The sequence below is a fragment of the Phragmites australis genome, chromosome 1 (assembly GCF_958298935.1).
Source record: "Phragmites australis chromosome 1, lpPhrAust1.1, whole genome shotgun sequence".
In the NCBI taxonomy this organism is placed as follows: domain Eukaryota; kingdom Viridiplantae; phylum Streptophyta; class Magnoliopsida; order Poales; family Poaceae; genus Phragmites; species Phragmites australis.
In genome coordinates this window covers 17,547,028-17,618,206 of record NC_084921.1, presented here as the reverse complement: position 1 = coordinate 17,618,206, position 71,179 = coordinate 17,547,028, and the positions used below count along the sequence as shown (strand labels likewise).

Here is a 71,179-nt window from a genome sequence, read left to right as displayed (position 1 = left end):
AAGACTTCGGAGAAGCCAAGTCCTATCTCCTTAATCATTTTGAACCCTAGTTTTCAATAATCTAATTGATCACCTTAAAACTTGACTTATTATTGCATGTTCTATGTACTGTGCTATTTTAGCTGCTTGCATTAGTTAAATCCTATCAAACATTTGCCATGCTTTAAATGCCATTATCTTAAATCCATGTCACCCTAGGATTACTTGTGTTATCTATATTAACGTCGGACGTCAGCTTGATATCTAGCATGCTTAGGATGGAATACATATCTTCCGAGATGTCGCTATGGTCTGTAAAATGGGTACAAACTGTTTTGGTGGGGACAGGTAGGGTAGTCCTCCGGTGGGGATGCTCTTGGAGGCTTGAGTTACCTGCACGGTATTCATTGCCAGCTTGAAGATGACTACCTCAGTCGTATAAGTACTGAATCATTACGCTGTCATGCTAAGCCTCCTAGTGCAACAATTCATCCTGTTATGGGTAAGACTTGACTTTTCTATCTCCTGGCCAAGCTAGATATTTTACTAGGAGGCCAGGGGAGCAACGAGAACCCAAGTGTCTATCAGGTGCTTCGCAGGATGTTCGTTGAACCAAACTCTTTACGAAGGTTCAGGTGGTACCCAGGCACCCCTTACGTAGGCCTAGAGCACTTGGGGTGTCTCATGTTATAGTCTAGCAAGGGAAGGTGATTGAAGCGCCTCGGTATAATTTACTCCTCCTTTTGCAACGGTTGGAGGCTGAGCATATCATGTGGGTATAGTGTATAATATTTGCAAAGTGTTAATCTATTCGAATAGTCGTGTCCATGGTTATGGACATGTAAAGCAATGACCTCACTTGGTTAGACTCGGGACGTGTGTATCTTTAATGAGTGAGTGTGTGGACTAGATGTCCGTATGATGAGGTTGTCGGCTTGATTCGTCAGGAGCTGAGTGGTACTGAAGGTACACCAAACACATTGATAAGGACTGCGGTGTGAGGTATAGCCCCTCTTAAGACCGAAACACCCCAAATATACCTCGTTACCTTGTTTACACTGTTTCAAAGTTAACTGTAGAGAACATAACTAGATATCTATATAAACTATACGTTTAAAACTAAAACATAAAGCTTTATCCTTGAGTCATAGTTTATGTATCTATCAATCCCTTACAATAGTTTGTACTTGTTGAGTACATTTTGTACTCATTCTTGCTATCATTCAGATGAGGAGATGGATGCCAACTTCGCTGGAGACGAAGACGTGGATGGAGAGTAGATTTAATAGTCACGTTCGCACCCAAGCTGCATATGGCTTTGTGTTATTTTTCCGTTGTGCTTTTGTTGGTTGGTTGGCCAGATTTGTAATGTATCATATGGTTTAAGACCTTTTGTAATTTTATAACTTTAATTTTTTTTATATACGTTGTATGAGTGTGATGCTATAAATATTTTACTATACGTATCAGCTACTTGATACAGAGACTAATATATGAGACATATAGAAGATACTAAAAATATAGTCTTACATTAGTTAAAGGGGGAATGACTCTCCAAAGGAAGGAGCCCCCTCAAGCGCATTAAGAAGGCCTCAGACTAAGAGGCAGTAATCCTGGGAGATGTCACGCGATAAAGCCATATCTCCCCGGCCTCGTTTTCAAGGCCATAGGGGCAAACACATCAAAAAGCTGAGGTGGCCATTCACCAGTTTACTCCCTCCCAACGAGCCCCGGTTTATGCTCATGGCTTTCAAGTGGCTTTTCATGTAGCTTCTCTAGGCAGAGTGGGTATAAATAGCTTTATTCGTATTTATGTTAAAATATAGATGATAACATAGACTATTCAATCAGGATCCGATCCATTTCCATCGTGAGTGTAAGAAGAATCTAGCTGGCCGGTGCAGGGACCATTGGTTCATGCAGACCTAGCCGCACTGCAGCCAGAGATGTAAACACAAAAAATATGGCGGCCCCTGTCAGCAAAGCGTTCGCCCAAAACTTGAGTAGCTTGACAGGCTCTTGCAAAGAGGGAGTGGCCTTGCCATCTTGTCCTGGCCACTGGCATAACATGAAAACAACATAGTAGATTAGAAGCCCTGAAACGCCACAAGACACCAAAGCCTTGGTGCACCAGGAGAGCACAGACGACTCGTCCATGAAGTCCGCTTGGAGTGCCATTGCCAAGATAGCAGCTGCCGCTGCACTGAGACCAACGATCGTACTTCTGTGCAGTTTCATCTTGTCAGCGGTAATGGTAGGGTTGTCGCCGCGGTCAAGGTGAAGGCTGAACCAGAGGAGCACCGGCGCGGCCTCCGTCAGGAAGAAGAACACCACATCCTCGCCCAGCTGCTCCGCAGCCACCACGTGAACCGCCACCAGCAGCACTATAAGCGAGGCCCTCCTCAGCAACACGGACGCTGGTGCGAGGCCGGGAGCGACGCCGGTCACCGCCAGCTTAGTCGTCATCATCGTCAGTACCCCGAGCATAGAACTGAAGAAGAGAAGGAACTGGGATATGGCAAATTTGTCAGCGTCGAGGTGCCCCAGTATGCAAAGTGCCCAGTACGGCACCAGTGCTACTGCTTTAAGCCCCTCTGTTTTCTGATCACTGCGACTGCCCACACTAGCTTCAGCATCATCACTCCGCTGTTGCGACCCACTCTGACGATTGAGTTCATTGCACAGCGCAACGATGAAGCCGATCACGATGACGGGGAAGACAGCCAGCCAGATGTAGCTCCAGTTTACTACAAGCAGTGACAAATAAGATAACACCACAACAACGGCCGTCTCAATGTAGATCCTGATATTATATCCAGGAAAGTCTTGCAACAACATGAAACGCTGCAGTGGCAATCCCAGATCGACATATAAGAGCGTGTAATTGATGCACCCAAAAACTACCGGAATTATACCGATGAAATACAGTTGATCGTCTTCATCAGCCTGTACCAGTTGTGTCACTTGGAGAATTAGAAAACTGACGACGATCGCTGGCGCTGGCGACAACGGTACTGATGAAATATTCACCATTTTTGAATCCTCCATCTGAAGAACACAGGTGAGGGCAATCAGTGCAGGTTTCTCCGTATAATAACTACGCTTTGAGTGTGGTTGTGTTCATATGATTGCCATATCTCAACTAGATATCGTATTTCCCTTCAAAAATCACACCAGGGTTTCCTTATATTCACTGTCCTTTTTACCTATGATTAATTAATTTCTTTGAGCACAGCATAGCATTTGAGCTGAGCTCAGAATAAAAGCCTCAAGAAGCACCATGGCAACGAACATAGCTAGGTACCAAAATTTGCTGCTTATACAAACAAGAAACAGCCACCGATTTATTTCTATTTCCTTTGAAAAGGAGTAAAAATCCAAATAATGAAAGCAGAGGCAAAAATAAGCATGATACGAATACAGTAGAGCAGCCCTTACCGTATTATATGCTTCTTTGCGCTCTTCAGAATCGTTAGAATAGCAGCAGCTGCTATCTTCTTCAGTCTGCAAATGCAAGGTTACAGTATGAAGAGATGAGCTTCAACTGGGATAAGCAAGACCGCAATGGGAAATGGAGATGCTGCTTGGTGGGTGGATCCACCTTTTGATTATTATTTCTCCAACAAGTTGGGGTCAGTTTCTATTTAGCGTCAACGTCAACTCGACAATTATTTGTGGTGTTGCTTTAACGAAGCAATTGATAATAAACAAATGATAATATATAGGAGGCGCACAAAGTTGCCCATTTGATTTAGACAATGTTGATGTGGACAATAAGAGTGGTACTGTGCCAGGGTGTATTGCACACACACTTTGGTCATGTATAAGCAAGCCTTTGGTTTAAGTTTAAATGTATGTTTGGTTGGATTGAGACTTTTTTAAGAACTATTTTTAAAAGTTTCTGTTTAAAAACTGTTTATAGAAAAGCTACTTTTAAATTGTCTTTTGATGTAGATAAAATATATAATATATGTAATACCTCTCAGAACATCATATTTTAGAAGTTACTAAAAAAACTCCTCCAAACTAGCTTAAGCTTTAAATAATAATGACAACTTTTGTCAGTATTTCTAGAGAAGCAAAATGTTTGGTTCAACTTTCTGTTTGTGAGTAGTAAAAACTAGTAGATATTGAACCAAACAGGATCTTTTTTTTTCGATAAAGGAAGATTTTATTACTCTCAGAGAATTACATCCAGGTGATACAATAAGTCTGAGAAACCTTCCGGCCTCTGCAAAAGGTGCACACAGCCAAAACAAAAGACAAAGACACTAAAACCAACAAAGACTAAAGATGCTATGACGACCCGATTGGCCATCTAGGCCGCCACCCATACACCTGGATAAAACAATCCTTGACCACCCTCTCCAAATACTGACAAGCCTCCATAACCATGGCCCGAGAATCTGGCTTCTGCAAAATTGCCCAGGTACGGAGCCAGTGTGTACATAGGTAGACAACCTGCAAAGGAGATGAAATATATCTTTTGTCAAAAACCATATCATTCCTGCATAACCAAAGCGACCAGCATACAGCCGCCGCCCCTAGCAGGACTTTCGGTTTCAAGTCCTTCCTAATACCATTTAACCAGGTATCAAACATATGAGATACACAGCGTGGTCGAAAAAGTCCTGAAGCCGATTGAATAATAGACCAAACGGTACGGGCAAGACGGCATTCGAAAAAAAGATGTTTAATTGTCTCTTCATGGTAACAAAAACAACATCTCTTACTACCTTGCCAATTCCGCTTAGCCAAATTGTCTTTAGTGAGAACAACACCTTGAAATAAGTACCAAAGGAAGATTCGAACTTTGAGAGGCACCTTTAGTTTCCACAGTTGGTTGTTAATATTTGGAATATCACAATGCACTAAGGCAAGATAATGAGATTTCACCGAGAACATCCCACTCGAAGTTAGATTCCAGCGGAACTCATCTTGCTCATGAGTAAGCACGATATTAGCGGTTTGAGAAAGCACAGCATCCCACGCTACTAATTTTTGCCCTATTAGATCTCTTCTAAATGAAATCTTTGGTGGGAAAGTTTGAAGAACTTCTGCTACAGTATCTTGTTTGTTCCTTACAATATTGTAAAGACAAGGATATTGTTCTCGCAGAGGTGAGTTTCCCAACCAAATATCTTCCCAAAATCTGATCTGCGAGCCATCTTTGATGGAGAAGGTTCCGAAGCGTAGAAAATCCCTCTTCACCTTCATTAGACTAGCCCAGAAATGAGAGTCCCCGGTTTTCCACTGGACCTGCGATAAGGGTTTAGACCCTAGGTATTTATTGCGAATCAGCTGTTGCCACAATCCATCAGACGTGAGCAACTTAAAGAGCCATTTGCTGAGTAAGGCAATATTTTTTGTATGAAGATCCTGAATCCCCAGGCCTCCTTGTTCTCTGGGACGGCACAAAATGTTCCATTTAGCAAGGCGGTATTTTTTCTTTTGACCATCACTTTGCCAATAGAACCTAGATCTAAAGTAGTCAAGTTTTTTTAGCACTCCTCTCGGTACAGAAAAGAAGGACATCATATACATGGGAAGACTACTGAGCACTGAATTTATCAATATCAGTCTCCCACCAGTTGATAGATGCTTTCCTTTCCAACTACTAAGTCTCTTTTCCATTCTTTCCTCGACCCCTCTCCAATCCGCATTCCTCAGTTTTCTATAATGAATAGGAATTCCTAAATAACGCATAGGGAGATTACCCATCCCACAGCCAAAAAGCTCGGTGTACTGATCGGACATGGAGCGGGCCTCACCAAAACAAAACAACTCACTCTTATGGAAATTGATCTTAAGACCCGACGCTAGCTCAAAAGCACAAAGCAGAAGCTTCATATTGCGAGCTTTTTCGAGGTCATGATCCATAAAAAGAATTGTATCATCTGCATATTGAAGTATAGATATACCATCATCAATGAGATGAGGCACCACTCCAGCAAATTGGCCATCTACTTTGGCCCTTTTGATAAGGATCGCAAGCATATCAGCTACAATATTGAACAAAATAGGAGAAAGGGGATCCCCCTGTCGGAGACCTCTTTTCGTTTGAAAAAAAGGCCCGACGTCATCATTTACTCTAATTGCTACACTTCCTCCCGAAATGAAAGTCTCAATCCAAGAGATCCATTTGGATGAGAAACCTTTCATTCGTAAAGTTTGAAGAAGGAAGGGCCATTTGACCTTGTCATACGCCTTCTCGAAATCCACCTTAAAAATTACCCCACTCAAATTTTTCCTGTGGAGTTCATGAATTGTTTCATGTAAAACGACGACACCCTCTAGGATATTTCGTCCTTGCATGAACGCAGTTTGAGTAGAGCTGACTACTCGATTTGCAACAGAATTAATCCGGATTGTGACTACCTTTGTGAAAATTTTGAAGCTGACATTCAGCAAACAGATAGGTCTGTACTGTTGGATGCGATTTGCTTCAGCGATCTTTGGTAACAGCGTTATTACCCCAAAGTTGAGACTAAACAAAGGCAATTCACCCACATATAATTCATGGAATAAGTTCATCAAGTCAACCCTGATGACATCCCAGAATCTCTGGTAGAACTCTGTCGGAAACCCATCTGGACCGGGAGCTTTATTGTGTTCCATGCTGAACACCGCATCCCGGACTTCCTTCTCCAAAAAAGGAGCTGTAAGGAAATCATTCTCGGCCTGAGAGACCTGGGGGATGTCCTCATTCCTAGACTCATCCAGCGAGAAAGAGTTACCATCGAACGACCCAAACAATTGTTTATAAAAATTGGTAATATAACCCATTAGAGCCGTCTCTCCTTCGATTTTGCCTTCATCTTGCTCTAGGCAGAATATTCGTTTCTTCCTATGTTTGCCGTTGGCAACCATATGGAAGTACTTAGTATTATTATCACCTAGTAGAACATCCGACACTTTCGCACGTTGGTACCATCTGATTTCTTCATCACGAAGAAGTCTGGCTAGCCGATCTCTAGATTGAGCGAACTGCTCTCTCTCAAGGTCTGAAAGACCACGAACCTCGGCAGCAATGTCCAAATCATTAACGATGGATTGAAGGGTGGACTTTTCTTTCTTGTAAGTCCCATATGAATGAGCCGCCCAACCCCGAAGGTGTCTGCGCAAGGCGCTCATCTTGTTATTCCAACGTTGGGTGTGATTACGTCCTTTTACTGGCATATTCCAAATTTCGACCACACGGTCATTGAAATCATCCCTAGCAAACCAGCTAAGCTCTAATTTGAACTGCCTCCGATTAGAAGGAAAGGCGGATGTTCCAGTGCCGAGCAGCAGAGGCGTATGGTCCGAGACACCTCTATCCAGAGCGTGCACATTGACCAACGGATACTTAGACTCCCATTCTGAATTCATCAGAACTCTATCCAACCTTTCAAAAGTCGGAATAGGTAGGGAGTTTGCCCAAGTGAACTGTCGACCTGTTAACTCAATTTCTCTGAGATCAAAGCTATCAATAACAGCATTGAACAGAAAAGGCCAACGGTCATTATATCTGTTATTATTTTTCTCACTGCTATTCCTTAGGATATTAAAATCCCCACCAATCAGGGTAGGGAGATGGTTCTGCTGGCAAGCACGCACTAACTCCGCAAGGAAGCTGGATTTGAAATCCTCCTGCGCTGGTCCGTAGACTGCCATGAGAATCCATTTGAATTTGTCTACCTTGTTACTTAGATGGAATTTAACACAAAATTCCCCTTCCGTAATCATCGACAAATCTAACGAGGAGGAGTTAATTCCGAGAAGAATGCCTCCTGATCTGCCTCGAGGAGGGAGACAATGCCAAATAAAATCTGCACCGCCTGAAAGGCGTGCCTGATTCTTTTTTGACATATCGCGCCTCCCAGTTTCTAATAAGGCCACAAAGTCCAAATTATATTCCCCAATAGCTTCTGCAACGTACCGAATTTTAGCCAAGTCTGACAGACCTCTGCTATTCCAGAAGATGCCTTTCATTGGGAAACGATTTTGTTGGATTTTTTGACATTTTCCTGGACCTTTCGCCCTTTTTTCTTAGATGATGATTTAGGTTTTCTAGCAGTAGCCAAAAGGTCACAAATTTTTGTGCCCAGCTCTGCCTCTTCCCAATCAGCCTCAGAAACATCTTTAATCAGATGAGTGAGTAACTCATCCTCAGGTTCAGTGCACTCGTCTTCACTGATAACAAAAGGATTTGTCTCTTTTATGGAAATATTCTTTGGCCGATTACTCGACTTTTTACACAAAGGCGACATCTTCAATCTATCTACTTCTATGTGTTTTAAAGCATTAATAGAGATGCTAATTTCACTGCTATTATTACCCAGCGAAAAACCTAAGTTTCCCAAATTGGAAGTAAAAGCAGTGTCCGGTAAAGAAGCAATAGAATAGACGGAAGGCGGATGCAGCATACCTGGATTAGTGCCATTGCGAACACTAGCCGAGCTTTCTTTCAAAGGGTAGTCCAAGTTTCGGACCGCCACCCTCCTCATGGCCCTGGCAGTAATGTCTTCATCCGCCGCGGCGATTCCGACTGAAGAACAGACCGCATTGGTACGACTGCTTCGACGAAGATTCGGAGAAGATTTCTGAACCGAATCCATATCAGCTAAGAACTGAGGCCCATTCTGGACCATCTCACCCTGCAGCATCTTGGAGCTCTCTGGACGTATGCTGGTCTGGGTCAGCAGATTCTGCAAGGCAAGATCCTCCACGTGAGCCCTCTCCTTGGTCCTGGGAATGAAGCTGGCCGGATCATTGTGCCCATGGCTAAATCCCTCCGCAGTACACGAGTTCCAATCAGCGCTGGAGCATTTCAGAGCCGGCACCCTCTCCACTGATGGCACTGCCAACCTGGGTGGCGTCTGCAGTATCTGCTGATCACCCTGCAGGACCAGAGCAGCCTGCAGCTCCACCACCGGCTGAACACCTTGAGAATTCTGCTGGACCATAGTCTTTGGCAATTTCCCCGCAGAGGAGCCTGAACTGCCGCTCGGCTTGAGGGAAAAACTTTTGTGTTTTGGATTAAAAGGTGTGACCGCAATGTGACTCGGCTTGGGTGAATCTAAACTAGGTAGAAGGCCTGCCCCCTGTTCCATCAGCCGAGAGCTCGCTTTCATATTTTTGTCCACCTGCATAGGAGCTGAATTGCCTGAAATATTATCTGAGACCATTGAATCGTTCTTTTTTGATTTTTTGGACTGCTCTTTCGATCCGCTGGTATGGTCATCACTTTCATCAAGAAGGTCATCATCATCATCATTGAAATCTCCCCCCAAAGGTGGATCAGCACCCACCTCTACCAAAAAGCTTTGATCTTCAAGAGTAAAAGTGATTTCATACCCATCAAGACCGAAAACAATGTCCGTTTTTACCGGCAACAAATTAGCATCCATCATCTCAACCTTCATGCGGATAATGCCTCGTTGCCGTAAGCATTTCATGTCAATTTCTTGCGGAGAGCCAAGCACTGTGCCAATAGCCCAAATGGCCAAATAATGTCGGTATGCAGGTGGGACTCCAGAAACATGCACCCAGACACTGTTCAATTGATAATGAGGAGAAGGCACATCGGACGGCATCCATTCTCCAAACGAGAGTGTTACCCCATGTGCTTTTAGACGGAATTCAACCTTAGTCATCCTGTGAAGCTCATCCAATGTTGGAAAAGCCACAAGAAAAGAGTCAGCCCCCTTAGGGATAGCCTCCCAGTTCCAATCCGCGCGAATGAAATTTCTTAACTCACTCTGAATCACATCCGCTGTTACCCGGCCGCCTGTGACAGAGACAATAGCAGTCGGAGAGGATTGAGGAGCGATACCTTTATGCCCGGTGTCGGAAATATGGAAGAAGCCTAGTTTGGTACCTCCGAACCCAAAAAGAGTCGCGTTTGGCTTTGGCAATCTTAACAGCGGACATTTGTTTGGCAAATGATCCTTCTTGTCACAGATCTCACAATATAAAGTTGCGATGCAAGACTCCACAGTATGCCCCTTAGTTTTACACCGGAAGCAATAAGGTTTTTTCAGTTTTGCTGAACCATCCAGAGCATCAGATGACTGCAACGAAGAAAGAGGAGCAGCACACTTATTCGTCCAGGGTTGAACACCGGCTGAAGAGGACTGGAAAGCAGACTGAGTTCTACCACGTCCGCGGCCAGAAACACGCGCACGACTCAGAGACCCTGCAGCTGACGCATGTTGCACATGAGCTCCAAAAGAGAAATGGCCAAAGTTTCCGGAACCAGGACCTGCTTTTCCACCGAAGCCACCAACAGCACCCGCCGCATTTGCGGAGGAGAGGGAATTAAAGATCGGAGCCGACGAATGAAGGTCAGTTCCTCGTCCAGAGAGACTATTGACTGCTTTGTTCTGCACCGACGATGAAACATGGGAGGCACCTTTGGATCCACCAGCCTTCTGGCCAGGAAATTGATCCTCCCCGCGTCCGGCCATGAGCACCTGCGCATAAGTCTTCCGAGAACCTCTCAGCTCACGGCGATGGTGTGGAATTGGCCCAGATGGTTCTGACGGAGAAGAACGTCCTGTATTAGAGCCATTCCTATCCCATATATCACCAAACACATCCTTCCAATTTCTCCCTAACCTTTCCTTGTAGGGCGCCTCAAAAGAGGAAACATCCGCATGGCCGGGATCATTGGCAACAGATAATTCACCAAGGCAATCAATATTTAGCCGTTCAGAGGAGATCTCAGACTTCAGCTTTGCCGTCAAGAACTCACCAAAAACTACCACCGATCGGGGTCGTGATTTTGGCAACGGCCCTTTCCATGGCCGCATAAGCCAGCCACGTCCTCTCCCCCGACATCCATGAGCCCTGGGATGTCTCGGCGAAGAACCCGGATAAGGAACATCCTTGGATAAAAGACCTGGGGATAATCCATCCTTCCGATGAGCAGCTCCCCCGTCCGAGAACACGCTTTCAGCGATGATTTAGTTTGCCACTGACTCGACGATCCGAACAGCAAGCGGACCTTCAACGTCTCTTTCAGCACGGACGATCTCATCCTCGGAGAAACCAGCCAACCGAGCAGCACGTATGATTTCTGCAGCCGAAGCGGAACAACCGCCAGTATCACACGTCGCCAGATTAGAGGAAGAAGAAACTCCATCCATCAAATTGATTCCAGTAGCCTGCATCACGAGCGCGGTTCATGATCAGCGCACGAGCGCAGCCGCGGAGGAGCGGAAGGCGCGATCGTCGAGGGCGAGGTCGTCGAGCGAGAACGGCCGAGGGCAACCCAGAACGGCGGTGATCCAGATCGAGGACGACCCAGAGCGGCCGCCGATGGGATGTCCGGCGAGATGTCCGACGAGAAGTTCGCCCGGCGGGAAGAACTCGCCCGGCGGGACGTCCGGCGGGAAGTCCGGCGGGATAGCCTCTCAAGCCCCCCTTGCCACGTGTTCACGTCCGGCCTTATATGTATTAACAACTGGACCTAAGTTGGATTAAAGTTGGATTAAATACTTTGCTAGAAACTGGACCTATATATATAGTATATTTTCTTCGAGAGTTGACACAACTGCTCCAGCTGGGCTCGTTTTGGGGCTACTGTCTATCCGGTAGTTAGTGAGCTTTGGGAGCTCCCTTTTACTTCGACGGCCCTAAACATCGACTTCACCAAATTGAGAAGTCTTCGCAGCTGCTTGCCCGCGTCGTTTCCGTGTGATTTGGTTACCCGTTCAGTTCAAATTCATCTCCATTTCTTGGCCGCAGCTGCACTGAAGTTCCTGGCAAGCGACTTCAACCTTCAAGCCTTGAGCAGAGTAATCTCCATTTCTTGGCCGCTCCTTCTCCTTTCTCCTACTCATTCCTTCTGACTGCATGTGAGTTACTAGAGATATGATCAATACTCCTTGAGAGCTGACAACCAGGCTAAACGTCATTTTTTCAGGGACCACGACTTCACCGGGACCGGGTTAATCTTTCATGGCTGCCAGAGGTTTTGAAATGGTAAGCATCCAAGCCCCATGTCAATTGTCTTAATATTTGAGGTGCAAAAGAAGCCTCTGGGTTCACTCTCAAGACCACGAAATTATCACATTAATCGAAAAAAAGAAAAAGATCTAGATTACTCATTGTTATGAACGTCTAACTATCTATATTTATCAAAAAAATCTACGCATATGTAAGTGGAAAGGTAAGTCTGTAAACAAATTGTCCAAGTCTGATCTTGCTATTTTTTTGACCGGTTCACACGTATACGAATTGGTTTCATGGTATGATATATTTGCAAACAAAGAGTCGAATTTAGATCACTACGCCAGAACAACATATTGGTGACGGGTGATAACTATCATTAGTGACGGTTACGACACCTATCATTCTTATTGTGTTACTAATGATAAAATATTAGTGATAGGTTAGGACCCGTCACTAATAACAATCACCAGTGATGGGTCATAATTAAGATCCGGTCTCCTATGACCTGAGCAGACCTGTTACCCGTCACTATAATCGTCATTAGTGACGGGTGTATGTACCGCCTATCACTAATTATCGAGTAGCTTTCCAACCCGTCTTCGTGACTCGGTCATTACTGACGGGTGTTAACTACAAACCATCACTACTGCCCGAGTCATCAGTGACGAGTTGTTACCACCCGTCATTGATTATTGAGTTATTAGTGATGGGTAGATTTCCAATCTGTCTCTAGGACTTGGTCATCAGTGACGAGTGATAACAACAACCCGTCACTAATTATCTAGAACCAGTGACGGGTAGCTACACCCCGTCACGGGTGTTATGAGTCATTAGTGAAGGGTATCTTTTCAACCCATCTCTAATGACTAAGTTCCAAAGACGGGTTGGAAAGCTACCGGTCACTGGGACTCGGTCATTAGTGATGACTAAATTTACCACCCGTCACTAATAGTCTCATCCCCCGAAGGGATTTACCTTTTTCCTGGCTGCATCCTAAAGCAATGTCGGGATTTTGCAGCCATCTTCTCCTGCAAATAAGACACATCCAGATACATTCATGCCATAATCACCATTCATTTCAAGATATATACCCACATTGTAGGGACTAAGTCACGAGATATGCAACCACAAATTACATAATAAAAAATCCTCGAAACGTACAACGGCGCAATTCCACATCAAGAGCTCGAATTACATAAGTTAAAAGTGCAACCTTGAATTACATAAGTCGAAAGTGCAACAACAAATTACATCAATATAATTACAAATTACATAAGTCGAAAGTGCAACCACAAATTACATAAGTCAGAGCCCTGCCTCCCTACAATAGAACTCACCTTTCGAAGAGACAACTTCAATCATCAAGAACGAGGTGATCCGTGCTCGAATGTTGGATAGTGCAGACTCCTCGATTTTGCCATCCGGTAAGCTGAATTCCTGCTGAATGAAAGTAGTTATGAAAAAAGTATACAATTAGCGTGAGCAAAATCATTTTATCATCAGATATTTGTTATGAATAAAAGCAGCTATGAAAAGACTATGCAATTATCTTATATCTGGGGATTTTATATCTTTTGCTGCCATGAATAGCAGTATGTGACATGCAACGTAGAATCTGCAGGAGTTTCCTGGTGGTTGTTGGTTACACTAAAGAGGGAAAAACCGTCAGTTCAAAAGGAAAAAATGTAGTAGTAGAGTATTTGCAAATATGTCTGCTGGCGCTTACCGTGAAGACGGTCTTATGTGTTAGTGTGCGGGGCTCCTTCGGATTGTACTTTGGATCATAGCGCATATACATGTCAAAAGCCCTACATGCGAAGATGGATCCAATAGTCAACATTTAGTGTAAGTTTGAAAAGTTCAATATGTAACCTAAGTCATGAAGAACTTACTCGGCGAGGATTTGTTCGACAAAATTATAGTTATGTTGTCCCCGTTCGCCGTTAGGTCCCACAACTGTTCTTAATGAATCGAGGTACCAGACCAAGTTTCACTTGGGGGCAATAACTAGTAAGATCCAATGGTCACCCATGTTGTGGGCGGCCATCAGGTAGTCCCTCTTAGAAAAGTGGCTCATTGCCTTAGCCACATGTTCCACAACAAATTCCCTTTGTTGTTCCATCAAAGAAATCATCAAATTTTGGGGGTGAAGAAAACCGAAGGGCTAATTCTTCCTCATTTCTTGTATCAAGTGTCTATAGATAAGAAATTAGTTAGATTAGAGAATTTAGTGGTAATAATTAATAAACATCTAGTTTGAAAGGGCTCACAATGTAAAGCATCGCAATAACCCCACGTCCAGGCCATCGAGGTTGAAGAGGTCTGTTGGAGCAAGAGTTCGCCTTGCCCCAGCAAGTATAATGAGAGTTTCTTCTAACGAGGAGACTCAAACTTAGAGATGAAGTTTAAGAGGAAGGAACACCATGAATGTATTGATGTAGAAAGAATGGATCGCTCTGGGAGGAGTATCACAACGTGATTTGGTGTGTTTTCACCTTTGTGTCTTTTTTTGTTGTCTTGCCCGTCTCCTGCCCAGAGGACCATGGCCCCCTATTTATAGGGTCATGTGTAGCTTGGCGTACAAGTTATCATAATGTACAAATATCCGGTATCTGATCGAATTGCTAATTCTTATCCTGTATAACTACCTTCTACCCTATTGGGGAGATAAATATCCACCGTGGTAATTATAGTGGTGCATGTCCCCTGAAGGGGGCGATCTGGTCTCCAACTGTGGCCCGGCGCCACACTGTCAGGGGTTACAGGACAGCCTTCATCATGCCGGGGTGTCAGAGCGGCGTCCGCTAGCCTAGGTATTTAATGCCGGTCACCTCCTCACAGGCAAAGTATGACCGGCACTTCCCCTTTGGTAGATCTTTCATGTGTTCGGATGACTCACCTAGTAGCCTCCGGGAAGCTGGCCTGGGCAGTGGGAGGCCGAGGCTTCGGGAGGCGGGGCTTCGGAAGGCTGAGCCTTCGGGAGGTGGGACTTCGGAAGGCTGGAACTTCGGGAGGCCAAAGCCTCTTGAGACCAAACCTTTGGGAGGCTGAGCCTTCGGGAGGCCAGGCTAGTTAAGCCAAGGGGCCGTTGGGGGTCCTTAATAACGACCCCCAATAGTAGCCCCTCGCAAGGGTGGCTAGCGGAGCGGTCGGGCCCGCGGTTCCTTCAGAGCAGGGTCTTCGGCGGTCCCTGGCTTGTGGTTGATGGCTCGTGGTCCAAGTATTGCTTGGCTTGTCTGGGACGGTTTGGCCCGGGTGACTGAACGATATGCAGGATGACGTCGGCGATAGGGGACATTGAATGCGCCCTAGGGAAAGGAGCGGTCCTGCCCTGTCAGGCGGGAGTGGGACACGTGTTGTCTTGTCGTTGGGGGGTCAAGGGGGTCAGTTTTGCTCCCCCATGATTTTGGCCTGGCAGGCGAAAGGACGGCGCATGCGCCCGCCGCCTAGGGGGCCAAGTTGCTCCCTATTTGTAGCAAGGGGATTTCCCAGAGTGACCTTTTTGCCAACTCCTCGTCTCATCTGCCTTCTTCTTCAGCGTCTTTTGCTTTGCGTGAGTCGTCCTTTGATCCCTGCTCTTTTCTCTCTCTCATAATCCAGCGCCTTTCTTCATCCTCCTATGGTTCGTATGGCTGGCTTGAGTACCCCGAGTGAAGCCGAAACTCGGGCAGCGAGGGAGATTGCCAGAGTAGTCACGGCGGGGGACCCTCAGGTGGTGCTGGCTTTCCCGTCACTGATGGGGCCGCCACCAAGAGTGGAGCTCCTGCGTGCCAGCAAAAGTCACTCCCAGCAAACCACCGTGCTGGGGGCGTCTGTCATCGGTGATGAGGAGCTCGATCGGATGGTTAGGGAGGGGAAAATTCCCTCCAGAGCTGTTGCTCGGCCTCCGCTGGGCGAGGAGGTCCCGAAGCCTCTGGCCCATGAGGTCATGGTGTTTGAGACCTTCCTCGAGGCGGGCCTAGGTTTTCCCTCAGGGCCACTGCTCGAGGAGGTTCTCTGCCACTTCTATGTGGAGCTTCCACAGCTCCACGCCAACGCCATTGCCCGCTTGGCCACCTTTGAGTGGGCCATGCGGGTGGAGGGGTGCGAAGGGAGGGTGAATTTCTTTGCGGCCCTCCACTTTGCCAGCTGCCAGCCGAAGCTGATCAAGGTCAAGGGGACGAAGAGGCCCCTTAGCTTCGTGAGTGTCAACTTCCAGATACGGCTGCAGTATCGCGATGCCTTCCCAGTGAAGGCCATTAATGTTCGGTGGTATACCGGCTGGTTGCAGCGGTGGTTCTACTATGACATTGGCCTTGCATCGCCCCTTTGCTCCATGAACCGGGATATCGCGTATGTTCTAGAGCCGGAGACGAGGATTACGGATGACCAGTTTGCCTCACGGCTGGCCCTTCTCCAAAGGGTGGCCGAAAAGATGAGCATGCGTGACCTCGTGGAGGAGTTCACCATGTTGCGCGTTTGGCCCCTTCAAACGGGCTGGAACTCTGTCTTTGAGCAAGGTGTGAAAGAGTGGCTGAAGGTGTACTCCGGCCCGCCTGTCAGTGCTGGTGAGTTTCCGTTGTAGTTTGGTTTTTTGATCTGCCGATGTGAGCCGTAATTTTTCTTCCAGAGAGCTGCCTCCCGCTGGAGCGCGCGGTGGAGATCACGGAGGTGATCCTGGGCCCCCTACTCTCGCGGAGCGGGAGTGGAGGGTAGCCCTAGCATGGAGCTGGGAGCGGTACAATCGTGTCTGCTTCTACCTCAGTGTGGGAGCTCTGGCATGGCGGGATTCTCCAGAGCCTAGGGCTGCTGGAAAACAAGCGCGTGCAGCCCCCCCCCCCCCCAATCTGTGCGAGGACGCTCAAGGCCCGGCGACCTTCCGCCTCCATAGGCTCGCATACCGGTTCAACGGCCAAGTCGTTGGAGGTGCCCCTGGTTTGCAAGAAGCGCCTGAGGCGGGTTGGGAGTGTGAACGACCAGTCCAGAGGCGAGGGCTAGGGTGGCGGCGATGATCGAGAGAAGGGTCGGGCCTCCCTGGATATTGCCGATCACGGCCTGGGCTGACGAAGAGGCATGGCCTCCGTGGACTACGACTTTGGTATCGTAGGATCGAACGTTGAGGACGTTACGAGCTCTCCTATAAGAGGTTCGGAGGAAGTAGGTGTGATTTGCTTCGTTAGCCATATCCTATTTTGGTTGTGCACCAGGATCTTGATTTGTGTTCCTTTTTTTGTAGCGACCCTCGAGGTGGATGCGTCCATGACTCCACCCCCCCCCCCCCCGAGGCCCCGGAGGCCCAGTAGGGATCGGGGACTCCTCCGGAGGGGTCTGTGAAGGCCGTCTCGGGGGACGTGGCCTCATTTTTGCGGGGCCCCGAGCCAGCTAGTGACCTACCCTTGGCAGCTAGTGCTAGAGGCACCGTGCCCTCCGCTGAGGGTCCCTTTGGAGCGGTTGAGGGGAGCCCTGGCCTCAGGGTCTTGACCCCGGACGACTTTGTGCTGCACCCAGAGGCGTCAAGGGCCTTCGCTGCGGCCTCCTCTCTTCTCCGGAGTGGAGAGGTTGAGCGATCGTTGGTCCAGCGTCCTCTGGAGGAGCTGGAGGCGTGGTTGGTAGCGACGGCCCTTCATGTCAGTAGTATTGGTTATGATTTGCTGGGTCCGGTGTTGGGTCCTGAGTAGCTCATTCTATCTTTTTCCCTCTTCCATAGTGCCTTGTAGCAAGTAATTTTGACGAGGGCGCTGGGAGGTGGAGGGCACCAGGCTTTTGCTGCGGCCCGTGATGAGGTTGAGGGCCTTCGCCAGGCCTTGGAAGAGGCCCAAGAGTGGGCGGAGTCTACGGAGGGTCGTCTTCGGGAGGAGATGGTGCTTCGCGAGCATGCGGAGGCTGAGGCGCGAAAGGCTGCCGAAGACCTCTGGGAGGCGAGGGAGGTTGCCGATGCGGCCAACGTAGCCCGTGTGTCCGCCGAGGGTGACGTTGACACCCTTCAGGCGGTAGTGGTATATATGCGGTGAGAGCTGGAGGAGGCTCGGGTATCGGAGGGGACACTGTGTTCAGAGTGTCAGCAGTTAATGGTACTTGCGTCAGAGGTGGCCTGGATTACCTCTAATGCCTTGAGTGGCCTTGGGGCTCAGTGCCCGCCACTACCCTCCGACTCGAAGGTGTCAGTTATGCTGCTCTTCTGGCTTCAGTCTACCACGAAGGTCATGGTTAGGGCTGCGGAGGTCTATGCGAGGTCCAGCGCTTGTGTGGCCGTTGTGCTTCAGCTGACCTTGCTGCACCGGACGGGGGTTGGTCCCCTTGAAGCACTGGAGCGATAGGTGCTGAACTCCGTGGTTGAGGCCTTCCAGCCAGAGGCACCTCCGGCGGAGATTTGCGCAGCCCTGGAGAGCTTTCACCATGGTGTATGGGCGAAGCATGGCCGGAGCGTGACGTTGCACTATATGGACGATCATGGGACTCCGGGTGCCTTGGGGGGCCTTCGCCGGTGTCCTTCGTTGGGAGGTCCGGTCCCTTGTCTGGAGTCTACGGGTGCTTCACAGCCGTCTGGAGGTTCTTCATTTTGTGTTGTTGCCCCGCCGGAGCCGTGCATGGATGCCCCGGAGGTGTAGCTCTGCCGCGGGCTGTCTTTTGTTTTCTTTCATTCCCAAGGGGGGTCAAGTTTTAGCATGATGACTACCCCCTTCTGCTCATGTATATAATCTTTTCTTTATTTGATGGAACCATGCCTGTCTTCCTATGTTTTGCCTGTGTTGTTTCCAGAATGTTTGTGCCTTTGAGTTTTAACTGGAGTCCGATCTGCATGTATAGGTATGGCGGTCCGAGGTCGGAGGAGGCCTCGTCCGTACCTTGGATAGTGCCTCTGGGGAGGGATCGAGTGTGTCCGGAGCGTCGGGGCTACTCCGTTTGTTCATCGGCAGAGTCGTTTCATTATGTCCCGCGATTTTGAGGGGCGTATTGATCCGCAGGTGGTCGCCGATGTCTTGGTTAAGGTCGAGCCAGAGGATCCCCCGATGTCCGCTCCATATGTATATTTTTGTTGCAAGGGATGACTGGTGTGTGGCCCGAACAGCCCGGGAGGTTGCCGGCTCACGCTTCTTACAATGCTTCGTCCTTCCCCGGGGTTCTAATGGAAGAGTGCCCTCGGAAATTCTCGAGTCTATCTTGGGCGAGGTGAAGGTGAAGGAGGTACAGGCTATAGAGGCCTCGCTGGAGGGGCAGGAGGAGGAAGAGCTGGACATCTTGGCCTTCAACTTGTATCCTTTCCCGACAGATCCTTCGTCTTCCCGAGGCTGAGTCTCCGTTTTGGGCCGTAGCTCTTCTCGCGGAGGGGGCTCGCGTCGGTCTCTTGTGCGCAATTGTCGGGGATGACTCTCCAGGTCCCGCGGTGCTTCCGGGAGGCATGGCGGTCGGGCACCCTCATCTTCCCGTAGTGGTACAGGGAGGCGTAGCAGGCTAGCTTGTTTGCTGGGCATAGATTCGATGTACAACAGTTAGCTATATGAAAAGACTCTTTGTATGTTATGTATGTACTACTTGCGTTGTCTTAGCTTGTTGTTTTTGTTTCTTTTTCTCTCTCTTTTTATGACTGATCGCATCGACGCTTCGCCTGTGCCCTTTATCCCAGCCCCTTCGCATCCTACAGCTGCTTAGTGGCCACGGGGTGCGAGATTTCGAGGGGCATTGCGCTGCAGTAGGTGGGAGTAGGGAGCTCGGAGTTTTTAGGTTTTCAGGATATCAGAAGGGTCGGGTGATTTTGGCATGGAGACTTTTAGTCGTGCTAGTGCTGGGGTGTTTATCCCTTTGCCATGTTAGGCCGACCAGGCCTTAGAAATGATGGAGGGTGTTGTGCCTGTCTGGTATGAAGGCACTACCTTCAAGATGCCGGAGCGGTCTTTGCCTATCTGCCTTTTTAGGTTTGCTAGAACCAAAGGATGACGGACGAAATGCCTGTCCAGCACGGAGACTTAGGTCTTCAAGATGTTGGAGCGGTCTTTGCCTATCCGCCACGTAGGTTAGCTAGACCTTAAAGATGGCGGACAGAATGCCTGTCCAGCACAGAGGCTTATGCCTTCAAGATGCTGGAGTGATCTTTGCCTATTCGCCACATAGGTTAGCGAGACCTTAAAGATGGCGAACGAAATGCCTGTCCAGCACAAAGGCTTAAGCCTTCAAGATGCTGGAGCGGTCTTTGCCTATCCGCCATGTAGGTTGGTAAGACCTTAAAGATGGCGGACAGAATGCCCGTCCAGCACGGAGGCTTATGCCTTCAAGATGATAGAGGGTCTATCTTTTTGGGTATCTTTGGAGAGGACTGAGCCTAGGGCTCTCTATACATAGTACTTGCGGAGGGTCTCCGCATTCCAACTGTGATCGAGGGGGGTCCCTTCTGTATCGGCCAGGCGGTAGGAGCCGGGCCTGTTAGACCTGAGGACCAGGTATGAGCCTTCCCATTTGTTGCATAGCTTTCCTGGGGCTAGGGCGCGTCGAAGCACTAGTTCGCTGGGTTTGAAGTTTCACGATGCAATCCTTGGATCGTACCGGGCCTTAGTTTCTTGATGTAGTGATCGAGGTTCTGAATGGTATGGAGCCGTGTGCCTTCGGTAAGGTCGAGGGATAGCTCCCTTTCTCTGTCAGTTTGTGGAAGTTGTACCCTGAGTGAGCAGCCCCTGACCTTGGTGGGGGTCATGGCCTCGTCTCCGTATAGGAGGCGGAAGGGTGTGAACTCGGTGGCCCGCCTGACAATGGTGCGGAGGGACCATAAAACCTTGGGAAGTTCCTCGACCTATAGGCCTTGAGCTAAGCCGACGAGGCGGCGATTTACACAGGAGAGGATGTTGCCGTTGGCTCTTTCGACGGCTCCATTGGACTGAGGGTGTTGAACTGTTGCGACGCATAATTTGATGCCAAGGTCGTCGCCGAATTGTTTAAAAGGCCCGGAGTCAAATTGTGTGCCGTGGTCCACCGTGAGCTGTCGTGGGACTCCGAAGTGGCAGATTATGTTCTTCCAAAATAATTTCTGGGCATTTTTTGATGTGATTGCAGTGAGGGGTTCGACCTCGACCCATTTGGAGAAGTACTCCAATGCTACCACTGCGTACTGAAGGTTGCCTTTGGCACGGGGAAATGGACCGATGAGGTCCATACCACAACGAGCCAAGGGCCAGACCGGGGCAATTGGTTGCAAGGAAGTTGGAGGTCGGTGGCTTCGGCGTCCCATCCATTGGCATCTTTGGCAAGTGTGGATGACTTCTTCCGCATCGGACATGATCGTAGGCCAATGGAGCCCTTGGCGAAGTGCCTTACCGGCTAGGGCACGAGGCGCCAGATAATTGCCGTAAAGGCCTTCGTGTATTTCTCGGAGGAGGTCAGCAACTTCTTCTTTAGTAATGCAGCGAAGGAGGGGAGCGCAGATACCTGTCTTGTAAAGGGCACCATTTATGAGATGGTAGCCCCTAGCATGATGCTGGATGCGATGGAGTGCAATCGGGTCGTCCGATTCTTCTGTCCCTCTCAGGAAGGATAGGAGGGGGCCCTCTAGTCCGTGGCTTCAATGGGGAGGATGACGGTGGCCATCTCGTCAAGAGCTCTGGCGGTCAGCTGGTGTAGGGTCTCAAAGAAGGTGCCTATCGGTGGGTTTTTACCCGTGGCTGCGGCCTTTGCTAGGGCGTCTGCTTGACTGTTGTCTGCCCGCGATATGCTTTGTATTGATATGCCACGGAAGTGTGCCTCGGCCTTTAGGGCCTCTAATGCCGCCTGGCAGTCCAGCATCCAGCTAAATGGCTCACAACCCCTCAACATTTTAAAGAAAGAGAGGCTGTGCTCAGCAGATTTTGCAAGGAAGCAGCTGAGGGCTGCGAGGCGGCTGGCCAGGTGTTGTACTTCTTTCGGATTAGCGGGAGGTGACATTTCTGCTATGGCACGAATCTTGCCCGGATTGGCCTCGATGCCTCTTCGGGAGATGAGATATCATAGCATCTTTCCACCCCTAGCACCAAATACGAACTTTTCTGGGTTCAACTGCACGCCAGCGGCCCGGAGGTTGTTAAATGTTTCTTGCAGGTCGGCAACATGGTTGGCTTCTAGTTGGATTTTTACCACGATATCGTCCACGTAGGCCTTGACGTTGCGGCCCAACTGTTGCTGCAACACCTTGTGTACTAGGCGAGATAAGGTGGCCCCAGCATTCTGAAGACCGAAGGGCATCCGGACGTAGCAGTACACTCCAAAGGGGGCAATGAAGCTAGTCTTGTTCTCATCCTCCGTTGCCATCCACACCTAGTGGTACCCAGAGTAGACGTTGAGGAAGCTCAGCATTTCACAGACGGTGGTGGAGTCCACTAGCTGGTCGATGCGAGGAAGGGGGTACGGATCCCGGGGGCATACTTTGTTTAATGACATGAAATCGATGCACATACGCCATTTTCCGTTGTGTTTCTTGACCAAGACGGTGTTGAAGAGGCCATCGGAGTGGATGACCTCTCGGATAACACCGGCTTTCAATAGTTTCTGGACTTCTTCCTTTGCGGCTTCTGTCCGCTTTGGAGAGAGCTTGCGAAGCCCCTGGCGTATGGGCCTTGCCTTCGGGTCGACCTGAAGCGAGTGCTCGATGATGCTACGGTCGATTCCTGGGAGGTCCTACGGGGACCATGCGAAGGTGTCGATATTACCCCGCAAGACGGTCTGATGTTGGGCTTCTTGCCCGTAGGTGAGGTCCGCCCCTATTCGGAAGGTCTGGTCTGGTTGTTCTTGGTGTATAGGGACCAGCTTTATGTCCCCCTTCGGGTGTGGCTTTGGAGAGCAACGGTGCCCGCGATGTGCAGACGGAGGGTCCTTCGAGTCCCCCTGTGTCATAGCGTGGATATGGCGACTAGGGAGCGGAGCATGGTGCCCATACTCGATGCGTCTGGCCAGGTCTTGGTCACCGTGGACGGTTATCAGGCCCTGGGGTCTGGGCATCTTTAGGCAGAGGTAATTGTGATGGGGTATAGCTCTGAATCTGTTCAGAGTTCCCCGTCCTAGAATGGCATTGTAGGCGTATGGTACGTCCACGACGTTGAAGGTGATGACCTCGGATTGTGATGCAGAGCACTCGCTGAAGATGATCGGGAGTTCTATCTGTCCTAGGGTGTTGGGGGGGCCCATTGAATCCCTGGAGGGGTCTGCTGCTTGGTGAGAGCCGGCTTCGTGGAATTCAAAGTTGGTCGAAGGCATGAACGAATAGGAGGTCCGCCGAGCTACCTCCGTCGACTAGTATTCTTCAGACCTCGACTTTTGCGATGTTGGCTGAGATGACCAGGGCATCACAGTGGGGAAATTTTACCCCTTCGGAGTTGTCAACGGTGAACGTCACGGGGGCATTGGCCCAGTCAGGGACCTGTCGATGGATGTTAGTCACTCCGATGTGGTCTACCCCACATGCGTAGTCTCGCCGCTGTCGTTTCGAAGTGCAATCGGAGCTCCCTCCGTCGGTAATGGCAAGGACGATCTATTTGCCTCGTGTCCCTTCGTCGCTGTACTGCTCTAGGGATGACTGGGGTGGTGAAGGTAGGGTCAGGTGTGGAGGATTCTGCAGGGCTAGATGGTCGACCCGTCGGTCGGCCAATGGCCTGCAATCTTCAGACCGCCCCTTGGAGCCCCATCAGTTGAGGCGAAGGCTGCCTGCCTCCTGAGGTACTCCTCTTGGAAGGTGGTGAGGGCTCGACAGTTGTCGGTATTATGTCCTCGTCCTGCGCCATGTAGAGTGCACCAGGATTCTTCCTCGAAACGCTAGTTTGGGGTGTGGCTTCTCTTCGGGAGGCCTCTGGAGTGTCCCCGGCCGCGTCCCCTGGGGTGGCTTTGGTTCAGAGCCCCACAGCTTGGGCTGATATTGCTGACGTTTTGGCATTGTCATTGCCGCCCCCTTTGGGACCCGGCAGTAAGGACCTCCTTGAAGCTCCTCTTTGCTGGGGGAGCGGGGGCGTGTGACGATCCGACCTGCAAGTGCAGCCTCTCTGAATTGGCATGGGAAGGCTTGCTAGCTTGTGAGCGCCTTCGACGGATTTTTTCCTGCTTCGCATGCGCATATTCCTTGAACTTGCTCATGAGGACTTCTACCGTGCATATTGGGTGTCGGTTCAGTCGATCATATAGGGGGCCTTCGACCAGGCCCTGGGTTGCGGTGTTGATGACCAAAGAGTCCGATATGCCCCTAATCTGGGCTTTGGTCTAGGAGAACCTTCGAAAGTAGTCCCGAAGGGTTTTGTCTGGCTCCGGCCTGCTAGTGAACAGCCTGCCAGAGGTTACTGGTTCACTGAAGGTGCCCTGGAAGTTGCTACAGAAGAGGTCTCGGAGTTGGAACCAGGTGTGAATGGTGCCGAGGTCCAGCACCCAGAACTAGTGTATGGCCACCCCTTCTAGGGCGAGGGGGAAGCATTTAGCCAGGGTGGCCAGTCCGCCCCCGCTGGCCTCTATGGCTAGGGCATAGGATCGGGTGAACTTGTCGGGATCCAAATCGCCTTTAAACCTGGGCAACTTCGGGGTTCGAAAACCCTGTGGGAAGGGCATGGCCTGCAGGTCGGCATGCAGGGAGAGTCGTGGTCTTGCAGGGGGTCCTCACGACGCCAGCCCTAAGGCTCCGGGGACTGAACGAGCTGGGTCCTTGCGCCGAGAGGTTTGTCTGTTCATGGAGCTTGGGTCGGAACCACGCTGGCTATCCTGGGAGGAGTAGCGAAGGTGTGAGCAGCTTGCTGTTTGACCCGCAGGGCTGTCCGTAGTTCCTTCATCTAGGCTAGGAGTGCCACCAAGCGTGATTGCCGCTCGGGCAAAATGATGTTTTCGGCGGTAGCATCGGCCGCAGCCCCTAGGGGCGCAGTTGGGGCCTCGCCTTGCTGTTGGTGTGTCTCCGGGGTAGAGAACCCTTCCGTGTTGCCCGCAGTTATGGTTATGGTTGGGTCAGTGGTGGCCGTAGGGTTCCCGTTCCCCCCGGCTGGGGGGCCGTTATCAACACCGCCTGTGTATAGCTGGCTGGACTGCTACGCAGGCGTGCATTGGTGGTCTTCTTCTTGGGTGGCATCCTACCTCTCTTAGCACTTCTATGTTCGAGTCCCCACGAACGGTGCATTGTTGGAGCAAGACTTCGCCTTGCCCCAGCAAGTACGAAAAGAGTTTCTTCTAAGGAGGAGACTCAAGCTTGGAGACGAAGTTTAAGTGAAAGGAACACCACGAATGTATTGATGGTAGAAATAATGGATCTCTCTGGGAGGAGTATCACAGCGTGATTTGGTGTGTTTTCACCTTTGTGTCTTTTTCTGCTGTCTTGCCCGACTCCTGCCCAGAGGACCATGGCCCCCTATTTATAGGGCCGTGCGCAGCTTGACGTACAAGTTATCATAATGTACAAATATCCGAGATCAAACCAGGAGTGATCCATTATCGTGGTGACTGCTCCCTGAAGGGGGCAAGCCGGTCACCAACTGCAGCCCGGCGCTGCACTGTCAGGGGTGTCAGGACAGCCTCCATCATGTTGGGATGTCAGAGCGGCGTCCGCTAGCCTAGGGATTTAATGCCAGTCACCTCCTTGCAGGAAAAATATGACTGGTGCTTCCCCTTTGGCAGATCTTTCCTAATGTCGGATGACTCACCCATTAGCCTCCGGGAAGCCGGCCCGGGCAGCAGGAGACCGAGGCTTCAGGAGGCGGGACTTCAGAAGGCGGGACTTCGGAAAGCTGGGGCTTCAGGAGGCCGAGGCCTCGGGAGACCAAGCCTTTGGGAGGCTGAGCCTTCGGGAGGTGGGACTTCAGAAGGCTGGGGCTTTGGGAGGCGGAGGCTTCAAGAGGCCGAGCCTTTGGGAGGCTGGGCTAGTTAAGCCAAGGGGCCATTGGGAGTCCTTAATAATAACCCCCAACAAGGTCATATAAGTCATTATAGCCCACGTGGAACTAGCCATCCCCAGTCAAGAAGTGACAATTTTGATAATATAAGACAATGGAAACCTTCTCCTCTCTACAACCTTGCAGGTAGTAATAATGCAACTCAACACAAGGTTGTCCTACCCGCCGAAGTGGATCTGCCAGCAACAAGGGCTTCCTAAGCTTGAATTTTGGGTTTTCCTTAGTCCAAGCTTCCCTATCCAATGCTTCTTAGTGATTGAGTCCTTACTAGAGGACTTGGATTTCTTTGGCAGCTGCTTCTTTGGCCCTGGCCTGGACTTCTTCTTCTCTGGGTTGCCCTCAGGTTGCTTACTTGTAGATGCTGGAGTAGGCAAAGGCTTCTTCTTCTTCTCTGGGCTGCCCTCAGGTTGCTTAACTGTAGATGGCGGAGTGAGCAAAGATGACACAACTACCGCATCTCGAGGCTAAGGTTGGGGTAGGGAACCTGAACGTCCAGGCGGATCGCTCCTAGATACCGTGTGCACCACGATGTCCCCCCTCTTCCATTGGATCTTTTGAAGACGAGCTTGACTCAGTTTTTTGATCTCATCATTGGGGGGGACGGGAAAATCTGTGCCCATGGTATTGGCATGTATAAAATCCATGAAGACCATGGCATAGCAGGACATATCAGGACTGTATGTAACACCTGAACATTTGGATGCACCTAGCCCTTTGCAACCTCAATATAGTAGCCTCCAGGTCTTATGACCAGCGATCATGGTGTGGGCCCATTGAGAAGGTCTATGGTATCAGGCTCCACAGATGGACAGAAGACAAGTTGTTCAACCACCTTGGAGGCTTGACTACTCTTTTGTCCAGCAATAGGGCTACCACCCACTGGTGCACTAGGAATTACGACTCCCTATGCCACAAACCTTTGCATGATGTCTTGATAAGTGGTCTCCCTGATTGACTGGGTCAATGCTTCCACATCTATTAGGGCTAACCTCGACATGTTCGGGGAAGCCAAACTTCCAGCCCTGGGAACTGGACACGCCTCGAATGCGACCTGGGTGCTCATGGTTTCCCAGTGCAGTCGAGAGCATGTCATGATCCCTGACCTCAGTGAATGAACCTTCAGAGGAGTAGGTTGCTATTTCTTTCACCTTTTAAGCGACTGTCTCACTTTCACTTGATTTGAAGGTGATTTCTCCACTATCTGACATTGTACCCCTCGTGCGCAAATACGATTGCAATCGTCTTAGGAATTGCAACCAAGGATTCTCGCGGCCTTCGTTGGCTAACTTTGCATCCTCTGCCTGCCATTTTTCCCTTTTCCCCACATACGTGCCTGTGTCCAGGTTGTGATTCTGCTTGTTCTTTGCTCGAAGCTACTTCTTTGCTGAACTCTCCGTTTGGAACGTCTCAGAGCTCTTTAACGCCACAAAAGCTTCCTAATCCTCTCTTTTAATATATGGGTACTTGCTGAAGGGCTCTAACTATTTTGCCATATACTTGTTCACAAGCTTGCTCTTATGGCTTCTCCAAAGTTTGACGATCATTTTCATAGCAACCATGCAAGCGTTTTCCTTCATGTTCTTCGAGAACTCCAAAAATGTATTGACACCATCATTGAACAAGAAGTTCTTTTGATTCACAGTGAAGTCATTGAACTTCCGAAGGGTCAATTGCACCCTCTCCCGAGCATTGAGGCATGCGAGCTTCCGCAACATCTGCAGGGCCTTCTTCTCCGTAGGCACGCCATCATCATTGATTTCCATGACGGTAATATTTTCAGTCGGCCACTTTGCTTGTGCCCTTGCCTTTTGTATTGTTGCTCCACCGAGACCTAGTTGCGCAGACGTGTAACTGGGAGCTTGTGCTTTGTCAGAGGATCCCGATAACTTGTTGGAAAACATCTAGTAGATCTGAATATGCAGATACAATTGTATAAGTCTTAGTAACTATATTCACTTTTATATAAATTTATGATAATATGATGTATTTCTTGTCTAAAGCGAAGGATCCTACCTAATTTCTAATAGGCAAAGATAGGTCCTAATCCCATTCAAGGATATGTGGCCCGAGTAGGTTTCCATGCTCTTGTACAGTTCTGGAGAAAATTTCGGCAGCACCTCCCCACTATTCTCCAAATACATGTCTCAACAACGAGCCGAGAGGGTGTGTATTCGGAGAACAACAGGGAGACGCCACCAAAATTTTCTCTAGAACCATACAAGAGCACAAAAACCTACTATTTGGGTCACATATCCTCAAACTGTCTAAAGTACGTGGACAATTCAAGAGCATTTTCTTATAAATATGACGAGTTACCAAGTCATATTTATAATCAAACACTCCCGAATGGGAGACGATGTAATTGGTTACGCAACATAAATTCATTTTGGGGATTTTCTTACAAATTTAATTTTAACCATCATGAACTTGTTGTGCAATATGCATACATTAGTGGCAAGAATATACAATAGTAGATAAACAAGAATAAGAATTAATGTGTGCTATCAGGACTGATCATAAGCAAGAATAAATAGGTAAACATGAACATTGCATATGCCAAGCATATAAACATCAAGAACATGTTTATGTTATCAAGTTTTACTCTCAGAAAGTGGGTTACGACTGATGTCGCCATCCAAACGCCAAATTGGCTATCTCATATCATCGGTATGTGTTATCATCGGTATGTGTGATAGCGCACTCTTAGTTCACAGATCATCCCCAAGAATAGCATGCACTACAGCCTCCATATTTATGCATATTGAAAAGCAAAAATTCAACATGGTTGTGCTAAACTGCTAACCATTGATTCACATACCCTCTATCTCCTATATTACCGTAAATACTACATAGAAATCGCTAATCAAGGGTCAACATTACGAACACGTAGAGTTTAAGTATTCAATAGTAAGTGTTAAATGGGTAAGATAACAGCGCGCCTAATTCATCTGTGTTGAACTGCTAAGTTCATATTGTCGCACCTAAGTAGACTACACTATCACACACAACCTCACTTAGCCATTGTCATCATTGAGTAATATAATCCGACATACCATTTGCATTCACCCCTGGCACACAAATTATGGCAGAATGCACAGAAGTAACTTACAATGGCGGATGAGGATGAAGGCGGTAAGCATCGACGAGGAGGGGACGGCGGGAGGCCTACCTCGATGGATGAGGACGATAGCGGCGTAGAGCATGGTGGTGCGGGCTCCTCGGCATCGGGGTGCTCATTGGGGAGGAGGCGACAGTGGTGTGGGCTCCTCGTTGTTGGGGTAGTCGGGGATGAAGGCACAGAGAAACACGGGGTCAGGGAGGGGGATGGGGACATTAGGGAGACGACGGCAGCCTCGTGGACGACCGGGAGAAGGAGGCGAGGAGGAATGGGCAGCGGGTGCGGTGGGACTTAGGAAGAATCGGAGACTAGGGTTCCCGCGCCCATTATTTATAAATATATCATTAGTGACGGGTGAATTTACAATCTGTCACTAATGATCAGGTCGCAGTGACGGGTGGATTTACCACCCTGTCACTGGGACTTGGTAATTAGTGAGGGGTGGTAAATTCTCCCACCACTAATGACCTCTTAAGTGATGCATGACGGGTTATCACCCATCACTAATGTGATCATCCCTCTATTTACATGTATACTGGCGGCATCCTTAAGCAAAGTCAGGATTTGATAGCAGGACAATTCGATGATGAGAAAAATGTACTCAATTAGCTGTCTCACTTGCATTCTCAATTTAACACACTTTTCCAATCAACTGACCTTTTCATTAATTTAGGATACATAAGTTCATCACTACAAAAGAATGTCCAGATTACACAAAAAAAATACCCATCCGGACTACAGAAGAAGGGTCCTAAATCCAAATTGCTAAATTCGGATTACCACCATAAACCTAGGTAAGTAATGGACTATGATTCTCCCATCTCCTCATCCTCCTCCTCCTCTTCCTCGTCGGTCATGTCGGAGTTGCCGCCCATCTCCTCCTTCTCGTTGTCGGTGTCAGAGTGGCCGCCCATCTCCTCATCCTCCTCCTTGCCAACAACGGTGTCGGAGTCACCTCCCATCTCCACCTCCTCCACCAAGAGGTGTGCGATGGCCTCATCACTGACGATGGCCTCTGTCATTCCCTCGCCTTCGCTGATGAGTTTCGCCTCATGGACGGTGCGAGCGATCACCTCGTGTTGGCAATCGCTTTCTCCTTCTCATACTCTTCCTCTGCCTCCACCTTCAAGAGGTCCCAATCGATGTATTCATCGTCGGGGGCTAGCACCGAGGACGACGACACCAGGTCCTTATCGTTGGTGGCCTTAGATGGCACTGGATTAGAGGAGCAAGGCAGTGGGTGCGGCAGCGAGGAGGAAGCTTAGGATGTGTAAATCGGAGGCTAGGGTTCCCGGGCCTGTTATTTATAAACATATAAGTAGTGACAGGTTATAGATACGACCCGTCGCTAATGACCGGGTCTCTTCATCCTATGATTCGATCATTAGTGACGAGTCGTAAATTAATTCGATCATTAGTGACGAGTCGTAAATTAACCTGTCGCTATCTATATCTTTACTGACGCGTGAAGTTCTTACCCGTCACTAATGTGCTCATCCCTCTAAGGGATTTACTTGTATACTAGCGGCATCCTAAAGCAAAGTCACGATTTGGCAGTCGTCTTCTCCTGCAAACATATCACAAATTTGAGGTTACATTCAAATTTAGACTTAACTGAATATTACATATATTACAAATTTGAGGTTACATTGAAATTCAGACTTAACTAAATATTACAAATTTGAGGTTACATTGAAATTCAAACTTAACTCAATATTACAAATATTACAAATTTGATGTTACATTGATTCATGTATCATTTGGCACCAAGCACTCTGCTTGGCCCCGATCATCCCGCCGTCTACCGCCAAGTTGCATCCATCACCTGTACACCATGAGACAAGCAAACACATATCTCCAACTTCAATTCCAGTTAGTTGATAATCAATATGCTCAAATGAAATCCCAAATCAATTTAAATCACATCAACACTCATGCAAAACCGAAGATCATCAAAGCAAATAAATACCAATGTCAATCACTCATCACAATTAAACCGAGGCACATTTCAACTTGGTTTCTCAATCTCCCCCTTGATGAGTGCATTGACAACCCTCAAAGCACAAAGATTTTGATTTGAAGAAATTAAAACAAGATAAGCTCATCCAAGTGACCAAAAACTCAAGAAAGAACAAAATATCACTTAGCGTAAGAAAGATTGCAAAAGCCCTAAGAGAGGCAAAGACGAGCCAAAAACCTCAAAATTGCAAGAAAAACTCAAAAACCCAAGAACACATGCTCCTCCTTGATGATTGCACATGTTCCATTTTTTTCCTTTCATATCTAGATAAATGCAATTTTTGCCCTCTTTGTTGAATATTTGTGCATAATATCTATCTTTGGGTATATTTTCTCCCCCTTTAGAAATGCAGACATCAAGGATACAAGACTATGCAAAAGATGTGCAAATGAATACAAGCCTACGAAGCTTCACATATAGATCACAAAGCACTTGCAAGGACTAGAAATATCAAAGCACAAGAAGGAGTAAACAATATAACTCAAAGACGCACAAAGTCTTGAAGTGAGTTCATGTCACAAGCACTGGGAGTGAAGCAAGTTTTGATCATGTTGTTCAATTATCCAAAAGATGTCACCACAAAAGCATCCACAGTTTCATGATCAGTGCAAAGATTAGAGAAACTAGTGCTGTGTCAAGTTCAAACTAGGCAACTAAGTTCAACACGACGGGTTATGCAAACACCCACATATAAATCCAAGCCTTAGTTTGGTAACATGAAAAATAACATTCTTAGCACATTAAAAAGCACAAGTTAACTTTCTCATTTGATCATTTAACTATCCTCAAGTGAGTTTTAAGCAACCAAGAAAATAAATCTCCTTCACAAGATGAGCTGTGAGATGGACTATGATATCGAAAAAGGATGGTATGAAATACATCTCGAGAAGACATAGAGTCTCGAAGTGTCTTTTTTCTAGCCCTCCTAGCGCTTCCGGATCGAGTACCTTCTAACCAATTGCATTGGAAAAAAGCATAGGCTCATGATAGCCTCTCGAACACCAATTGGCAACATGTTTCTAATTTCAACCGCAATCATCTGCATCAACATCACATGGTAATCATGAGTTTTCATGCCAGCAACCATTTTCAGCTCTTTCACCGAAACAAGTCTTCTAGTGTTGGACGAGTAACCGGAGGAAACTTTCATCTCGTGCAAACTCACAAAATTCTCTTTTCTCCTTCTTGGATAGGGTGATGCAAGATGGGGGTAGAAATTTCCCTTTATCTGTATCCTTGACATGAAGCTCCGGCCTTAAGCCTATTTCTTCAAGGTCAGCTCTTGCGTTTTCATGATCTTTTGTTTTCCCCTTCATGTTGAGCATTGTACCGAGAAGGCTATCACAGATAATCTTCTCTACGTGCATGAGGTCAATATAGTGATAAATATCTAAGTATTTCTAATAATCAAGCTCCTAGAGAATTGATTTCTTGTTCCACATTCCATTTTCATCACTCATGGAGGATCGATTTCGCTTTCCAAGGATAATATTGATATCCTTAACCTTATCATAGACATCTTGCCCACTAAAATGCCTTGGAGGTGACGCTTTCTCCTTTGTGCTGTCAAACCGAGACTTCATTTTCCGATACCGGTGGTTCCTTGGAAGGAAACATCGATGCCACATGTACAGTGTTTTCTTTGACTCATTCAACCACATACTCTCAGTGTCATCTAAGCATTGAGGGCAAGATTCACCTTTTCTTTTACTCTGTCCTGACAAGTTACGAAGTGCTGGTAGATCATTAATGGTGACGAACAACATGGCCTGTAGGGTGAAGTATTTTCGCTGTACAGATCCCAAACCTCAACGCCTTCAGACTAGAGTGCTTTAAGATCATCCACCAAAGGCCTGAGGTACACATCAATGTCGTTGCCAGGTTGCCTCGGAGCAGGAATTAAGGTCGATAGCATAATGTATTATCACTTTTTACAAAGCCAAGGTAGAAGGTTGTAGATAGACAATACAATAGGCCAGGTGCTATGTGAGGTACTCATGTTACCAAATGGATTCATGTCATCTGTGCTCATAGCAAACCTAGTATTTCTTAATTCTTTAGCGAACCACCCAAATGTAGAATCAATAGTTCGCCACTAAGCTGAATCTGCGGGGTGCCGTATCATTGCGTCGTTCTTACGACCCTCCTTGTGCCACTGCAACAATTAGGACTCATTTTTGTTCTGGAACAAACACTTCAAACGGAGAATTATAGGGAAATACCACGTCACCTTTCTAGGAGGCCCTTTTCTCTTGTTGCCTTCCTCCACATTACCACCGTCATTTCTATGCTTGTATCAATGGGTTTCACAAATAGGACATTGATCCAGGTATGCATACTCTCCACAAAATCGGACACAATCCTCCTTACATGCATGTATTTTTTCTACCTCCAATCCCAAAGGACAAACTGTCTTCTTCGCATCGTATACAGTCTTGGGCACCTTGTTCCCCTCTAGTAGCATGTCCTTTAGCAGATGCAACAATGCTTTGAAACTTCTATCAGACCAATGATGGGTTAACTTCAATTGTAGAAGCGTAAGCACCGCAAACCATAGCGTGTATTTCTCCTTATAGCCAAGATAAAATGGTGTCTTCGAGTATTGCACCCGTTCCTAGAATTTGGCAAACTCACCATCACTATACTCGTCGTGCCCCTTAGCATCACGCACCATTTGGTCCACATTCTCCACAAAATCCATGTAGTCATCATTGAATCCTAATATGTTTGCGTCCCTGAGATTATCATCCATATCACCGGCTGGTGGGAGTCCTTGATACGTATTGCCGTCCGAGAGGACCTGATCCATTTCCCCTTCGTTAAGGCCTTCCTTGCTGTGTTTGTTCCAAACGTGATATCTCTCTTTGAATCACGCATTAACAAGTGATCATACACATTGTCAGGTTTTGGGAACTTCTTCTCATTCTTGCAATCACAGCATGGACACAAAATTGCCGTTTTACCCCGACCTTCCATATTTGCCACCATGACAGTCAAGAAAGACTTCACCCAGCTTATGTACTCGTTAAAAGTACAGCAATCAAGGTACATCCAACTTCGGTCCACCATCTACAATTAAAAAAATGTTAATTCTAAATAGAAACGACAGAGAAGATAGAATAAGTATAAAAATTCTAACTCAATTTAACTAAATTAAGTGTGTACATGTGTTCTAGTGATATTCAACAGAACAATTAACATACAAATATGATACATGTTATCAATGGTGAAGGATCCTAGCTAATTTCTAAAGATAGGTCATAATCCCATTTGAGGATATGTGGCCCGAGTAGGTTTCCATACTCTTGGGTTCTAGAGAAAATTTCGGCAACATCTCCCCACTATTCTCCAAATACATGTCTCGACAACGAGCCGAGAGGGTGTGTATCCGGAGAACAACAGGGAGACGTCACCGAAATTCTCTCTAGAACTAGACAAGAGCACAGAAACCTACTACTCGGACCACATATCCTCGAACTATCCAAAGTATGTGGATAATTCGAGAGCATCTTCTTATAAATATAACAAGTTGCCAAGTCATATTTATAATCAAACACTCCCAAATGGGAGATGTAGGTTATGCACGTACACTAATTCAATTTTACGAATACAATTAACATAAGGGGGACAATCCACATATATCAAGATCTGGGGGAAAGAGCAAAATTATTGATTCCAACTTAAACTCTAGAATCCACCATGCATATATGAGCAAGAGGAGGAGGAGAGGGAGGAGGCAAACCTTCAAAGACCAGGGACAGACACCAACTTCAAATCATCAAGATTTTATTTGACCTCAACAGAATCACCAAAAAAATCGCCCCTTTACCGAGCAGCTACGGCGGACAAACACTGTCTGGTTGTGCTACTCGGTGAATAAAATAACAGTAAACATCACTCATCACTGACGGGTTATAAGGACACCCATCACTAATAAGTGAGCCATTAGTGACTGGTCTCATAACAACCCGTCACTAATGAGTGGCCCTAGCAGGGAGCCGCCAAAGCTACATTTAGTGACAGGTTATAAAGCACCCGCCACTAATGACTTAACATTAGTGATGGGTCATAAGGACATCTATCACTAGTTATTTAATATTAATGACGGGTGATATGGATACCCATCACTAATGACACATTAGTGACGGGTGGAAACTAAGACCCATCACTAATGACTTCTACAAGAAGAGATCGACTTTCAGAATAGAGGCATGCATACAAACAAAGAGTACTTCAACATCCCATTCAACAGAACAGAACAGAACTTTGATGGACGACATCCTAAAGCAATGTCAGGATTTGGCAGTCGTCTTCACATTCAAGAACACAAATATACATGCAGAAACTTGAATTTCACTCAAGTCAGTCATACAATATAGTTATGCATACATTACGTACTTATGCAAATATCCATACATCATTACACTTGAGCATTTGCCGGAGCACATAACATCTGATATTTAACATATTTGAAATCTACAATACTGTATTCTAGTACTTCATCGATATACATTAGCGCATTAATTAGTGCACTCTCTTTCGCTTGACATTGACAACCTGATGCTTTACCATAGACTGTAAACAAGATCTTATTAGCTTATTCATTTCCAACTAAATGAAATCATATATCAGCCAGGAAGTTGCCTTCAGCTGTGAAGTCCACTCCAGGGCTATAAAAGCTTAACCTGAGATGCTCCATGGCTTGATCTAAGATAGAATGAAAGCTAATTGCCTCAAAGGTGTCAACAAAAATATCCTACAAGCAAAGAAAATAAAATCATGAAAATAATACACGGTAATAGTCATGTATATCAAAACAATCAGATTACATATTACTACACCATGTCATATTCATCAAACTGAGCAAGCCTCTCACTGATCGAAGCCAAATCCTCTTCTCCCTCCTCAAGCGTTTTTATTCAAAAATAGTTGTAGTCAGGCAAAAAGAACTCATGCTCCTCAAGAACTTTCAGGCACCCTTCAACGGTGGTTTTTTCGGAATGCAACGAAATCGGTGATGCCTTGCCACAGGCCCTAATAGTGATATCCCCACTACTTTCACCCCTTGAACGTATATCAAAAGAGATAGATAGCTTCACCAAATTCCTTCCATCTAGAGTGGATTGCACCAAAGGTATAGTACCACCTATCGCAGGGATTACCTCTTTAAGCCATAGGATCAGTTTCAACACCTACATATAGGATGATATGAATTGAGCCTAATGTACTATAAACTCAATTAAATTGTTGTGTCATAATGAGTGTTACTATGAGCCTAACAATGAGGGAGAAAAAGAAAAGAGGTTACTATGATCAGCCTCGATCGTGGTCGGTGGGGGAACACCGCTAGGGGAATGCCTGGAGGGTAGCGTATGCCTGGAGCGTGAGCCGATGAAGGAGTTGTCGGGATCCATCCAAGTCCAACACGGCGACGGCAATGGCCCCTACCACTACCTTGATCCATCGCCCTAACCCTAGCAGGTAGAGGGGGGCAGCGGCGTATGTCGGTCTATGGTGGAGGGGGAGGATGACGACCGCATCGACAGCGAGGTGCGAACGGCAGCGTCGGTGAGAGGAGGAGGTGAGTGGATGTGAGCGGAGATGAGAGTGGTCGAGAGAGAGAAATCAGCGGATAAGAGTGGTCGAGCAGATAGGAGTGGCAGAAATTAGTGACGGGTTATAAGGACACCCATCACTAATGAGTCAGTCATTAGTGTCGGTAACAACTACAACCCGTCATTAGCTACTTTAATATTAGTGATGGATCTCATTACGACCCATCACTAATGAGTAGGCTACATTTAGTGATGTGTGCCCCATATACCCACCACTAATGATTGAATTATTAGTGATGGACAATAATGTGACATGTCACTAATATCTTTAGTGACGGGTCGTACGCTCGTCCTCATTAGTGACGGGTTGTAGCCGGGTCCCAGCCCGAGCCACACTTTAGTGACGGGTCGGCACTGAACCCGTCACTAATACTACACTAGTGACACGTACTGAGGAGCCGTCACTAATGACATCTCCTTTGATGGTTTCTTACGTAGTGGATATTGCTATCTTTTTGGATGGTACACATATGTAACTGGAAAGGTAAATCTGTAAACTAACTGTAGGAATAAGATTGGCAACTAGAGAGGGGTGAACAGATGCCTCAATAAATTTCTTGCGAAATCGATGGTCTTCTCCTATTTGGATCACCAAACATACCTCAAAACTCAAACGAAAGCAAAAATCGAGAGAAGTTTTTAAAAAGAAAATTGAGGCAACATGGCTCCATGGATGATATGTTCCATTTAAAATTAATTCATGTATCTTAGCACTCGAAAGTCACAACTAGCAAAAGAAATAAGAAAAGATGAATACCGAGCAATGAAACTCTCCAAGTTGATTGTTTAAAGCCAAGAAAATTAAAGACCCCATAAGTGTGTGTATGTGAATTTTATGCCTCTAGCAACAAGAAGAATAACCTCAGAAGATGCTGAAATTTCAACCCAAAAACCAAAACAAAAATCAAAACCGAAAAGGAAAAACTTGCACACAAGGCAAGAGAAACAAGAGAGGGAAACTACAAGAAGGGGAATTCAAACATATGAAACACAATAAACTTCATTACTCAAAGAGGCCAACCCTATTTTAGACGGATTACAAAGATTTTCCTCTCAAATCTCTAACATATTACATATGCTAAGCACTTATTCACCTCTCCAGTAAAACCCTAGCATAATGCTCTCAAATGGGTGGCTCAAGGGGCTCAAAGGGCTAGTTCATGCTCTCTCATAGCATTACCCCTCTATTTATAGGCCTAGGAAACTTGACCCCAAAGTTTCATAGCATTTTTCCAAAATACATCTCTCTTGTAGTATACTTCTACCTACCATCGAGGTCATTTTAGTCCACTTTCTTCTCCATTCATCGGACGATCGCGACGCCTTTACAACTTAGCTTCTCCTCGAGCAAGCTTCGCAATGGTGCCACGTACTCCTCCGGTCCTTCCACGATTTTGAGGTCAAACTGGGAAACCCTAGCACGCTTGTCAAAGCATAACTAGCTGCCACTTGCTTCCACCTGAAGCAAGTGCTCTGATGATGACGCGTGTCCCTCATCTTGCGATCTTGACCGCCAGCAAGTCTCTCCTGCTCCTGATCCCTCGAGCCATCTTGTCACTTGCACCGGCATCCCCTTCACTCGACTTTGTCAACACGCCATCTTCATCATTCATTTTATGCTTTGCTTGACCTTCATATGTACAGCAAGGACCGGCACTAAGCACCCGCTTAGCCCCGATCGCCCGCCATCAACCGTCAAGTTGCATCCGTCACCTGTACACCTTGAAACAAGTAAACATATTTCTCCACACTCCAAAACATCATAGCGCATCCTACAGCAAATGTGAACATCGGATGTTCCGGTGTGTTCTGCTTCTAAACACCAGACCATCCGGTGAGTGTAACACTATCTATTCTAGAAAAATATTGCTCTCTATGAGAAAAGGTCCGGTGAAAGCTTCCGGTGATCTCATGTCCATCACCGTATAATCCGGTGTGTGCTAATCCACCGAACCACCCGTCTGCAACCTCTCTACAACAAAAGGCCTGATGCATTCTTCAGTGTTCACAATTACAGCACTGGACTATTTGGCGTACACCACAAGTATACCACAAAGCATTTGCAAGTGCTAGAAATGTCAAAAGGGCTCCGAAAAGGAGAGGATGGAGCTCACAATTGCATAAAGGCTCAAAAAGAGACAGTGACACAAGAATATAAAGTTTGACAAGCTAAACCCGAAGAGTTGGTTGGCGCATTTAATTGCACATAGCTGAATCATGTGCAAGTTGACCACAACATTCATGACAGTATTCATGCCAAGGCAATACAAGCATTAAGAAGTAGCCAACTTCAATCTCAAACTAGCCAAACAAGTATTCATGACAGTAGGCATTGCAAACGCTCACATTTGAAACTAAGACTTAATTAGATCAAGTGATTAAAACAAATTTGATCATTTAGACAAATTTCTTTTCTTTTTTTATCCTCAAGTTGACTCTTATCCAAGTAAAGTGTCGCACGACTGGGTACGGCAAATACCTTGAGCCTTCAAGGTAACTGCATTGAATCATATTTTAGCATAAGATACTTGAATTCACCAGAATATTCACATTTCCACAGCGAAACAAGTTTTCACATGATCAAATCAAGTAGTGTCTTTGCGACATAAGGAACACATGTTCCCCCAATGTTCTATCATAAGCTAAACATTTAACGAAGACAGAAAATATAGTGTAATATTCCCCAATCCACTGTCTTGAACCAAGAAGACCTAGAGCAAGATATTCATCAAACTAGCATTAACACAAGCATTGACTAAGCCAAAACAATTACGAACATGGTGATCAAGAATATAGCATTTTATAGCCTACATGATTCTTAAAATTGTCAAATTTTATCTTAAAGAAAGCAAGCTTGCTTGAAATGTATCATGTCAAAGCATCAAGAACAGCCTAAGATTAAAAGATTCTTCCACACAACTACTCAACTTAGTCCAAATTCAAGTCTAGCAATCAAAAAATTTAAAGACATACAAGTCAAAACTCAACTACTATGATTATCTTACATAATGAAATATAATGCAAATGCAACAAAAGTAAGATAGAGTATGTACAAAGGACAACTCCCCCTCACACAATGTCATAGGGATGGCTCACACCAAGCTTTTCTTTAAAATGCAAAACCTTCAGCTTCCTCCCAAAATGTAACTCATAAGAAGTCAAATTCAACATCAAGTGCAAGAAAATTTGATTGGAGATGCAGCATGTTGTGCTAATGTTCTTAGCCTAAAACTTTCTAGAAGTCCTATACTCATCGAGTATCGTTCTAGCCATCTCCACCAAAGTGCGATTCTTCCTCTCAACTACAGCATTCTGCTGAGGAACACGTGGCGCAGAAAATTGATGCTCAATGTCATGCTCAAGACAGAAAGCATCAAAGAGATAGTTCTTGAACTCGGTGCTATTATCACTACAAATCGCTTTCAATGCACCAGGGAGGTCTTTGAATAATCTAAAATCAAAGCTCTAAAAGTTTGAGAACACTTTATCCTTGCCCACAAGAAAGAAGACCGAAGAGTAGCGAGAGAAGTCATCAACAATGACAAGAACATACCACTTCCCGCTCACCGAACGAACCCAAGAAGCACCAACAATGTCCATATGGAGAAGTTCTCTTGGTCATTTAGTCATCACCAGATTGACTGGTGAGTAGGAGGCAGCAACCATCTTACCATGCCAACAAGGAGCACAAACAAGATTCTTTTCAAACTTGAGCTTGGGCAATCCTTGGATCAAGGCTAGGGCACTTAAACAAGTAAGCAAATCAAAGCTCGTGCGCCTTAGTCTCCTATGCCATATTCAAAGCTCAGAAGAGGTTTGAGCAATCAAACAACGAGAAAAACCAAGAGACTCAGAAAAATCAACTCTAAAAACTCTCCCAGTTCAAGAAATCTTGCAAATCAAAGCGCTAGAAGAATCGAGAACTCGAGAAGTATCACATTTGAAAAATATTTCCATGTCCTCATTCAACAACTGAGATACAAAGAGAAGGTGTATCCCAGATGCTCCACCAAAGCTACATCCTTGAGAGTGAAACTCTCATTCACCCTTACCATACCTTTGGCTTTCACCCTTCCTTTCCGATCATCCCCGAATGTGATGTACTCATGTCGCTTCACGGGTGAGGCTAGAGAACCATGATGAATCTCTAGTCATGTTGCATGAACAACCAGAGTCAATAAGTCATTTATTCTCTAGGCCTCTGCCTGCCACCTACATATGAGAAGAATAATAAGTGGATGGCTCAGTACTGGAGTTAGTCAAAAACCTCTTGAGAATCTAGTACTAGGTCATCCGCCCTGAAGTGGTAAAAGTAGGTGCAGGTAAAATAGGTCTAGTATGCTGAGGGCATGTACCACGACGAGGAAAACGTGATTCACCAAAGCGCTAAGACTCAAAGCCTGTTACACGTGGACCAAAACCATATGAGTCATGGCAAAATCCACATCGGACAACACCTTTAGGAAGAGACTGAAAAGTGCTAGGGACTCATGAGTGGAAGCGAGGAAAAGGCTCATGTACACCAACAGAGGGACGGTATATGTCCCAAGTGCTCTACTCCCACTCATGACGCTCATCTCTCCCATAGAGAAAACAAAACTCAACCAAGTAACCCTCTCTCTGGTAGTATGTGCAGTGGTAGCATCTCTTGAGAACTCGTCTCCCAGTCACTTGGGACACTCTCATAGGCTTCTCATCTTAGGTTGTGGAGATCTCTTGGGTTGTGGTGCAAGTTTCTTCTTCGTGGGTCGAGGAATGTGTTTCTTGATGGGTTATGGTGTGGCATTGTTTTTGAACTTCTCAGCTTCTAGGGTAATATGTGTGGTGAACAGAATCTTACTCTCCTCACTGTAAATCACCCTCTCAAAACCCAACCCAAGAGCCAAACCCGCCTTGTTAGCACACATCTTGGTCTTGGCCAAGATCAAATTCATTTTTTTCTCATTGCCCTCTGAGCACTTCTCCACCAGAGAAAGGAGGTACTCATTCTCAGTCAAAAGCTTTTAAACTTGCCTTCTAACCCTGCTGAGTTTGTCCTAAAAGATGGTGCAAATGGAATAATTTGGCTGCACATCTTTAGAATTCTCAGCACTCTCCAATCTAGACTCTAGCTCCTATAGGCGTTTATCTTTCAGTTCAACATCCTTTTCAAGAAAAGCGCATTTCTTACAAGCATCTAAGAGAGTAGACCTAGACTCCTCCTCAAGGAGCTTCTTCTCGGCATTCTCAAGTTGACTGGTGACTTGAGCATGCACATTACGAAACTCGACAAGTTCGACCATGACAATCAGGCAACTCTCACACTCCTCAACATCGGGCCCAGACCTAAGCAATGCAAGTTCAGTAGAGACAGACTCATACTTAGACCTAAGATCCTTCAACTCACGCATAACTTTCTTAAGTAACATATCCTAGCTAACGAGAGTATCATCCAAGGTATCGACTTAGATGAAAAGTTAGTCGTAGGAAGACAATACCTCAGAAGGATCTAGCTCGGGGTAGCTGTCATTGTTGTTGTCATCCACCATGAAGCAGAGGCTAGTGAAGTCCTTGGCCTTTTTTTGTTCTTTACTTGCGGTTCATCCTCCTCTGAGCTCTCCTCATCACTAGAAGAAGTGTCGACATCACTGAGAGCCACCACGAATGCCCTAGAAGCCGTCTTAGCCGCATTCTTAGCCATATTGTCATGATTTTTCTTGAATAAGGGCTTCTTGTTCTTCTTGTTGTGCTTGTTGTAGTCGTGGTCGCCGTCCTCCCTCTTCTTGAGCTTGTGGCAGTCCGCCTTGAAGTGGGTAGAAGCGGGTGAACTTCTTCATGATCAGCGCAAGGTCCTCATCATCCAGCACGTTCACCTGCTCCTCTATGACAAAAACCAAGGAAGACAAATCAAATCCACTCGATAAAGTGTTAGCACAAGAAAAGCCAGCTGTAGACTGATTGCCACCACTAGATCTGAAAACCAACACCATGTTCTGAGATAGGGGATTTTCATGACCGATCCGAGCAGCCTTTGCTATCTCGATGGATTTGAGCTTGCTGAAGAGCTCATCACAAGTCAACATGTTGTAACTTGAAGACTCTTTAATACTCTAGATCTTCACTTCCTATATGCCACGGTTAAGAGTATGGAGAAGCTCGATCACTCGCGATCAGAATAGGACAAAACACCAATTGATCGAAGATTGCTAACAATCCCATCAAAACGAGCAAACATCGCATCCAAAGACTCTCCGAGGCCTTGCACAAACATTTGGTATTCTTGGTTGTATATGCTTTGGCATCTAGCCTTAATCTAATTACTGTCTTCATGAAATACACTCAGAGTATTCCAGATCTCCCGGGTAGTACGGAGGTGCTGGACCCTGTAAAACTTATTCTGACTTAGGCTAGTGAACAAAATATTTCTAGCTTTATTGTTGCCTCATATTATTCGATTTGAACCTGAGTAATGCAAGCAGTAGGGATCTCGTAATTAGAATCAACTACTTCCCATATTGCACTTCCTTAGCTTAGAAGATAAGCCTCCATGCACACCTTTCAGTACGAAAAATCATAGCCATCAAACAGCGGAATCTTCCAACTTCTCTCCATGTCGCCTACGAATCACAAAGTCGGTTAAGGTCAACAAATGATCAAACCGGCTCTGATACTAATTGTAGGAACGAGATTGATAACTAGAGGTGGTGAATAGATGTCTCAACAAATTTCTTGTGAAATCGATGACCTTCTCCTATTTGAATCACCCAACGCACCTTAAAACTCAAGCGGAAGCAAAAATCGAGAGAAGTTTTAACAAGAAAAATTGAAGTAACACGACTCCACGGATGTTATATGAACCATATGTTCAATTTAAGATCAATCTATCTGTCTTAGCATTCGAAAGATCATAACTAGCAAAGAAACAAGAAAGAAGAATACCAAGCAACGAAACTATCCAAATTGATTATCTAGTGGCAAAGGAATTCAAGACCACATCATATAAGTGTGTGTATGCGAATTTTATGCCCCTAGCAACAAGAAGAATGACCACAGAAGGTGCTGAAATTTCAGCCCAAAAATCAAAACAAAAATTAAAACCGAAAATAAAAAACTTGCACACAAGGCAAGAGAACCAAGAGATGGAAAATAGAAGGAGAGGAATTCAAGCATATGAAACAAAATAAACTTCATTACTCAAAGATGTCAGCATAGACGAATTACAAAGATTTTTTTCTCAAAACTCTCACCTATTACATAAACTAAGCAGCCATCCTTCTCTCAATTAAAACCCTATCACAATACTCTCAAATGGGTGGCACAAGAGCTCAAATGGCTGGTTCATTCTCTCCCATAGCCATACTCCTCTATTTATAGACTTAGAAAACTTGACCCTCCAAGTTTCCTAGCTTTTTTCCAAAATACTCCTCTCCTATAGTATACTTCTACCTACCACCGAGAGTATTTTAGTCTATTTTCTTCTCCATTCATCGAACAGCCGCGATGCCTTTACGACTTAGCTTCGCCTCAACGTAAGCTTCCTGATGGTGCCACATACTCCTCTAGTCCTCTCACGATTTTGAGGCCAAACCATGAAACCCTAACATGCTTCTCAAAGCATAACTAGCAGCCACTTACTTCTACATGAACCAAGCGCTCTGATGATGACGCATGTCCTTTGTCTTGCGATCTTGATCGCCGACAAGTCTCTCCTGCTCCTGATCCCTCGGGCCACCTTGTCACTAGGACCGGCATCCCCTTCGCTTGACTTTGTCAACACATCATCTTAATCCTCTGTTTTATGCTTTGCTTGACCTTCATGTGTACAGATAGGATCACCCTTGACTCCACCTAGCTCTCCTTGATCGTCCGGCACTAAGTACCCGCTTAGCCCCGATCACCCGCCGTCGACTGCCAAGTTGCATCCGTCACCTGCACACATTTAAACAAGCAAACACATTTCTCCACACTCCAAAACATCTCCAGATTAGCATTAAATCAAAAACTTCAACTCAGAGCACATCCTGCAAAAAACGTGAACACCGAATGTTCCAGTGTGTTTTGATCCTGAACACCAGACCATCCAGTGAGTGTAACACTATCTGTTCTAGGAATATTTTGCTCTCTACAAGAAAAAGGTCCAGTCAAAGCTTCCGGTGATCTCATGTCCATCACCGTATAACCCGGTGAATGCTAATCCACCGAATCACCCTTCTGCAACCTCTTTGCAACAAAAGGTCCGATGCATTCTTCGATGTTCACAATTACAGCACCGAACTATCCGGCGTACATAATCAAACTTGATGCCAACAATCTCCTCTTTGCAGAAAATACTCTAGCGCTCTCAAAGTCCATCACCAGATCATCCGGTGTTTGCTTTCATTTCTGCTTCAGCACTGAAAATGCTCCGGTGATACCCCCTCCGGTATAGCCACCACACTCACCGGACCTTCCGGTGCATTGATCTCCAATTTCACCGAAAAATTGCTTTCTGCAAAAAATAGTCCGGTGAGTACACACTACCCATACCGAAACTTCCGGTGAACACCGGAACATCCGATGTTCACACTAAAACTTCCGGGGTGTGTGTAATTTTTCTCCGTATGGAAAAGAATTCACCAATTCCAAACATCGCCAATTCCAAACACCGCCAACTCGAGTTAAATATAAACAAGAATAAGCATCCACAAACACATGCTAACCAAATTCAAGACACATCAACGGTTGTCAATGCCTCATCACATACAAACAAAGGCACTTCTCCACTTAGTTTCTCACTAATAGTCAAAGTTTGATCTTACAATCTTTTTGGCCTACTCACACGTATCTGAATTGGTTTCATGGTATGCCAATCGATTCGATTTCTGAGTATGACATGGTCCAAAGGGATGCTTGGTAGAAAGTTATATATATTTAAAAGTACATGACGAAGTTCTAGCTTGCTTATATTTCTCCAACGTCCTGCATTACTACTGCTATTTTCTTGCCGGGATTTTGGAATCATCATCGACCTTCATTGGATGTGCATTGCGAAAGAATCTGATAGCTTGGCTTTGTTGCCGGGTTTTGATAATCTTCATCCTGACTACACCACCTGAAGGGTTCAGTGAGGGGGTGAATTAGGGCACTTAGAATCTATTCAGCTCTAGAAACTACACAAAATAAATCTATATCAATTTTTATCTAAATATGCTCTAGGTTTATCTAGTGTGTCTACTTTACCGCTCAAAAAGTTTGCAACATAAACAAAAAGGTAAATTGCAAGAATATAAACGCGAAAATGTAAATAAGGTAGAGAGAGCAAACTCGGTACAAGAGATTTTTATCCCGTGGTATCGATTGCATGAATACCACCCATAGTTCACGTTGGAGCTCCACAAAGGATATACTCCCAATTGGCACCCCGGTCATGGCCTTGAGCCACCAAGTTACAAAGACAAGGCCTCCACCCGGATGAGCCACCAAGCCACCAAGGCAAGGTCTCACCACTAGCCTCTCTTTCAATTCCTTGCCGTCGTGATCACTTCGAAGCTTGAGCCACCAAAGCAAGGGTCTTCGCGTCCCCGCACAATCGTCTTGTCGATGCTCCACACCAAGTCAGAGGGTCAACAAGCTTACCGACGAGTTACCAAGACTCTAAGGTGCTGGTGTATCAAGAGGTACAAGGTTGGATCACTTCTTGATCCACTCTCTAGGCAGCAATCACCTAGCAACATTCTCTCTATGCCTATAAGCACTAATTACTTACTAATCTTGTGCTTAGTTACCTTAGATAATCACTTTAAATACTTTGGTGGCTTGTATATCTTCTCAAGTGTGTATGAGCTTCTTCTAGACTCCAGCAGCATGCCACACCTTCAAATGACTGAGTGGAGGGGTATTTATAGCCTCGAACCCGCGCACTAGCCGTTAACCTAATGACTCAAAAAAGTTGTTAATACCGGATGATTTGGTGAGAATAATAGTACTAACACCGGATCATCCGGCAAGTACACTCTCACAAACTAGCTGTTGGAACCCCACTCAAGCCTCTGTGAACATCAAACACTCCGGTGTATACTTCATCTCCATCACCAGATTATCCGTGAATTATCCTGAATCATCTAAGCCTTTTCTTCTTCTCTTTCCAAATTGCTCTGGTGTTAGTATCCGATGCACATCACTTCATCACCAGACTATACGATACCTTGAACTTCGTTCTACCTCTTTGCAATGTTCATTGTATGGTGTATTATCCGGTGTAGCCTTGCTTCATCACCGGTCCTTCCGGCATGTTGATCTTCGATCTTCCATAGTTGCAACCTTCTCTGGTGAAAATACTCCGGTGTGTATGTTCCTCAGATCACCAGACTATCCGATGGGTTGTTTCATTCTGCCTTCTAGACAGAAACACTCTGGTGTTCCCATGCTTTGATCACCGAACTATCTAGTGAGGCTTAGCCTTCATTCTTCAACACGGTACCCTTCTCTGAAAGAATTGCTCTGGTGAGTACATTTGCACCGGATCTTCCGGTGAGGTCTTCAAGCCTCTCTCCCCTTCTCAAATATGCTACGGTGAATTCAACACGTAGAGCACCGGACCATCTGGTGAGGCAAATCTTCCTGGGACTCCTTCAAATCAACCAAATTTTATCCCGATTGCGGTGGCTCCTTCATGTAATGCATCCATGAGACCTAATAGGGCCATTTTTGCTACACCACAACAGTCTTACTGCTCTGGTATAGCATCCTGATCAGCTGCCTTTTCATCAAAGTTAGTTTGATTAAATCATGTATCTTTTTTAACAGAAGATTAGTTTGCCAAGAAACACATATGGTCAAACAGATCAGTGCTATGTACCTGGAAACCAGTTATCTTTTTCTGGCCAAACTTATTTTTTCTAATTCTCAAACCAATTTGAATTTTGAATTGAAGCTTCTTCTCTGAAATCTGAAAGGCAATGTGTAAATCATCATCTGAGAAAGTAGAACTTTCAATGTTACTTCAACTGACTTTTAGTAGCGTCTAGCATATACAGACTCTTTAGCGAAGATTGAAAAAGAATTATACATTGTGTGTGCATCTTTTTTAACAGAAGATTAGTTTGCCAAGAAACACATATGCTCAGACATATCAGTGCTATGTAACTAGAAACCAGTTATCTTTTTCTGTCCATACTTATTTTTTCTGATTCTCAAATCGATTTGAATTTTGAACTGAAGCTTCTTCTCTGAAATCAGAAAGGCCATGTGTAAATCATCATATGAGAAAGTAGAACTTCCAATGTTACTTCAACTAATTTTTAGTATCGTCTAGCATACAGACTCTTTAGCAAAGATTGAAAAAGAATTTTACATTGTGTGTGCATGGGTCAGTATGTGTGAGCGTAAGTGTAATACCAGATGTATTGAATATATGACAGCTTTCCCTTGAGAGCCCAGCAGTGCAACCTTCAAAGGCTACAGAAAAATATAACATAAGGACATCTTTAGCAGATAACTTACTATCATGAGCTACCACATGTAGAAATCATTGACCCCTTCTAGCACAATAATGTAAATATTAAAAACAGATACCAAGAAAACATCAACAGACAGCATATTGTTGCAGAATAACAGAAAATAGTGGTCAATTATTATGTAGTACCAAGCTAATCAAAATTTGCAAAATGAAGTTAAAAAAGGTAAAGTATGGTCTTTACCTGGAATTCCATTAGCTCATTATCCTTCATTCATTGATCTCTTGAACATCATCATTCCTTTTTAGATCTTCTCCATCCATTCTCGCAGAGGTCAGGTGTTAACATATAAAGCAATAGAGTGTTTGTACAATTAGTGTACTCATATATACCTAGAATTTTTCTAACTCCTAAGCGCATGCATTTTGTTTTTTTATTTGTAACAAAACAGTTCCTTCAGTTGAATGAAAAATCAAGTGATAACATTCAAAGCTAAAGTGTGTTAGTACATTTAGTGATCACATAAATATCTAGAATTCTTCTTACACTTTAGAGCATGCATTATGAAATTCAGTTTTGCAAGAGTACAATTACTTCAAATGAATACAAAAGGATTTCACTAAGTATTGTGAAAGATAGACACTATCATATCATATGTCATATGTCATGTTTGTAACTTTTTTACAGGAATCCACACTATGGCATACAAAAATCTAAGTCAGTTGAAAACATGTGGACAAGCATAGAACATTAAAGTGAAAGTGATTAGAATGTGGGAATTAATTAATTTTGCAACTGAGGAACTTATGAGCTTAGATATGATTCTTATGGATGAGCAGGTATTGTTGTACCCCTTAATATTTAAGTCACCTAGAGATGTTATTTTGTTTAAATTAATAATTATACTGATGATTGTGAATTTATTATTTCTTTGACAGGGTGAATCAATTCATGCTACTATATGGAAAAATCTTATTGATAGTTATAAAAACGAGGGTTGTATATATACATTTAGCAATTTCAAGGTCCAAGAAGATACTAGGTATCGTCCAGTTAAGAATGCGCTCAAAATAGTATTCATTTATAATACAAATGTCAAGGAAGTGGAAGAGCAGTCAAATAAGTTTCAGAACTATTACTTTGAGTCAAATAATAGAAATTGTCCAGTTTTTTTAGCTCCACTCCAGAAATCCACGATGGAGCAGATTTGCAGTAGAGCTGGAGCTGTCATTGGTGGTGTTTGGCCAGCAGGTTAGCTCCAGCTATAGGAATGAGGTTTTTTTTGGTTGAATTGTCAGTGCTACCCTTGGTCTTGCTTGACTAAAGTTGACTGCATCTTTGCTTGATCTATCTTTGAGGTTAGAAGATAGTTTTTCTGCTAGCAGAACTAAGCTAGTTCACTAGAGGTTGTTGTAACTATGTTGTGCTCAAAAAGAAACTGAATGGAGGTGCAAAAGTATATCAATCATTCAGATGCTGACCAAAGTTGCAATTTAGGATCACATGATGATTGATCCATATCAGCTTCATTCCGTTATTTCATCGCGACATTAGCACTTTTAGGATTTCAGCTAGGAAAAGTGCAAATGATCTAAGAAAACTCTGCTAATGGAAATGTGAAAGTTGTAGCAAGGATCCATCAAAGTTTAAAGTATATTAAACATGTAGCGGACGCACACAGGCCTGCGTGCTATCTAAATGCAGTCATGTAAACATATCAAATTAAAATGTTGTAGTAAAAACAACAATTGTAGCCATTTGGTAAGATCTGTGTGGCTCAGATGATGCAGAAGGTTGATCTACAATGTTCAAAAACCTTATTCATCGTTCCATTAGAACATATCTTTTTCTAAACTCCTGAACGGACTATCATTCCACCTTCAATTTACCCTGCAATCTTCTAATGAGTTGAATAATAATCTTCTAAAGAATATCGACCATTTGGTAGGATACATGGATGAACCGTTACCGTGCTTTCGCCGAAGGCGTGGTGATTATGGTCTGCCCGGTGCTTCTTGCAATTGCACTCAACAAGGTAAACCTGAAGGGGGAGGAGCACGGGTCTGTCACTCCAATCACCATGCTCGTGGTCGCAGCCATAACTTTAATAGCCGGTATATGCCCCTTCCTCGTTTGTTGTTTCTCCGAGTGCAAGAGATTCTCCAGTGAAAGCTCAAGCTCCCCTCACACCATGACCAAGTTGCTGGCACTCATATCCAGTATATGCTTAGTAGCACTTGCCTGCTGGATCATACATCTTATTATCGTTGACAACTGGGCATACCCTGCAATCGGCGCAGTAATTGGACTCTGCATCTTGGTTCGTAATGTCAGCTACTGCTGTGCAAATAATACTGCAATGGAAGGTGGAGAATGCAGCAGTGAACTGGAGAACTCACTCGATTTCTCCGCTGGTGTAGCTGCACTGCTGTTCATCGGACTTGAAGGCTTGGCATTGGAGGGCCAAATTAACAGAGATAAAGGAATACAAGACCGCCTTACCAAACCAATGAGTGCGAGCTTCATCGCTTGTGTTGTTGGCGTGTGCTTGATGCTCGTTGAGACGATCCCCCCTCTCATATGTCACAGCATCATAAGCAAGCTTACACAGATCTTTGATATCCACATGGCTTCTGCAGTCTACTTACACAGTCGGCAACGTCACAACTGGTGCCAGCGGCAACAACAGCAACATTGAAGAGTATAAACTGGCATCGCTTGAACTAACCAAAGTAACATTTACTGGATTCCTGGCTGTGTCGGTACCAAGCATCAGCAATGGTTCACTCAACAAGTGTACTGAATGTTTCATACACCTTGCTGCGGGAGCTACTGTTTCAGGTCTCATCTGGAGGTACCTGACGCATCACGCATATCAAGTCAAACACTGCGAATGCTGCCTCCTTCTTCACCCATCTCTGAGTTGCAATTGCTACAGTTCCATTTACGGTCATGGTCGGAAATGCTCTATCTTGATTTCGTAGTATGCAGCAACTGATAATGTTGAGCGAATTTCCGTGCTGGCAGATCTGTAATGTGTTTCAGTTGATATCCTTGTATGCTTCTTGAATAACGAAATTCTCATCCTATTTTACTGCAAAACATATCCCTACGGCCAATGCCCATCCTATAATGTGTTTCTGCGGAGAGTCTGGATGCCGACGTACCGATGGACCCCACGGCGAGCCTCCGCGATCGGTAGGCTTAGGGAGGGAGAGGATGGAGCCGAGCGGCCACACCTGGTCGATACGGTCAGGTTCTCCGGGATGCTCCGCCGCCGTGGAGCCGTGCGGTGCGACAGCGCGTCGACTCGGCCCCTCCTCCAGGTCCAGGTCATCTGGCTGTCTGTAGGGCATCCTGATGACCTGATCTGCAGCAGCAGTGCGTCGGGCAGCTGTGTGAAGGCCACCGCCGCTGCGACCCTCCAGCGCCTGCGGAGTGCAGACGCCGCCCTTGCTCCTCCCCTGCTGATTCTATCTCCTTTGACAGGGAAGCGGTCGCTCAGCACGAAGCGGCCAGCGGTTTGATTTTGGGGAAGAGGAAAGGAGACACGTCGGCGGGCTCGGCTGGGGTTTAAGAGCGTGGGAGTTTTGTGTGCCTTGGGTCTATGGAGGGGGCATGAAAGAAAAACAGATGAGGATAGGGATGAAAATGAAAACAGTAATTTTTGGTATTTCGGAGATCATTTTTGAACTTTTTAACAGTAGTAGCCGGGAACTATATAAAAAAAATGAAATAAGGAACGAGAAAACTCTGCATAAACGATTTAGGCATTTTTCGATTGTTTTCGAGTTCTTCTGTTTTGGGGCGGGAATTCCCGTTTTCTCCTTCTCTTGGTCCATCTCAACTAGGGCACGACCCAATGGGCACGACGCCTCCCATGCTCCCACCCTCCCGTTGTCTATTTGCCCAGTCATCCGTGGAAGGCTAACGATCGACCCCAGCCAATCGGCTAGTCCAAACCCTAGACATGTAGACGGCCACCTCCACCGGAGCGCCTGCCTCCCAGATCCACCACCTCGATCCCTCGATGCCCTTCCTCCTCTGCACCTCTCCTTCCTAACGTGACGCGACGTCACCCCATCTGGCCATCCCCACGTGATGTGACACCAAACCTGTCCCGACTCGAACCAAAGCTGCACATATGACGCGACGCTGCTGTCGTCTATCGATGCCATGAGCTCGCAAAGCCACTGTCTTCTCACGACGCCATGAAACGGCGATGATGCCACCGACTGGAGAAGCACCACCCCAACTACGCCTATTCATGGAGCCGCACCCGCCTCGCGATGTTCCATCCTCTCATAACTCATCGGCCGCATCGTAGAAGAGTTAGAACCCATCAACTGCTTTCATTGCAGATAGGCTTGCCAGCCCAACTCGGATTATTTTTTTTTTTTTTGCTCTTCGATTCTTTTGTGAAATAAACTTGCTCGTCTGCTTGGAATGGTTATGACGTCCAGTGTGTGATGTGTAGAATTGCTTGTGTAATTTTGGATGTACACACAAAACCTATTAAGGTGTAATCCTTAAAATGAAGTCAATGGTAGGATTGTTTTTGCTAAAAAGAGAAAAACAGGAAATTCCCAATGGTGGATAATTGCAAAGAGGGAACATTGAGAGTGAGAGTTGTTGGGTGATCTATTGATTATGTTTATTTAGTTCCAGTTGTGGTTTCCTTATGTAGAGCCTTAGAGGTAAAATGAGGTTTGTGAATGAAGTGTGTTGAAAGCCTGCAGCAGCAGCTCCTTGTCTTTTTAGTAGTACAGAAATAAGGAATTATGAGTCAGAGCTATGGTTCGGTGCTTTCAGGTTTGAATTATCGATTCCCGATCGATACTGGTATGTTTCCATCCTCACAACACCATTTCTAGCTTTCTCATATTATCAACGTCATATTTTTTTTTCTTCATTATCATTATCAACTTCGTTTCAAGAGAAAATGTAAAACTGAAAGTGATTTAGGTCTTTTCCAATTGTTTTCGTATCTAGATGAAAATGGAAAATAAAAACAGATATATAGAAGGGAAATAGAATAGGGGTTAAAGGAATATAAAAGATTCGTAGGCTCCGGCACCAGGCTACTACATCCAAACTTCTTCTGGTATAGCCGAAAAACTGGAAAGGCCTCTTCTTTCATATGATTGTAGGCTGCTGAGCAACATAGGTCAAAGCAACCTTCATGCCATCCAACTTTTTCTAAGGGTCAGATATGATAGCAAAACAATAGAGACGTGGAACAACAGAGAAATACTTTAGGTATTTACTTTCATTTTTCTCAATAATGGGAGTTCAAATACCATCATCCTCATTTTTATTAAATGTGAACCTCATTCTCTAGAGGCACTCTATGATTGTACCGCTAAGATGTAGGATAATAAACACCAGATAACTTCACTTTCCATGGTAAAAGGATTTTAGAAAATGGCGTAAATGTGTAGCAATGTAGCAATCAGTTTTTATAAGTACTAAACCAGCATTATGAGCATAGACAAAAAAAATAGTAATAATTTCCTCATATCATTTTACCAGCATCAGCACATTATATGTTGAATTCCACATTTCCTTCATGTCACATATGAATTTCCTTGGAATTGTCATCTTCATCTCTACGCATCATTCTTGTTGCCGACGCCGGCCCCACCTCGTTGTTGTGCTATCGTCGTTTCCGACCACCTCATCAAAGCATGCTTCTTCGTCTTTGTCATCGACTACTATTTTTACATTGATGCCGGCATCGTTATTGGTGGAATGGATCTGCTAACTGTCTTCTTTCGATTCACACTTCATCGATGTTGGTGCTAGCTATTGTATTAAATTAGCACTGAATTATCTTGTTTAATGAATTGATTATTGTCATAATTATGGATTATTACCGCTAACTTTGACGATTTCCGCATGTAGTGTTGTTTGAGCATGTTTTGCAGAATTATTATAAAAAAACGATAAAAAGATGCTGAAAAAGGCTCATTTGGAAAAATACCTTGATTACCCTGAAGATCGTGGGCCAAAAGGCCCACTGTTGCCAATCGACACCATGTCTCATTGGCCCAATCAAGCCCAAAAGATTACTTTGCAATCAAGTCTTCTAGAGAACTTCATATTTGCATTGACAAGAATATTCCAAAAGTACAATTATGGAATCTAGAATCGTTGGCGAAAGTGACCCTTCTCCGGAGTCCAAAACATGAACAATATGTATGAAGGACCCAAAAGGAAGCCACGAGAGATTGTCTAGAAGACCAGGAACCAACACATGAAGTATAGAGTCCTAGTGCTAACATGCATGGTCCCTATGCCGATCAGCTCCAACTCGGTTTCCACCCGAGGATTGCGCCACTGCCTTCCTAGGCCTTTATAAGTCAAAGCTCTGACCTGAGGCATCCAATCCTGAGTTTAGAGCCACCTTTCCATGAAAACACGCCCTACCACCATCAATAAGTTGTCTAGTTATCTAGATTACACATCATCACATGACAAGGGAGGGAGATGGGAGTGTCAAATTCACGGTGAGTAGAAAGAGAAAAACAACAACACTTTTGTTAGAGAGAGAGAGTGTGTTGTAAAATCACCCTAGAAGTGAACCTCAGTTGCAAACATCCTCATATAAATTAATTAGTTGCATATAGCACTGCACAACATCGAGTTGTCTACATTGCCACATAAGATGTACCTGGCATGTGGAACCTTTATATTAGCTATCCGAGTAAAAACTGATTGCACTACCAATTAGTTGTCAAATCTCGAGATGTTAGACACAATGGCATATGCCAATCTTTTCTACTCTCTCCGATTACAAATATAGGTCATTTTACAAATATAGGTCATTTTAGACTCATGCATAATGATTAAGAAAGTAGATTAAATGACTTTGTTGCTTCTTATTTATTCTGCATTAGAAAAGATAACTCATTAATTTGTGAGAGTGATAGTATTTATTAAATAAGGGTAAAAAAGGAACAAAAGATAAAAAAGTGCATAGAAGTTTGAGAACGACTTATATTTAGAGAATAGTTAAGGAAGCTAAAACGACCTGTATTTGCAATCAAAGGGTGTATGTGCCTTCTTTTTTCTTATTGCTTCAATAAGGAGTTGTAGAAGTACAATATAATAATATTGCATATTCGGCAATAAACCTGGAGAGCCTCGATGAATTTTTAACAAACATACTCATAGAGGTAGCAAATGAAAAATACTCACCTTACGTTCCCGATCACTTGCAAACGGCATTTGGCGCAGATCTGCTGTCTGCTCTTTTCTCCTCTTATCTGTCCCACTCGCTTCCCTCCGGAATGGCACCCGCGTCCCTGACCCTCCACGCTCCGACGACCTCCTTCCCGTTCGCCACCGGCGCCGGAGGGCGAAGTCGACCCCACTGGGCGCCACCGGCGGTCCCCGCACCACTTCCCCCGGCGGCCATGCCTGCGGTGCCTCGCCGGCTCCTCCTGCCAGCGGCTGCCGGCATTTGGGACTTCATCTCCGGCGGAGCGGGCGGTGCCGCCGCCGCATCCCTGGCTGTCCGGCGAGGTATGCAGCTCTTCCGGCAGGTAATTAACGGGAGATGGAAACATCTTCTTACGTTCTTTTTCCTACTCTGATTTTCGTAATTCCAGAGGAGCCCCTGATACGAGGCATGTGCTTTTGTAAGATTTGTTTGTTCTCGTCTCGGTTTCAGGGGGATGTGGCTGGGTCGTTGACCGAATTTGACAGCGCCATCGAGATGGATCCACGGCAGAAGCAATGTACGAGCTCCTAACTTCAGCATTGTGCATGTCGTTATGCCAGCCATGTATGCACTTGTGGTCATGCTCTGCGTTCCCGAGCTCATTACATTGCGGGTGACGAAAATCACTAGCTGCAGCTACGCCTTATTGCAGATCTTTGGCAGAGGGGCCTGTCATTGTACTACCTCGACAGGTGTGTAAACATGATCCGATAGAATGAATGGTCATTATCCCAGAGCGTTGATCCTGAAAATGGAATGAAAACTCTATAATGCGGTCTATTATATGAATTGTTTCAAAAATAGGTTTGAGGAAGGTGCAGAGCAGTTCAGACTGGATGTTGCAGCAAACCCGAATGACACTGAGGAGTCCATATGGTGCTTTCTGTGTGAGGCTCAGCTCTATGGGGTCGAAGAAGCGAGGAAGCAATTCTTGGAGGCAAGCTGTTGGGGGCTGTGCTTCTTTGAACTACAATCATCTCCTAATTAAGTTGCAACTTGAAGTGTATTCATTTTTCTCAGGTTGGTTTGGACTCGAGACCTGTAATGCGTGAAGCTTATGCATTGTTCAAAGATGGTGGAGACCCTGAGAAGGTTATTTTAGTTGAATATGCTTTAATGTGTATAAGCAATTGGCGTTCCTATAAATTGTTGATGAACATTACTTCATTTTCTCAATTTCTTTGCCTTCAGTTAGTTTCAGACTTTTCGAGTGGCTCTGGTGGTGACGTCTTCTATTCCTCATTATATGCTGGACTTTACTACGAATCTCGGGTACGGAATAAACACATAGGCCCCATTTGGATTGCAATAATTCTTCTAGGTTATGCATGAATTGAATTGTTTGTATGAAGTTCATACGTTCCAAGCCTGGATACTTTTGTCCTTGTTACCTGACTCTATAGCTCTCTAATAGTTTTCGATGAACTTATCCATCACGAGGAAGCACGTATAGAGATTTATCATCTAACTGAACGCTGCATTCATTTTGCAAAGAGGTCAAGAACAAATATTCTTACATTAAATTTCACAATCTCTTAGATTTTCATGGTTATTATTATAATCAAAACTTTCCTTAGTTTTACAAACATTAGCATAACCAAGTTACTTAGTAGCTGCACTTGACACTGAACAGAAAGATGCAGATATGGCAAAATCTCACATTGTTGCAGCTTGCAAGTCACCATATGGATCAAGGTTCTGCTTTCTTCCCTCTGTGCTGTACGCCTAGTTCAGAGTTCACATGCTAACAGTCCAATTCTCTGTTTAGGTCTGGCGATTACATGGCTTCGCTAGCATTTGTCCACTGTCAGTGTCGCAACTGGAATATAGAGTGACAAGGAATCTTTATGTTCCGACGTATCCAATTATTTTCCTTGGAGCCAGCCAATAGAAAGTATGCTGGGTATTTCCTTCACATGATACAGACTGTAAAGATATTTGCAATGTGAATTTCTTTTGTTTGTTGCTTCAAAAGGTACTAGAACTGAACGTGATCAAACGTTGACGGATTTTCAGTCATTACTGACAGAGTAAAGAAACGTGACGGAAGCATACAGTATATTACTATGATTTCATTCCAATCAAACATTTCTACATTCTTATATTCCAATCACACATTTCTACATTATTTTGGTTTCTTGAAGCAAGGAAAAGATGAGGATATGCAGTATATTACTTCACATAAAACGTTACATATGCTTCACATATTTATCTGACGCTATACTTGTAGGAACGAGATTGACGACTAGAGTAGTGAATAAGTGTTTTAATAAATTTCTTGCGAAATTGATGGTCTTCTTCTATTTGGATCACCCAACGTACCTCAAAACTTAGGCAGAAAAAAAAATCAAGAGAAGTTTTAACCAGAGAAAATTAAGGTAACACAACTTCACGGATAGTATATAAACTATAAGTTTTCATTTAAGACAATCCATATGTCTTAACACTAGAAAGATCACAACTAGCAAAGAAAAAAGATGAACAACAAGCAACAAAACTCTTCAAATTGATTGTCTAGAGATAAGAGAATTCAAGACCCTATCACATAAGCGTGTGTATGTGAATTTTAAACCTCTAACAACAAGAAGAATAACTTAGTGCTAAAATTTCAACCAAAAAATAGAAATAAAAATCAAAACCGGAAAGAAAAAATTTGCATACAAGGCAAGGGAACCAAGAGAGGGAAACTAGAAGGAGAGAAATTTAAGCATATGAAACAAAATAAACTTCTTTATTGAAATAGGTCAACCCTATTTTAGGCAGATTAAAAAGATTTTCCCTCAAAACTCTCACATATTACATATGCTAAGCACTCATGCTCTTCTCCACTAAAATCCTAGTATAATGCTCTCATATGAGTGGCACAATAGGGCTCAAATGGCTGGTTTAACTTCTTCCATAGCCCTAGCCCTTTATTTATAGACCTAAGAATCAAGAACAGTGATATAAGAATATGAAGCTTGACAAGCTAAACTCGAAGAGTTGGTTGGCGCATTTAATTTCACATAGCCGAATCTAATGCAAGGTGACCACCATATAAGCATCCACTCGTGTTGAGGAAATACAAACATTAATAATTAGCCAACTTCAATCTCAAACTAGGCAAACAAGTATTAATGACAGTAGGCTTTGCAAATGCTCATATATGAAACCAAGACTTAGTTAGATCAAGTGATTAAAATAAAATTGATTATTTAGGCATATTTCTTTGATTTTTGTATCCTCAAGTTGACTCTTATCCAAACAAAATGTCGCGTGACTGGGTATGAAAAATACCTTGAGGCTTCAAGACAACCATATTGGATCACATTTTATCCATCTAAATAGAAATTGCTACCACCACCATCTCAGAAATCACATTCATCTCAGAAGCAAGCACCACTACCAACACAGAAGTCATCATCACCTCCAAAGTCTTAAAAGTAAGTCAATACTAGTATAACATCATTCTTGAGTCGTCCAGATGAGAGCCATGAACGGCCACTTAGGGAAGGCCATGAAAGAAGAAAAAAAAAGGCACCATCAGATTACGAGCATCTATGCAAGAAGGGTTACATGAAGAAGGCTATTGTGGAGGCATTCCAAGTAGAAGCACAAAAAGATGATGTAGAAGGATAAATAGATTGTGGTGAATTTGTAAGATGATAGTTCAAGATGGGGAACACGTTGTTCCCCCTATGGCAGTTACAACATCTACCATATCAAATGCGACATTTAAATGAATGGTACATGGAGCAGTCTAACTAGGATACAATACAAAAAATGGTTGTTGTTAGATTCAAAGAGGAATATTTTCAAAAAATGGATGGCATATTCTTGCTAGAATTCTTAAAACTTTATAAGTTGTTCCGGCAACATGCCCTCGATGTTTCTCTGATGAGATGATGGACAATAAAGCATCTTATGTATATTTTATGTCATACATTCTTGTATCATTAAATTTCATGTATAACTTCTTTGTTATCCAAAATGGAGATACAAAAATGCAGAAAGAATAATGTTCAAGCAACGGATTCCTTGACATAGGACTTGTAAGCGAGGAACTTGTCAAAGGACACGAAAGCTACCGAGGAATACTTATTCAAGGCTATGCTCAAGCAAGATTACAAGAGCTCTCTACATTTACCCTACAACTTTCAGTATGTGTTTCTCTACCTCCTCGTTTTTCTCTTTATGCACAACATTATGTTATGACTAATTGGCAATGGTGATATATGTGTGTGTAGTTTTTACTGGATCCTTCTTACCATTGAACTGTATGGAATCTTCATATCTCGCAATTTGTATTAAATGACTTGTTCCATGACACTAAGTTTAATTTGTTTTTTCAGTGTCACAGGCAGGACCAAGGCAACAATTTATATGGGTTCTTTGTATATACATTCATATGAGAATGCGTTAGTTCTAGTGTCAAGGACAATGATATTGAGGTTTGTAATTACAAATAAATGCCCACTTTTTGATGTCTATACATGTTCACAGATTAATTTTCTCATTTTGTTAATGACAATGCATGATGCTGAAAACAAGTCGGCTAATACTCCATGAAATCATAGCCATTCAAGAATAGCTCTCCAGGTTCATCAATGGGCAGGTCATCCATCCATATGGCGAGTTTCATGACCTAGTGTCTTAACCGTGTGCTACATCGTACGCCTCCTTAGTTCGAGACTAGTGACTTTCCTAGTACAACACCTACTAGTAAGTAGAAATATAAATAAAAATTGAACTATTTTCCAGTCTTATAGATCCTTATTCCACACTTGTTGCAAAACTATGGTGTACGAGTGAATGATGAATTGTATGTTAACTGTATGTGATATATGTGAATGATGAAGTGTATGCATGAATTAGATGTGAATGAATTGTCGTGTATATATACATGAATGAGATGCACATGGTCAATGAATTATGCTTATATATTGTTGTGTGTTGATTTTTGTTTTAGAGGGTGTGGCTAGCTATACATGAGACTAGCCAGAAATGCTAGTTTTGCATCTCAAGGTATAGAACTATGACTACCAGTAATATCACCATCGATTTTAGCTTTGAACCGACAATAATAGTCTAACTATCAATGTTCGTTTAGTTCATGAATATGCGATGATAATAAGACTATCACGATTGGTTCATGACATGAACTGGTACTAATAAGGGATATCATTGTGATTTCTTCAACCGAAAGTGATAATCCTGATATCACAACAAATTGTTTAGTGCCAATTTGAAAATCTAGAGTGATGCTAGTTATGAACCGGCACTATTCACCTCCCTGTAGTAGTGTATTGGTGGTATCGCAGCTTGTTCTTGATAAGTAGCAAAAACGTACTGGTCATCATTAGTAAGTAGCAAAAACCTGGGGTCTTATGGTACTCCACATTTCAAAAAGCTTGATTCAGCAATTTATGAATCCTAATTTAGCAATTTGAAAAAACTATTTCAACATTTTACGTGTAAATTGTTGAAACAATATATTAGAAAAGTTGAAATGGTATATTTAAATTGTTGAAATATTATATTCGAAATATTGATTTTTAAAAAAATATAAAAGTTAATAAAATATATTCATATTTGATCTTATTTTATTGTATTAATTGTAAAGAATACCATGCTTCAAACGATTTTGAAAACAGATGCACGTATTGAGAGAGATGCATTTGAATTTTCGATTCCTATCAAAATCCCCCACCACCCACCTCTGCCAGCTCTCTCACGTTGCCACGTCTCGCTGTTCCACCCCTCTCCCTCGTGCTGCGCTGGGAAAGTCTGCTGCGCATCTCCCTGCTGAAATCGAAGCCGTCGGATTCTGGTGGACACGAATCTCAAACATTGACCGGCCTCATTAGTCGCCAGCAGCCCAGCCTGCGTGAGATATGCCAATGGGGGTGCACTCAACCGGATCCTCTGACTTATGACTTCTTCTAATTTATAATAGATTACTGTTCATCTCTGACTTCACAGAAATTTATCATAGAGAATCTGACTTCACAGCCATAAGTCAGAGGTGGCGGGTGAGCCAGCGCGCAGGACGCAGGAGCCGTGGGGGTGGGGCCCGACCACCGCATACACGCACCTCGAACTAGCGTCTGAAGTGTCGGACGATCCACGCACGGTACGCGAACGCGAAGCAGCCCGCCGGTAGCTGCGCTGCAATTTTTTCGGAGCGTTGATGATCTATGCTGCAGTTGATGCCACCACGGCAACCCCTAGAAACAGAATAATCAAATCAAGCTATCATGAACCTCGTCAATGAGAAATTAGTCGCGCAGGGCCTGCCATGAAGAAGAAGAAACGCTCGAGGGTTGTATTCGGCCAGTTGTACACTCGTACTTACAAGATTTAGATCGGTTTACGTAGGAGCAGGGGCGGGAACCAGACTCATAGCAGCCTGTGCTTTACCTGAGGCTTGGATCTAAATTTCCATTTGATTTACTATACAAATGATATATTTTTTAAGATCCAACTCAAACATGAGTGGGCCAGCACAGGGCTTGGCCCATGGCTGGTTCCGCCTCTGCGTAGGAGCACATGAACACTTTGGGACATGATCTGGTTGGTGATCTATCTTCTCTCAACAATAATGTTCATGTGTACCGCTCGTCACAGTTATCCCATCCCAATCCAATTACGTCCACATTACAGATGACATTAGTTTGTGATCTTTGCATCTGCTGACCGTTTTCTTGCTGTACATTCGAGAATTTGCCTTCCTTCGTGACTAGTAAAATAAAAGGCGAGCTAATATAAATGTATACTATATGAAAGCATTGTAATAACCTGCAAACTGAACTGCCTACAACGACCAGTTGTATGAGCTGGACAATAAGCTACTTACTGATCAAGGTTCATATCACCCAACCAATGGCAAGGCAGATAGGTGATAATGGTCTACTTTGTGCGACCATTCTTTAAGGCATGTGGCTCAGCATCACTACAGGTCGGAGGTTTTGATCAATGTTCCCTCATTTTGTGTGGTTATTTCTTATGCTCTCTTGAGGTCTGCATCTGGTACCGCCTTATCTTGCGAAAACGGACTCTTATTGTTATCTTCAGAAGGACCTGTCATGAAACGTATTGAAATGCCTTTTGCATCTTGAGTCTGCTATTTACAGCTGATCTACATGTTATCGTTTTGATCAATTACCTTATTTTTTACCCAGCACGCATACACCCCCCTACATATTCTTGTTTGACACAAGTAGATCAAGACAAAGTCACTCAAACTAATTGAAATGAAACAAGTAAATCCTTTATTATCATTTTGACTTTTTATTTCAGAATGAAGAGGAATGACGTCTCCTTTGGATCATCAATCCCCCAAAAAGGGCCGGGGCCCGGGGCAACATCAACATACAGACAAAGAACAAAAGAGGGGTAGAAAAGAAAAGGACAGAGAAAAAGATGTGTATGTGTGTGTTGTTGGGGGGGGGGGGGGGGGGGTTGAGATCAACAGACCTCTGATCATGGGTCCTACCACAAATCACAAAAGATACGAATGACAAGTTCAAATGATCGAGATCTACGGTACGGTGGCACGGAGGAAAAGAACAAGAAGATGCAGTCATCAGATGGGCACAAATCCGCCCCCTCACAAGATCACATCATCTTGAGAAAGGGCCCCTGCCTCCCTACCTCATCCTGATGAGAAACTTGTGACTGGGTTGGAATTCTTCGGGTGGTGAGCACGCACGTGTGTGTACATTGTTGATTTGGTTTTGTAATGTAGGTTTCTTAGCCTGGTAGTAATGTGGATGTGGGTGAGGAAGACAGGGTCATGAGCAGCAATGCAGCCTCCTCCACTCCCATTAGAAGCCTCCTCTTCTGCACAACCTGCAAGTTGCTGCTACCGCTGCTGCTGTTGCTGTTGCTGTCTTTTACTTCATGTTGTTGTTGCTGCTGCTGCTGCTTCTGGTCTAGGCCAAGCTCTTGCCTCCTCTTCTTCCGGTACCGGATCCCGCAAGCATTGCACAGAGACTGCGAACAGAATTGGAAGAGTTAAAAGGCCCGATTCTATTTGTTTCCAGACTAGAGTGAAATATAAACATCAAATTGTTTTTTAAAGAGAGAGAAGAACAAGAAATATGGGTTCTCTTATCCTCAAAAGGGTGAGTCTTTGTTTTGGTGAGCAATAGTCACCCGAAGCACATTGATGAAAAGGTGGAGGATAGAAATGCAAAATACTAAAGCTGGGAGAATCGAAGTGGATAAAGTATCTTTCTCCCACCCTGCGCACAATTGGTCTGGTGGTTAGCACTGTTGCAAGGAACAGCTCACCTAACCACCAAGTTGCAATCCAATTGAATAGAGAGAAATGTCAACAAGACAAGTCATATTAGCAATAGACCAAAGCCCAGCTCACCATCCACTGTCCCAAGTCCAACAAAAAGTCATGGTAACTACAGCCTGCAAACAAAATTTCATAATCCCTATTTTATTTGATAAAATACTTTCATAACTATAGTTTATATGTTACAAAATTATAAAAAGGAATGTTAACCTGAAAATTAATAGTATCAAGTAAAAAAAAAAAAAGAAGCTGGTATCATGTATCTCAATTACAAACTAGTATCTCAACTCCCAAGTCCAATTCAAACGTATGGCTATATCACCAAGAGGAAACTTGAGAGAACTCCGAAGGCATGCTTGTTTCTCTGACCTTATCTGACAACCCATGGCGTAAGGAATTCAAAGACTCGAGACCTGGGGCGCACAGGTTAGCTACATATGGTGGAATGTACCTCGATCGTATTAGCTGTCTATGATTAAAACTTAAAACACGATGCTTATGGCCAACCAGTTTGACTCAATCTTGGTGCCCTTGCCTCAATTTGATCGTATTGTTTTAGACTGAACTTCAGTTTAACATTCGCTACAAAAGATCATTCATCCACCTTTCAAGATACTGAGAGAACTAGAACCTGCTTATCGATTCGATCGCATTAGTTTAAAAAAATCTATTGATAAGGCCAAAAAAAGGAAGGATCGTATATATCCCTAAACAGCCGCAATTAACAGGACAAAATTCCGTTAGAAGAATTTAATAGCTGATCATATGACACAAGCAGAAACGGCTACTACTGTTTCCAGGACGGGCAGAGCCACGTATATGAACAAGAGATCACAGCAATTTCGCAACTAGGAATCCCCAATCCGATCGACCCTTATCCTGATGAACAGTACTCAACAGACGAACAAGATCAGGGAGGCGATCGTGAACTCACCCTGGGCCCGGTCGGCCCGCCGCGCCACATGGGCGTGGTTGTGGCGCGGCATTCGACGCAGCTCCTCCTCCCTAGTTCCTCCGCCACCCCGACCCCAGCAATCTGCGAGAACAGCACGAACAGACGAGAAGAATTAGACCAAAAGAGCTCAGCCAACGATCGCAAGACATGTGGGAGCTACACAGGCAAGGAAGCCACGAAGGATCGAAGAGCCGGGCGCACCTTGCGATCGGCGGAATCCATCGGCGGCGCCGGAGCGCGGCCTCGATCCGTGGCCGGATTGGCTTGAGAAGTGTTTTCTGTTTGGTTGCTCTGTGTTCGTGGAGAGGATTCTTCTTGTTGCGGCCTTGCGGGGAAGAGGATTCTTGTTCTGGCTTAGACGGTCGGAGGGTTAGGAGAGTGGAAGGCCAGCCAGCCAGCCAGCGTTCGCCTGTGCGAGGGATGGCGGAGGAAGTGACGTGGCGTCTGAAAGATTGCTCGTATTTTTTGTTTGGATTTTGGCAGAATTTCCATGCCAACGTCCGGCGTTTTCCAGCAAAAATAACGGGAAAAAAACAATGTTACTGTCCCTGTTTGGCAGACCGTGCTACTTTTTCCGATAATTGAAATTTATGAACTTGTATCATCCTAACCAGGAAATACAACAGTATAAGACCTACTTGTTAGGAAGAAAAAATCAAACTCTCTAATTTTTTTTCATAAATTTTTCTTACCGACGAGAAATAAAATTTTCGAGGCTCACGAGCTGCTAGGCTAGCTAATTAAGCCCAACTTGATGTTTTGGTCGTTAGATTTAGCAATTACGCTGACTGGAGTATATAATTTGTAACGAGGTTATTTGATCGAGTCAAGCATACCCAAACTTGGCTCATTGTCATCCCCGTGTTGCTATCACCACACACACCAGTCCCTTAAGCTTTCAATCCAACAAGAGTGAACTTTCATCTCGAGAAAATTTGCAACTTTTAGTTCAATTTGAATTCAAAACATTCATAACCGAAATTTTTAACTTTCAACTGAATAACTTCCACCGCAACTTAACTTTCGCAATAAAAAGTTCCCCAATTTTTAATCTGCAAGTCCAACCTTTCAACTAAAAAATTCAGTCAATAAAAAATTTCAAAACAAACATGTGGTTTTGCTCACCGGCCACGATGAAGAAATATAAAGGAGGAAGCTAGGGTTAGGATTTGGATTGGATACATTTATTGACATGAAACTTTTGTGAGCTAAAATACCTTTGGAGTTGAAACTTTCTGCATTTGAAATTTCTTGAAGCTGAAACATGTTGAGTTGAAATTTCTTGCAGATGAAACATTTACGAGTTGAAAATTGAGGCATTTTGAATTGGAATTTCTTAAAATTGAAACTTTTTTGAGTTGGAACTTGAAATTTGAACATTTTTAGTTGTTTCTCAGTGGGAAATTTCGATTCGGTTTTGCCTGAAGAAGGTAGAGGAAGGGAGGAGCGAAGGCAATGGACAAGTCGTGAGAAGGAGTCCGATTCTGAAAAGGGAAAGCCAATCGCCCACATGCTGCTTGCTCACAAACGATTGCGACCTAACTGTCCCACCGGTAGCCATGACTGGTAAGCCACGGAGAAATATGAGGCAAAGATGACGTCACTGTTACTAGCCTTTTTTTTTGTGTTGTCATGGTGGTTTGGTGTTCTAATTAAGAATGATTTTGTAGATCGTTGCTTTAACTTAGTTGTAACACTTTCACAAACCAAATGTATACTATAAATCTTGGAACATAAAATAAAAAGGCTCTCTTATATGCAAATAATAATCTGCAATCCATGAAGATTTTTGCTAAAAAAACAGCTTGAAAACTATTAGAAAAATACAGCTCTGGAAAAGTTTATTTGGAGTCATAATGTCTATTTTAGTGGCTACAAACATCCGAATTAATTGATATATAGCATAGTATCTCTGCAGTTAGTTTGTGCAAGCAAAAACATATCTATAAAATTTGGAGTATCAATTTCTTTTCCAATTCATGTTTGCTAAATCGAGGTTTTAGTCAACTCAGATGTTTTCATTGTTCCATGAAATTTCGAGAGCTCGTGTAAGCATCGCTTTGTTCACTAGGGTTTTCGTCTTCACTGTTTTTTATCAGCACATGCTCTTTAGTTGAACTCCAGCAACTCTATTTCATTGTTTCATGGAAACCACTAGAGCCTATGCAGGTATCTCCTATTCAACCATGGAGGACATGTTCTTATCGCTTTTAAGCACATATTCTTCCCAAAAATGGGCCTAATTGCAAAACTGGATTCCCCCCTCTAAACTATTGCAAATTAAAGTGTAACTTTTCTATAGGTTGAAGCTAGTGAGGAGAGTAGCTGTCCATGAAAAAATTTACATAATACATAGTATAAAATCAAAGTTGATGTAACCATTAGACCCTTGATGGAGCACGCATTATATTGACCCTTGATGTAACCATTAGACCCACTCCCGTCCCATAGAGACTTGATGCACGTATCAACGATCCAAAAAAAAAAGGAGAGGCTTGAACATGAGAGCCCCATAGAAGCATCGTCCAAAGGATAAGAGGATAACCATCCATGCATCCCGACGAAGCTTAAGCATCAAACTGAACACGAAGGCTAAATTGTACTCTCCAGAGGACCACAGCACTCTCACTTGTCAGGTGTAAAATATGCCACGTTGAGAAGAGCAAAGCCATTGCAATCTAAAAGCTCTGTAAAATATGCCACGTTGAGAAGAGCAAAGCCATTGCAATCTAAAAGCTCTATCCCGGCTGTCAGCCACCCATCATCCGAGCACGGGTTTCAACTTTGTAAATTCTGGTGATGATTGAACGGGGAGAAAGGAGATGACAAGCAGCCCAATAATCGGCACCGTACCGAACGAAGTAGAGCAGAGCAGGGCAGGGCAGGGCAGGTACCCCCTCCTGCTCCTCGAGTGCATGATTAGCGCCACTCTGAACATGAGAATCTTCTGCGAAGGATCGATCACCGCATGATTGGATCACGCTGGAAAAGAGTGTTGTTCCAAAAGAAGCTGATTTCTTTGCCTGACAAGCGACAAATGAGCCACCTGTGCAGAAGAAGCCCCAGTCCAAATAGCTACGGCAAAAAGAAGCTGCCTTCTTTGACCAACATGATTCTCCCAACCGGAAGCCCCGATCCAAATAGCTAGGGCACATATTCACTTTCCAAAGAATCTGACCGCCTGTGCAAAAGAAGAGAACACAACATCACTTCAGTGAAAACATACCAAGACAGGCAGATGATCATCCAATTAAAATCACTAGTGAAGGGCATACCTTCAGCCAAAGTCGAAATCCCCTGGAGGAACAGAAACCTGCTGAGTTCCATAGTGGAAACCACTCTGGGGGCCATCAAACCATAAGTGCATGGCACTATCTGGGCGTAAGCCCGTAACCAGTACGAATCGAGCAAATGAGCCACCATCTCAAATAGTCAAATATCGTGGTGTTGTCATGGTCCGGAGATTCTCAATCTCGTCCAAGCCCTCAGCATCATCAATCATCTTAGCGTACATGTTACTCTTTCCGTCCCAAAATATAGGGTGCATTAGAATTTGAAAAAATCTTTAAAGGTATACTTTGATCATTAATTTATTTTACAATATATTATCAATTACTACTAAATCAATATTGCATTAAAAGATCTATAAAATATTGAACTATTCATCCAACTTATGTATCAAAATTTACGAAGCTTGACTTTTCCAAATCAAAACACATCTTATATTTTAGGACAAAGGAAGCACATTACAAACCCCCGAGTACTTCTCGACCGCCCCCAACCCTCAAGATATTCTCAAGGCCTGCCAAACTAACCAAAATTATACAAGGGTCAGCGCAGGTCAAACCTAATCCAAAAATTGAGCAGGGGCATACCAGTGACTGAGCCTTTGCAATTTCACGAAAAAAATGTTGAAGTCCATTGAAGTCTACTTAGAAATAAGAATTTGACGGAGGCATATGCCCTCGCTCAGTCTAGCTGGATCTGCCCATGTGTCAACGTAACCAAGTAAATCACAAAACACCTTGATGCAATCTGGCTTACAAGATGCCCTGTATATACGTACGTACGTATGTGTATGGGTAAGTATATGTATATATAGGTGTATACTTCTATTTTGAGCTAAGTATCTCAAACTCACTCTAAAATTTAAAATTTAAAATTCAAACCCAGCATTTAAACTTGTTTGTTTGCATTTTGGTTTATTTGGTGTTTTTGGCTCATTGTGTGTTGATCTGAATTTGAATCTAATTCAAGTTCAAATCAAGTCTCTAATTCAATTCCAAATCCAATTCCTAAATCTACCTCTAAATCAAACTCACTAGCTTGTAGAGGCATTTTTTTATACAGTAGAGGCATTTTTCTGTTGTCTCTAGTTCAAATTACTCTCTTGAACTATTCCTAGTGTTTGGATAACACCCTAAACTTTAAAACCATTTATTTACACCCCTCTCCCCCCCCCCCCCCCCAAAACTATAAATACCGGATCACATAACCCCTTGGAGTGGTTTGCAACAACAGTTTTGAGGGTGTGGCTACCACGTCGCCTATTTTTGCCACGTGGCTAGCACGTCATCTCTCTCTCTCTCTCTCGCATTTTGGAACTGAGTTAGCTTGGGCACTGGCAGAGCTTATCACATATGGCCTGAGTCGTTCGGCGAGAGAGAAGGAGAGAGAGAGAATGATGGGAGGGGGAGAAAGGCCAGCGGGAGTGAGAGAAAGGGAGAGAGAGGGGCTGACTGGAGGGACGAGAGGTAGAGAGAGGCCGACCGGAGGGAGAGAGAGGCCGACAAGAGAGGGGTGAGCGAGAAAAATATGACATGTGGACCTCCTTGCCACGTATGCACAGCCATGTCAGCGAAAATGACATCGTGGGCTGCCACGTTAGTGAAACCGCCACAAAATCAGCAAAACCATCGAGAAAAACCACTCTAGAGGGTTATGTGATCCAGTATTCAAAGTTTGAAGACTTAAATAAACGGTTTTAAAGTTTAGAGGTTATCCGGACACCAGGAATAGTTCAGGGGAATAATTTCGATTTTTTTCCTATTTAAAATGTCAGGTGTTACACAGTGCCTAAATAAACATAGAGATATTTTTTGTCATAGTGTAAAATATATTTTTCAAATCTGATGGTTTTGAAAGAATCAGTTCTCAAACCCAAGACCTAATAGACAAATATTCACTAGACACAACCTACTAATCATCTCACCCTCACAACACAACTTGCTTTTACTTAGGATATTATTCTTAAGAGCAGTCAAACATCTCAAATATTGTCTCTAGAGAACCAAAAACAAGCCTCAAATGACATCTCTACAATATAACATCAATTTCAAAATGTCAAAAAAATGCCTCTACATCATTTTGTATTGGGAAAAAGTCCATATTGCCTCCCTCAACTATTCTTGAATCTGTCCACCCCCTCCTCTCTGAACCGTAAAACCAGATATATCACCTCCTCCAACTATTCAAATCGGTGAAATTTACCTCCTTAGCTGGTTTTGATAGTGCTTTCGTTCTACGTGGTGACAACTCAGACAGTAAGCTGGCCCTTTTTCAGTCACTAGCAGATGGGACAGGGAGGCTCACTTGGTCTTTCGGCAAGTCAGAGACACCGACGCTTGGGGAAATATCCGAAGGTCGAACTTCAGACGACTGTGAATCGCCGAAATTAGATTGATCGCTGTCAAGGTCGCACGGATGACAACGAAATGCACCTCTATGGTTTCTACTCAACAAGGAGAACCTGCCTAGGGAAATCTCGATGTCGGACTCATGGCAGAGCGGTCATAGGAGCTCACTGAAGTTGGATTCGACGACAACGCCAAACGAAAACAAGCGACGAACCACTAAACAAAGTAATAAGGACCTCTACAGGATCACAAGCACACCAGGAACCTAAACCGCAACACCTCGACGGCAGCTGGACTACGACGGTGGCCGGAGATGAGGATGCACGACGGACAAGCATCCTGAGATCAAGGTGATGCTTCCTAACCCCAACCACGTGCCCATGGCATAGTCACAGCACAAGACACCACAGATGTCCCCGAGCATTGGTTGCTACTGCGATGCATCAAGAGAAGCTAGCGTCGTTGCACCTCCTCCTCCAACCACCGCTGCCCGATTGCTCGCGCTGACACCATCCTAGAGGTCATAGGAGTCCACTTGAACCACCGGCTACCCCTATGACGCACTATGGAGAGCTGTCCTCAGCGGTCTCCCCTGCTTCAACAAGAGGAGCCTGCCACCGTCTAACCACCTCAACGCCGCTCTGATCTATCCATCACCTTCCCGAGCTCTACGGTAACCTGATGATGCAGACGATGTCGCATTCTTTTCGTGTGGCATCATCAACTTGATCTCAGCTTTGCCTGTTTCCAGCATGCTCCCGCCATCGCGCCACCTCTGGTGGGTCCTCCTCAACGCCCTCGATCAATCTCAAGCTCAAGACGCCGGTGGTTGCAGCCAGCACAATCTGATGTGCAGCGTCATCAGCGGTCAACATGGTGTGCGTGAGGAGGCGACGTGGGGCCATGTAGCGCAGACCTCAACATTCAGGTCGGCTATCACATTGGCCTCGAGCTTGGTCGGCTGCCCTGTCAAGCCGTAGGTGCTCCTTTGCGTAAGGTGTGAGCCCGCAAACTCGCCGACATCTTCTGCCTCACCGTGCAGCCGAGCATGTTGCCCACAAATAGTCGTTTGAGCCTGTGAGCTCACTGTGTCGTCCCACTGGCACCGCCCCACAACAGTTTTATGTAGTCATCCCCTCCAGT

General features: G+C 44.7%; 5 protein-coding genes across 8 annotated transcripts; 2 read left to right on the top strand and 3 right to left on the bottom strand.

Annotated features, from left to right (window-relative positions):
- Positions 1-1,457: 1,457 nt before the first annotated feature.
- LOC133911792 (uncharacterized) lies at positions 1,458-3,512 on the bottom strand. Its single transcript, XM_062354205.1, has 2 exons — positions 3,418-3,512; positions 1,458-3,027 (listed from the first exon to the last, which is right to left on the bottom strand). The coding sequence occupies exon 2, from the start codon at positions 3,025-3,027 to the stop codon at positions 1,867-1,869; it is 1,161 nt and encodes a 386-aa protein (XP_062210189.1). The 5' UTR covers positions 3,418-3,512; the 3' UTR covers positions 1,458-1,866.
- A 730-nt stretch (positions 3,513-4,242) lies between these two features.
- LOC133911776 (uncharacterized) lies at positions 4,243-9,654 on the bottom strand. Its single transcript, XM_062354180.1, has 2 exons — positions 8,390-9,654; positions 4,243-4,440 (listed from the first exon to the last, which is right to left on the bottom strand). Exons 1-2 carry the CDS (start codon positions 9,615-9,617, stop codon positions 4,298-4,300), a joined length of 1,371 nt encoding a protein of 456 aa, XP_062210164.1. The 5' UTR covers positions 9,618-9,654; the 3' UTR covers positions 4,243-4,297.
- A 2,088-nt stretch (positions 9,655-11,742) lies between these two features.
- Positions 11,743-50,631, top strand: LOC133883177 (uncharacterized). Its single transcript, XM_062322410.1, has 3 exons — positions 11,743-11,762; positions 11,891-11,949; positions 49,882-50,631. The coding sequence occupies exons 2-3, from the start codon at positions 11,926-11,928 to the stop codon at positions 50,629-50,631; spliced, it is 774 nt and encodes a 257-aa protein (XP_062178394.1). The 5' UTR covers positions 11,743-11,762; positions 11,891-11,925.
- Positions 50,632-55,114: 4,483 nt separating this feature from the next.
- On the top strand, positions 55,115-60,063 carry LOC133911756 (uncharacterized). Of its 4 annotated transcripts, none has more exons than XM_062354146.1 (8): positions 55,115-55,480; positions 55,609-55,675; positions 55,811-55,850; positions 55,963-56,095; positions 56,179-56,250; positions 56,360-56,430; positions 59,185-59,297; positions 59,490-60,063. In XM_062354146.1, the coding sequence occupies exons 1-8, from the start codon at positions 55,226-55,228 to the stop codon at positions 59,558-59,560; spliced, it is 822 nt and encodes a 273-aa protein (XP_062210130.1). In that variant the 5' UTR covers positions 55,115-55,225; the 3' UTR covers positions 59,561-60,063. The 4 variants fall into 4 exon arrangements, with proteins under 4 accessions (XP_062210130.1, XP_062210144.1, XP_062210152.1 ...); XM_062354160.1 differs by lacking the exons at positions 59,185-59,297; positions 59,490-60,063 and adding exons at positions 56,792-56,853; positions 56,927-57,225 and having other exon boundaries at positions 55,123-55,480; XM_062354155.1 differs by lacking the exons at positions 59,185-59,297; positions 59,490-60,063 and adding exons at positions 56,792-56,853; positions 56,927-57,225 and having other exon boundaries at positions 55,128-55,480; positions 56,350-56,430.
- A 2,322-nt stretch (positions 60,064-62,385) lies between these two features.
- On the bottom strand, positions 62,386-64,854 carry LOC133911745 (GATA transcription factor 23-like). Its single transcript, XM_062354134.1, has 3 exons — positions 64,602-64,854; positions 64,380-64,481; positions 62,386-63,132 (listed from the first exon to the last, which is right to left on the bottom strand). Exons 1-3 carry the CDS (start codon positions 64,620-64,622, stop codon positions 62,890-62,892), a joined length of 366 nt encoding a protein of 121 aa, XP_062210118.1. The 5' UTR covers positions 64,623-64,854; the 3' UTR covers positions 62,386-62,889.
- Between the last annotated feature and the right edge of the window lie 6,325 nt (positions 64,855-71,179).

Coding starts and splice junctions, on each gene's coding strand:
- LOC133911792 (XM_062354205.1), bottom strand. CDS start 3,027: ATGGAGGATTCAAAAATGGTGAATATTTCATCAGTACCGTTGTCGCCA.
- LOC133911776 (XM_062354180.1), bottom strand. CDS start 9,617: ATGACTAAGGTTGAATTCCGTCTAAAAGCACATGGGGTAACACTCTCG. Junction 4,441..8,389: donor TCGCAATGGCACTAATCCAG/GTATGCTGCATC, acceptor TCTCCTTTGCAG/GTTGTCTACCTATGTACACA.
- LOC133883177 (XM_062322410.1), top strand. CDS start 11,926: ATGGCTGCCAGAGGTTTTGAAATG. Junction 11,950..49,881: donor CTGCCAGAGGTTTTGAAATG/GTAAGCATCCAA, acceptor ACCATTTGGTAG/GATACATGGATGAACCGTTA.
- LOC133911756 (XM_062354146.1), top strand. CDS start 55,226: ATGGCACCCGCGTCCCTGACCCTCCACGCTCCGACGACCTCCTTCCCG. Junction 55,676..55,810: donor GGATCCACGGCAGAAGCAAT/GTACGAGCTCCT, acceptor GCCTTATTGCAG/ATCTTTGGCAGAGGGGCCTG. Junction 56,431..59,184: donor GACTTTACTACGAATCTCGG/GTACGGAATAAA, acceptor TCCTTGACATAG/GACTTGTAAGCGAGGAACTT.
- LOC133911745 (XM_062354134.1), bottom strand. CDS start 64,622: ATGGATTCCGCCGATCGCAAG. Junction 64,482..64,601: donor TGGATTCCGCCGATCGCAAG/GTGCGCCCGGCT, acceptor CTGTTCTCGCAG/ATTGCTGGGGTCGGGGTGGC. Junction 63,133..64,379: donor GCGGGCCGACCGGGCCCAGG/GTGAGTTCACGA, acceptor TTCTGTTCGCAG/TCTCTGTGCAATGCTTGCGG.